At 34.7% G+C, this 72,089-nt stretch overlaps 3 protein-coding genes across 21 annotated transcripts; 2 read left to right on the forward strand and 1 right to left on the reverse strand.

Moving 5' to 3' along the window:
- Nucleotides 1–15,889: 15,889 nt before the first annotated feature.
- Nucleotides 15,890–36,350, reverse strand: LOC107929816 (uncharacterized). Of its 18 annotated transcripts, none has more exons than XR_005928773.1 (24): nucleotides 36,106–36,349; nucleotides 34,682–35,066; nucleotides 33,967–34,080; nucleotides 33,799–33,878; nucleotides 33,360–33,506; nucleotides 33,120–33,268; nucleotides 32,909–33,039; nucleotides 32,695–32,817; nucleotides 32,503–32,576; nucleotides 31,388–31,975; nucleotides 31,138–31,249; nucleotides 30,862–30,999; nucleotides 30,259–30,588; nucleotides 29,607–29,880; nucleotides 27,918–29,167; nucleotides 26,274–26,673; nucleotides 25,215–26,146; nucleotides 25,062–25,127; nucleotides 24,837–24,976; nucleotides 24,480–24,537; nucleotides 18,173–18,417; nucleotides 16,878–18,050; nucleotides 16,498–16,671; nucleotides 15,890–16,389 (listed from the first exon to the last, which is right to left on the reverse strand). XR_005928773.1 is itself a non-coding variant. In XM_041115880.1 (23 exons), the coding sequence occupies exons 1-23, from the start codon at nucleotides 36,237–36,239 to the stop codon at nucleotides 16,581–16,583; spliced, it is 7,134 nt and encodes a 2,377-aa protein (XP_040971814.1). In that variant the 5' UTR covers nucleotides 36,240–36,349; the 3' UTR covers nucleotides 15,890–16,580. The 18 variants fall into 18 exon arrangements, 14 of the variants coding, with proteins under 14 accessions (XP_040971814.1, XP_040971816.1, XP_040971817.1 ...); XR_005928774.1 differs by having other exon boundaries at nucleotides 16,873–18,050; XR_005928776.1 differs by lacking the exon at nucleotides 24,480–24,537 and having other exon boundaries at nucleotides 16,873–18,050; nucleotides 24,837–24,962; nucleotides 36,106–36,348.
- Nucleotides 36,351–39,636: 3,286 nt separating this feature from the next.
- LOC107929817 (conserved oligomeric Golgi complex subunit 4) lies at nucleotides 39,637–44,928 on the forward strand. Of its 2 annotated transcripts, XR_005928434.1 has the most exons (3): nucleotides 39,637–41,528; nucleotides 42,116–42,211; nucleotides 44,183–44,222. XR_005928434.1 is itself a non-coding variant. In XM_041115175.1 (2 exons), the coding sequence occupies exons 1-2, from the start codon at nucleotides 39,915–39,917 to the stop codon at nucleotides 44,309–44,311; spliced, it is 1,743 nt and encodes a 580-aa protein (XP_040971109.1). In that variant the 5' UTR covers nucleotides 39,637–39,914; the 3' UTR covers nucleotides 44,312–44,928. The 2 variants fall into 2 exon arrangements, 1 of the variants encoding a protein (XP_040971109.1); XM_041115175.1 differs by lacking the exon at nucleotides 42,116–42,211 and having other exon boundaries at nucleotides 44,183–44,928.
- A 2,345-nt stretch (nucleotides 44,929–47,273) lies between these two features.
- Nucleotides 47,274–49,335, forward strand: LOC107929819 (ATP synthase subunit delta', mitochondrial). The gene is made up of 2 exons (XM_016861331.2): nucleotides 47,274–47,881; nucleotides 49,047–49,335. Exons 1-2 carry the CDS (start codon nucleotides 47,621–47,623, stop codon nucleotides 49,095–49,097), a joined length of 312 nt encoding a protein of 103 aa, XP_016716820.1. The 5' UTR covers nucleotides 47,274–47,620; the 3' UTR covers nucleotides 49,098–49,335.
- The last annotated feature ends 22,754 nt before the right edge of the window (nucleotides 49,336–72,089 follow it).

A 72,089-nucleotide genomic window follows, 5' to 3' on the forward strand; every position in this document is an offset into this window, starting at 1 on the left:
TGAAAAGAATATTTTCGTTATAGATTAAAGTGAATGGAAGCTGTGCACCAGGTAGGAAGCCAGAAAAGAGGAGGTGAGTCAATTAGACTGCTTAAGTACCCAGCTCTTCACGGATCCAATCCTAGACATCCACACAACCATTTCCACACTTTAACTGAGTGATTGTTTAGGGAAAACCAATTCGTTTAAAACCATTTGAAAAGGTTATTAATTTTGAAAACGTTTTCGTTGCGGAAGCCTTGCTTTGTTATCGCGATATTTTGCAATCAAGTAACCTTTTTAGAACACACCCTAGAGCTATTCAATTTCAAACAGTTAAAACAATATCATATCTAAGCTAAAAAAAACATACTAAAAACAACTAAAAATAATTAAAGCGGCCTTATTACAAATTAAAACCCGAAAACATAAAGGAAATAATCTAAAATAAAAGTGAAGGTATAAACACTTATTTTAAACAGTCCACATGGCCACTCTGAATCCCTCTAGCTCCAAGTCCACCGATCTAAGGCTCACCTGCAAAGACGGGAAAAAGGGGATGAGTTTAGAAAACTCAGTGTGTAAAGTATCCCAACCAGAGCCCAAATCAGTTCAAGTTTTACTGGGCCTAAGCCCTATTTAGAAATCAGAGTTAACTGGGCCTTAGCCCATATCAATATTAATCTGGGCCATAGCCCCTTACAGTATCAGAGCATACTGGGCCTACTCCATGTCAGTATCAATCTGGGCCGTAGCCCTATTACAACTCGAGATATATTGGGCCTTGCCCATATTAACACAGTTGGGCCCATTTCAATACAGTTGGCCCATAACAAAACAGCCTCATATGATTAATGCATGATAACCCCATCCAACCCTGCACTTGCCTCCGTCCATCCCTACACTTCCTGTGGAGAATAAATCACCCACGCCATCCGTACACTTACAGTGTTAGCACCAGTTGCGGCACTAACTATAATCCGCAGCAAAGTTGCTTATATCAGAATAGGTGGCACAGCCACCAGAACGGGTTCTTCCTCCATAACAAAACTCAACCTCATGCAGTATGACATGTATGCAGAATATATATATAATTAACAAGGCATGCTTCAGAAAGACAGTCAGATTATAGGGTAAGAACAGTTATTTACCCTTGAAAGGCGTAATCGTAAACTTACCCCTTTAGGGGTATTACGGTAATTCTACCTTACAAAGGTATTTCAGTAATTTTATCAGTCTTTTTAGGGTTTCATGGTCATTACAGCTATTAACGTATTAACAGAAACACCTACCGATCGTTTTTACCGAATTAGGCCCGTTGGCCTATTAACCTGAGTTTGGCTCATTAAGCCCAAATATACCGGAAGTGCACAAATTTGTGCACTCTGCAATCTTACCACTTGTGATTACCAAAATTAACAACCAAACCATCTCACAAGCGCTCGGACGCTCGTAAGTTCACATAATGTCTGCTTTTTGGCATTTCGACTTTTCAGCTTTTGCCAATCTAGTCTATGAGTGGGTGTCGTTTACACACCTGATTTGCGACAACTGCTACCAAAATTTTCCATGATATCCTACAATCGTCACTACAATGACAACCATTATAAACTTACTTACCATAATCGGCCATCCATACCTATGGCCCTTGAGATCCTACCTTTGCCAAAACTAGAGACTAGATCTAGATCTAGTCGTTCCACTTGTCCAAGCCTTCAATCAGTAGCCTTTGGGAAACAAATCAATTGTTACAGCCCTTAGAGCCTTAAGCTCCAATCGACAGCCTCCCTATGCCTTTAGGGATTTTGGCTTTTCTAAAACTCAAAATAAAGAATAGATTTGAGTACCTACCTCAGGTTCTTTCAACCAAAATGATTCCACTTCAGTTTCTACTCAGATCTGACGCAGATCCAGCCCTTAAACACTAGTAGAAATAGAAACTTAGAGATCTAAAGATTCGGCTATATGTCCCTAAAAACTATGGTGTTTTCGGCTTTTGGAACTGTGAAGAGAAAGATGATTTGGTATGGTGGTTTTTGCAGTGGTATTACCGACAGGGGTTGAGGTTTAGATGATGTGAAAATTGACCAAAAGAGATGAAGAAAATAGGAGGATTTTGGCTAGAAGAAATCGACACAAGAAACAACTTTTGGGATTTCGACTTTTATGGCAATCGGCTATAGAGGTTTAGAAAAGAATGGGAATGAAAGAGGAGATGAGTAGAATGGTAGGAATGCTTTAGCTAGAGAAGAAAAGAAGGAGAAAAAGAAAATAGAAGAAGAGAAGAGAAGAGAAGGAAGAATTCGGCACTCAGGAGATCTAACTTTGCGTTTTTCAGCTTTTTAAGATACTGAGAAGAGAATAGAATGAAAGGGAAGGCTCTAGGTGGCTAACCCTAATTCGGCAAAACAAAAAGAAAATAAAGCTTGCCCTAATGGCCATTCAGACCCACGGCCCAACCTTCCTAAAGCCCTAACCGAATTTCCACTTAAGCTCTATCACATGCCTGGCACATGCACACAATAAAAGTAACAATACGCTTACATTGTGACTTGAACTCTAGCTCCCCCTAAACATCCACACGTCACTCCCCAAACACCTAGGTGGCGCCACATGCCACTTTACCATAAATCTTTTTGTGTCCTATTTTACCATCTCAACTTTAAAAGCCCATATCGCCAGAACCCTTTCTCCCAAAATTAAAATTCAGGAATTGCCTCGAATTAAATTTACTCTTGGGCCCTTTTTCCCACACCATAAACCCTTCGTAATTTATTTAATTACTAAACTAAACATACGAAATAATAATAATAACATCCAAATTATTCAGGCTATTTTCCACCCGAACCCAGACTCAAGGCCCAATACTTCCAGGCCCAAAAATCGGGGCGTTACAATTCTACTCCCCTTAAAGAAATTTCGTCCTCAAAATTTTCTAACTATCAACTAACCGTATTACTCAAGTCAAACCACTATGCTTTTGCTGCGCACTCTAATTAAAAATAATTCTTAGTACGACCCAGAACGTCTAATTACTACAGTAAAGAAACATCTATCAAGTACGCATACAACTCGTAACACACACTTAAATAAAATAAGCTTGGCAATCCTGATCTCGATGCTCCTTGGACCCACATCTAAAGCATGCTCCTGTCTTCCTATGGTATTCACCTGGATGATGCCCGTTGCAGTTCTTGCAGGTTGGAAAGTTTGGTCGTGTCTTAACATGTTTCACAGAACAAGGCTCAGTCTTCTGATAACTAGAATCCTTCCTCTTCTTACACTCCAAGCACCCTGCTTGAAGCGTTTCCCTAATTTCCTTAACATTGGTCTCCAATACTTCTTCTACCACTTTCCTTACTAACTCGACCAGTGCCTCAGTCCCAAGCTCCGAGTTACCGCTACCCGAAGTTGGCGACTTCGCTTGCCCTCAGATTCTATATCAACACTCTACATTATCAGCATGCATAACAATAACTACCAAGATCTCGATTCAAAAATTTCAGTAATTATACAGATGTCCTATGCATAAAGAGTATTTCAAAGTTCTTGTTTTCGCAGTATCGTATCCTAGCTACAGTCTCAGTCTTCTAAAGTTTTCAATTTTCCCTACTGTCTCAGTTTCTATAGTTTCAATATTACCCTAACTACAGAATCATAGTAGGGTCTCAATACTATCTATAGTAGTATAAGAATATTTCAGTACAATACAGAATAAAAATACTTACATACTTGGTGCTGGGGATTCAGTGTGCCACTTCTTCGGTTCTCAAATTTCAGAAACCCAGAAAAACTTAAACCATTTTAAGATTGAACCTTAAAACATGTATACCTTGTAAAATATCTTTGAAAAGAATTTTCCAAAACCGTTTCCAAAATACCCTTATTGGGGCTAAGTTTAGCAAAGTTTTTCGAAAAACTTTTTGGACCCTGATCCAAAGCCGAGTTGTTGTAACCGGGCTCTGATACCACTAAATGTAACACCCCAAACCCGGCCCAGACGTTACGGCCAAATTCGGCGTGTCACATTGAAGTGTTTTTCGGAAACCATGTTTTTATTGAAAACCCTTCTTGATGTAAAACTCATTGGAGCGTTATTGTAAAACTCATGTTTTAATTAAAAATCTTTGAAAAGAATATTTTCGTTATAGATTAAAGTGAATGGAAGCTGTGCACCAGGTAGGACGCCAGAAAAGTGGAGGTGAGTCAATTAGACTGCTTAAGTACCCAGCTCTTCACGGATCCAATCCTAGACATCCACACAACCATTTCCACACTTTAACTGAGTGATTGTTTAGGGAAAACCAATTCGTTTAAAACCATTTGAAAAGGTTATTAATTTTGAAAACGTTTTCGTTGCGGAAGCCTTGCTTTGTTATCGCGATATTTTGCAATCAAGTAACCTTTTTAAAACGCACCCTAGAGCTATTCAATTTCAAGCAGTTAAAACAATATCATATCTAAGCTAAAAAAACATACTAAAAACAACTAAAAATAATTAAAGCGGCCTTATTACAAATTAAAACCCGAAAACATAAAGGAAATAATCTAAAATAAAAGTGAAGGTATAAACACTTATTTTAAACAGTCCACATGGCCACTCTAAATCCCTCTAGCTCCAAGTCCACCGATCTAAGGCTCACCTGCAAAGATGGGAAAAAGGGGGTGAGTTTGGAAAACTCAGTGTGTAAAGTATCCCAACCAGAGCCCAAATCAGTTCAAGCTTTACTGGGCCTAAGCCCTATTTAGAAATCAGAGTTAACTGGGCCTTAGCCCATATCAATATTAATCTGGGCCATAGCCCCTTACAGTATCAGAGTATACTGGGCCTAGCCCATGTCAGTATCAATCTGGGCCGTAGCCCTATTACAACTTGAGATATATTGGGCCTTGCCCATATTAACACAGTTGGGCCCATTTCAATACAGTTGGCCCATAACAAAACAGCCTCATATGATTAATGCATGATAACCCCATCCAACCCTGCACTTGCCTCCGTCCATCCCTACACTTCCTGTGGGGAATAAATCACCCACGCCATCCGTACACTTACAGTGTTAGCACCAGTTGCGGCACTAACTATAATCTACAGCAAAGCTGCTTATATCAGAATACGTGGCACAGCCACCAGAACAGGTTCTTCCTCCATAAGAAAACCCAACCCCATGTAATATGACATGTATGTAGAATATATATATAATTAACAAGGCGTGCTTCAGAAAGACAGTCAGATTATAGGGTAAGAACAGTTATTTACCCTCGAGGGGCGTAATCGTAAACTTACCCCTTTAGGGGTATTACGGTAATTCTACCTTATAGAGGTATTTCAGTAATTTTATCAGTCTTTCTAGGGTTTCATGGTCATTACATCTATTAACGTATTAATAGAAACACTTACCAAGCGTTTTCACCGAATTGGGCCCGTTGGCCTATTAACCCGAGTTCGGCCCATTAAGCCCAAATATACCGAAGTGCACGAATTTGCGCACTCTGCAATCTTACCGCTTGTGATTACCAAAATTAACAACCAAACCATCTCACGAGCGCTCGGACGCTCGCAAGTTCACATAATATTGGCTTTTCAGCATTTCGGCTTTTCGGCTTTTGCCGATCTAGTCTATGAGTGGGTGTCATTTACACACCTGATTTGCGACAACTGCTACCAAAATTTCCCATTATATCCTACAATTGTCAGTAGACATATCAGATCCAAAATACAATGACAACCATTATAAACTTACTTACCATAATCGGCCATCCATACTTGTGGCCCTTGAGATCCTACCTTTGCCAAAACTAGAGACTAGATCTAGATCTAGTCGTTCCACTTCTCCAAGCCTTCAATCAGCAGCCTTTGGAAAACAAATCAATTGTTACAACCCTTAGAGCCTTAAGCTCCAATCGACAGCCTCCCTATGCCTTTAGGGATTTTAGCTTTTCTAAAACTCGAAATAAAGAATAGATTTGAGTACCTGCCTCAGGTTCTTTCATCCAAAATGATTCCATTTTAGTTTCTAATCAGATCTGACGCAGATTCAGCCCTAAACACTAGTAGAAATAGAAACTTAGAGATCTAAAGATTCGGCTATATGTCCCTAAAAACTATGGTGTTTTCGGCTTTTGGAACTGTGAAGAGGAAGATGATTTGGTATGGTGGTTTTTGCAGTGGTATTGCCGACAGGGGTTGAGGTTTAGAGGATGTGAAAATTGACCAAAAGAGATGAAGAAAATAGGAGGATTTTGGCTAGAAGAAATCGACACAAGAAACAACTTTTGAGATTTCGGCTTTTATGGCAATCGGCTATAGAGGTTTAGAAAAGAATGGGAATGAAAGAGGAGATGAGTAGAATGGTAGGAATGTTTAGGCTAGAGAATAAAAGAAGGAGAAAAAGAAAATAGAAGAAGAGAGGAGAAGAGAAGGAAGAATTCGGCACTCAGGAGATCTAACTTTGCGTTTTTTGGCTTTTTGAGATACTGAGAAGAGAATAGAATGAAAGGGAAAGCTCTAGGTGGCTAACCCTAATTCGGCAAATCAAAAAGAAAATAAAGCTTGCCCTAATGGCCATTCAGACCCACGGCCCAACCTTCCTAAAGCCCTAACCGAATTTCCACTTAAGCTCTATCACATGCCTGGCACATGCACACAATAAAAGTAACAATACGCTTACATTGTGACTTGAACTCTGGCTCCCCCTAAACATCCACACGTCACTCCCCAAACACCTAGGTGGCGCCACATGCCACTTTACCACAGATCTTTATGTGTCCTATTTTACCATCTCAACTTTAAAAGCCCATATTGCCAGAACCCTCTCTCCCAAAATTAAAATTCAGGAATTGCCTCGAATTAAATTTACTCTTGGTCCTTTTTCCCACACCATAAACCCTTCATAATTTATTTAATTACTAAACTAAACATACGAAATAATAATAATAACATCCAAATTATTCAGGTCATTTTCCACCCGAACCCAAACTCAAGGCCCAATACTTCCAGGCCCAAAAATTAGGGCGTTACAAAAAAAGTAAGAAGCGAAGGCAAGTAGTGCTCCTTTGAGGGGTAGACCACAAAAGAAGCCCGAAAGCGGGGCTGCTAGTAGAGGTGCGCCAATAGATACTGTAGTGAGGTCTGAGGGCAGAACGCCTGCAAGGACTGACGCTATTCGTGCTCATGAAGAGGCAGAATCTCCCGATGTGATCACGGGTACCTTTTTTATCCATGAAATATCTGTTGTTGCTTTAATTGACCCAGGGTCTACCCACTCTTATATTTTGTACAGAATTGATACCTCGTATGAACATGATAGTAGAGTCCACTAAGTTTGTGGTAAAAGTGTCCAACCCTTTAGGCAGGCATGTGCTAGTGGACCAAGTATGTAGAAATTGTCCTTTGAAAATTAGATATCATTGTTTTTCGGCTAGCTTGATGTTATTTTCGTTTAATGAATTTGATGTAATTCTTGGGATAGATTGGTTGACTTCTCATAGTGTTGTAGTGGACTGTAGGAGAAAAGTTATTGAGTTGAAATGTGAAGACAGAATTGTTCTTCAGGTTGGACCAAATGAGTCAGATAATTTGCCTGTAATAGTATCGTCTTTGACTGCTGAGAAATATTTATGAAAAGGATATCAAGCTTACTTAGCTTTGGTGTTGAATACTCAAGTGTCTAGGTTGAAGATTGAATCGGTGCCAGTGGTTTGTGAGTTTACAGACAAGTTTCCAGAGGAATTACTTGGATTACCTCTAATGAGGGAAGTTGAGTTTGGAATCAAGTTGGTCCTCGATACGACACCCATCTCGATTGCTCCATATAGGATGGCTCCTACGAAGTTAAAGGAGTTGAAAGCTCAACTACAAGAGTTAACTAACAAGGGCCTTGCGAGATCGAGTTTTCCCCGTGGGGTGCTCCGGTACTCTTTGTGAAAAAAGAAAGATGGGTCGATGAGGTTATGTATCGACTATATCCAGCTCAATAAGGTAACAGTGAAGAACAAGTATCCTTTGCCAAGGATCGATGACTTATTTGATCAGTTAAAGGGAGTCACTATATTTTTCAAGATTGGCCTGAGGTCAGGATACTACCAGTTAAGGGTGAAAGAGCAAGATATACCGAATATTGCGTTTCGGACAAGATACGGGCATTATGAGTTCCTTGTCAAGCCCTTTGGTCTAACTAATGCCCCAGTGGTGTTTATGGATTTGATGAACTGCATTCTTCGGCCGTATTTAGATAAGTTCGTGGTGGTCTTTATCGATGACATACTGATTTACTCGCGTGATGAGAGTGAGCACACAAAGCATTTGAGGACTGTATTACAGACCCTGAGAGACAAACAATTGTACGCCAAGTTTAGTAAGAGCGAATTCTGGCTTAAGGAGGTTGGATTTCTAGGACACATTGTGTCGGGTGACGGGATTAGAGTTGACCCACCAAAATCTCGACTATTGTTGAATAGAAACCGCCGAAGAATGTGACAGAGGTCCGAAGCTTTTTGGGTTTGGCCGGATACTATAGGTGGTTTGTAAACAGATTCTCTATGATAGCTACCTTGATGACAAGACTGCTGTAAAAATATGTCAAGTTCGAATGGACAGAAAAGTGCCAACAGAGTTTTAAACAATTAAAGGCTTTGTTGACCGAAGCCCCAGTTTTAGTGCAACCGGAGTCGGGTAAAGAATTTATGATATATACCGATGCCTCCTTGAATGGTTTAGGGTGCGTGCTTATGCAAGAAGGCAAGGTTATAGCCTATACCTCAAGACAGCTAAAGCCACATGAGAAAAATTACTCGACGCACGATCTAGAGTTGGCCGCCATTGTGTTCACATTGAAGATTTGGAGGCACCATTTTTATGGAAAGAAATGCGGAGTATTCACTGACCACAAAAGTCTCAAGTATTTAATGACACAGAAGGAATTCAATCTACAGTAACGAAGGTGGCTAGAGCTAATAAAGGATTATGAGCTGATAATTGACTATCACCCGGGAAAGGCGAATGTAGTCGACGACTCCTTGAGTAGAAAGTCATTGTTCACCTTGAGAGCCATGAATACTCAGTTGGCTATATCTACCGATGGTTCAGTCGTAGCAGAGGTCAGAGCTAGACCGACATTTCTACAAGAGATCTATGAAGCTCAAAAAGATGATAAGGAGTTGCAAGTTAAGATGACTCAGTGTGAGACGGAATATGAATCCAAGTTTCGTATTGGTGTTGATGGATGTTTAATGTTCAAAAATAGAGTTTGTGTACCCAAGGACAATGAGCTTATTCAGAAGATTCTGCGAGAGGCACATAGTGGTTGTTTGTCCGTCCACCCAGGCAGTGTAAAAATGTACAACGACCTGAAGAAAATGTATTGGAGATCGGGGATGAAAATAGATATTTCAGAGTTCGTCCCCAAGTGTCTTGTGTGTCAGCAAGTGAAGGCTGAACACCAAGTACCTTTGGGTCTACTTCACTCTATCATGGTCCTCGAGTGGAAGTAGGATCAAATCACTATGGATTTTGTGACGGGTTTCCTGGTAACCCCGAAGAAAAAGGTTGTTATTTAGGTTGTTGTGGATAGGCTAACAAAGTTGACACGTTTTATACCAGTGTGTACCGACTACTCCCTTGAGAGATTGGCTAAATTGTATGTTTCTAATATTGTGAAACTATACGGAGTGCCCTTATCAATTGTTTCAGATAGGGACCCGAGATTTACCTCGAGGTTTTGGAAAAAGTTACAAGAGGCATTGGGAACAAAGCTGAGTTTTAGCACAGCATTTCATCCACAAATCGACGGCCAGTCGGAAAGAGTGATTCAAATTTTAGAAGACATGTTACGGTGTTATGTTCTCGAGTTTCAAGGTAGTTGGGAAAGGTACTTGCCATTGGTTGAATTCGCCTATAACAACAGTTATCAGACAAGTCTAAAAATGGCGTCTTATGAGGTTTGTATGGGCGAAATTCCGAATGTCCTTATATTGGACAGAGCTTAGAGAAAGTCAACTTCACGGGGTCTATTTAATCAAAGAGACTGAAGAGAAAGTTAAAGTGATTCGTGGCTGCTTGAAGGCCTCCTGGGATAGACAGAAATCCTACGCGGATTTGAAACAAAAGGAAATTGAGTTTCAAGTCAGTGATAAGGTATTTTTGAAAGTATCCCTATGGAGGAAAGTCCTCAAATTTGGTAGAAAAGGCAAGTTGAGTCCTCGTTTCATAGGACCTTATGAGGTTATCGAGAGAGTAGAACCGGTTGCCTATCAATTGGCTTTGCCACCAAAGTTGGAAAAGATTCACGACGTGTTTCATTAATCCATGCTACGTCGATACAGATCAGACCCTTCGTACGTGATTGCACCGACAAAGGCTGAGATTCATCTGGACATGACTTATGGCGAAGACCCGGTCAAGATTTTAGCTCGAGAAGTCAAACAGTTGAGAAATAAAAGCATAGTGCTCGTGAAAGTTTTGTGGCAGAGATATGGATTTAGGGAAGTCACATGGGAACCCGAGGAAACTATGAGAGATCAGTACCCAAACTTATTCACCGGTAAGATTTTCGGGAACGAAAATCCCTAAGAGGGAGAAATGTAACAGCCAGATTTAGGACCTAGTCAGAACAGTGGTCTTGGGACCACAAATCCGGAGTCAAATAAATTATTTTATAATTATTTAGATATTATAGCATGTTTTTAAGAGTGCATGAAAATTTGGTGCGTTAATTGTGACGTTTATGAGCCCAATTGTGAAAAATGACTAAATCGCATAAAATGCAAAAGTCCTATTTTGATAGCTAAAAGTACCAAATAGCTAGAGAACCTAAATTGAGGGTATTTATAGGGCAATTAGACCCTTTAGGGAGGCATGCTCGGCCATAGGAGACAAAAGTGGTCAAATTTTCAAAATTTGGTAAGTTAGGTGGCTTATTTTGACTAAAATAGGAGTAAATAAAGGAAAGATGATATCATCCATTTTTCATCTTCTTTCTCCACCGAAAATCAGCCATTAAAGGGGGTTTAAAAGCTTAAAAATTTTAGAAACTTGTAATCCTCAAAAGTAAGTGATTTTGATAGTTTTTCTTGATGATTTTTACATTTTTGAGACCCTTGAAGCATGAGCTTTCAAATGAGGGTAATATTTTGCTAAATGATTAAGCGTTTAGGGTTTTGCCATGAAAATATTTGTAATGTTTTCTAAGTTTCTTAAGGAATAAAATGAGTCTTGGGTGTCTGATAAACAACATTTGTGAAAGGTATTAGCATGAAAACACCTAAAAGGACTATTTTGCATAAGTTGTAAAATAGATGATAAATGTGTGTTATAGTGGGAATTTGGAGTTGGTATAAGAGTAAAAAGGGTTCGGCTAGACTTAAGATAAGAAGAAATTCGATAAAAATTAATTTTCGAGCCTAGGGGCAAAATGGTCATTTGTCAAATTCTAGCGGCAAAATGGTCATTTTACCAAATATATGAATTTCTGATTTCCTAATTTTAATTAGTTACTAAATAAGTATATTTTTCTATTATAGATCAAGAAATACCGAATCCAAACCTAGATCGGGGGAAAGCTAAGCAAATAGACTAAATCGACTAGTCGCCACATTTTGTAATCCGAGGTAAGTTGTATGTAAATAGTACAACTACATTAATAATATATGTATTTTAATTGTATTAAAATTATTATAGCATAAATTTCTTGATTGTGGAAATGAGAAAATGTGATGAGAATAGAGATAGTAGAATTCCCGGTTGAACCTTAGGAAATAAATCGGATATTCATGCCATGATGTTTAGGTCACTTGTGTGAGCTAGTGCAAGACATGTCTGGGACATTCATCGGCCACATTATGAGAGCCAGTGTAAGACCATGTTTGGGACATGGCATCGGCATTGAGACGAGTGCTAGTGTAAGACATGTCTACATGCTTCGGCCACGAGACGTAAGCCAATGTAAGACATGTTTGGGACATGCATCGGCTATGAGATGTGTTAGTGTAAGACCATATCTGGAAATGGCATCGGTATAGATATGCTAAAACTTGTGTAAGACCATGTCTGGGACATGGCATCGGCACCTGACCCCATGTTTGAGGCTAAATGAATATCCGATAATGTTCTAAATGGTTCAACGGTGAAAGTATGATTTCAAGTTAACAAGGAAAGTATAACCATGTTGTGAGTGGTACAGGTACCTATATGGTATGTATGAAATGTGAGCTGAATATATGCTATATGAGGTGTATTGAATATTGATGAGTAAGTTTTGCTTATGCCACTTGTGTATTATGAAACTTGTTGATGAATGGTAAAGTTATGTTGTATATTTATTTATGTGCAACTTACTAAGCTTTATGCTTACTCCCTCTCCTTTTTGCCGCCTATCTAGCTCAAGGACCAAAGGAAGTCAAAGATATCGATCACACTATCAATCGAAGCATTCGGTATAGTTTATATTTTTGAATATGGCATGTACAGGGCTTAGGCTTTACTATTCTTTTGCGATTGAGAATTGGCCAAATGCGTTGGCTTGGGTTGGAAACCCTTCATTTTGTATTAAGCCTTGAATGATGAAAAATATTCATTTTGATATATGCAAATGAAGTTACTTTCATGAATGAGTAATTGCTTCATTGATATGTAGTCTATTGTGGCTGATTGGTTTAAATAAGTTATTATTGTATTGGTTTGGTTGCTTTTGTGTAGGTTGTGTAAGTAAAGGTGGCAAAGAGGCTTGGTAAATAGCGTTATATCATCCACACGAGTAGACACACAGGTGTGTCTCTAGGCCGTGTGTGACACACAGTCTGCCCCGTGGGTGTGTGGTCCAGCCGTATGTCCGCTGCACGTAAAAATTTCAAGTCAGTATACATGGTAGTAAACACACGGGCAGAAACACGGTCGTGTGTCTCAGCCGTCTGATGGAAACGGCCTAGCACATGAGCGTGTGCCTTGGCCGTGTGACATTTTGGGGATGCTGACGTCAAAAACAGAATGTCCATGTTTTTGCACACGGGATAGGACACGGGCGTGTGTCAGTCTGTGTAAAAACCCCTGTAGGTGTGCATTTAGAATTAATTCCACACGGGTGGAGGCACGGGCGTGTCCCTGTATTGCTTACGCCGTGTGAGCCACACGGGTTATCAACATGACCATGTTGAAATGGCCACATGGGCATGTTGCCCTTCTACACGGGCGTGTGCCCTGTTTCAAAGTCAAATTTTTTATAGATGGTTTAAGGGCCCGGGTTGATCCCGAATAGTTTTCAATGGTCGATTTGGGGCTCGTAGGCCCATAATAAGAAGTTTAAAGTAGAAATTGAAAAAAGTTCTAAATTGGACAAAGTCTTGGTGACTTGGGGAACGTTTGTGTGAATGAGATCAAGTTAGGTAATGCCTCATATTCTGCTCCAGCGTGAGTTACGGGTATGGGGTGTTACATTACCAACCAACTTAAGAAAATTCTTCCTAGCCTTATCTTATGCCACCAAAATATGTTTGTCCCTAGTCACCTTATTTTAGATAACATTATTTTTGGAAGTGAAATTTTGCACACTATTAGGAGAAAGACAAAGCGAAAAGGACTTCTGATTGCTTTTAACATCTATATAAGCAAGGCTTTCAATAAGATTAGTTTAAACTTTCTTAACGCCACAGTCGAAGGCATGAATTTCAATAATAATAAAAATAGGTAAATCTAACCTACCAATGTATCTCCACAAATCTCTTATCAAATCTAGGTAAATAATTCACTTACGAAACCATTCCAGTCCTTTACGAGACTTTGACAAATTTATATCTTTTCATCCTCTACATGAACACCCTCTCATTAATTTTCTAAAGTTAATATGTCATTAAAGGCGTGAAAATTTGTAGAGTCACCCTTTATCAATCACCAGTTGTTTGTTGCTAAATGCTACATTTTCTTTAATGCTTGTCTAATCTTACAAAACCATCAAGGCTATTCTTACCAATTTTTGCAACTTATTTGGCCTTCTTATTGATTTCAACAAACTTGAACTCTACCTCAACCCTTCAACTAAATCACAAATAAAGAGATGGCTCAGTGGTATTTTGAATGCTAATAGGGTTAATCATCTTAGCAAATATCCCAAGTTTGAAATGAGGAAGATGCACAAAAAATAATTGTTCTTTTATAGCATTATTGGCAATACGCTCACCTTGTAGAAATCTAAATGTCTCTTACTTCTTTTCCTCTTTATTCTTTCTCTGCATTCAAAGCTTCAACTAACGCGTATGACGAGATTGATAAAAACCATTCATGACTTTCAAATGAGGATACGACACAAGAAAAAAAAAGCTTCATCTCTAGAGTCAAGACAAGTTATGCACCCCTTCTTTCTAAACTTGCATAGAAAATAATGAGGGAGCCAAATTGTTTCCTCTCTAGTGTTCTAAAAGATAAGTATTGCAAACGCCTTTCAAACTATCTAATCCCAACAATTTTATTTATGGGTTTGAGAAGCATTCTCTTGAGTAGAGACGAGTAATAAAAGGAAAAGGCATTCAAATTTGGAGTGAAAAACATTGTTGGATTACCTCAATTTTAAGTGAAACTCTTTTTGATATAATCAAAACTAATGAAATAGCCATGCAAGTTCAAACTTCCTTTGATTTTAGTAAGAAAGGTTGGAATGTAAGAAAAGCCATGGAAATCCTTGGCAAGAATTGTGCTTTTATAAGCTAATTTCACTCCAAGGAGGCAAGGACAACATTGTGTGGGTGGTATCTTCACTTTGAAAAGTGCTTGTTCATTTCTCTACCAATCATAATCTTAGAACAATCCCAAAGCAACTCCAACAATAAAACTTGGATCAAACAATGAAGTCTAAAGCTCCCATTCAAGCTTATCATTTTCCTTTGGAAGATCTATAACAATGGTCTACCAACTAAAGATTCTCTTACCATGAAATATCTTGATTGAATTTTTTTTGATTATGTCAAAAGAGTGCAGAAACTTTAGAAATCTTCTCTTGAAATGCAACTTTGCTAGAACAGTATGGTTTGGATCTCCCTTTGCTTTTTGAGCTGAGTCTCTCTAGATCCTTTCAGTTTCATTTTGGTTCTTCCAATGGCTACTTTCTAATAATCTTGAGTCCTATGACACAAGTGACTTTTATACACTCATCACCTGCACCCTATAGATAATTTGGAAATCTAAAAATGAGCTTATCTTCAACAAAACATATCGCAGCAAACCCTTTAGGAACCATCAAAAAAGAAAATGAGCTTTATCTCCTCATTCTTAGTTCCTTTTGAGGCTAACCCGCCTACAACCACACACCATGGCCCCTAAAGATATCTGGAAGTAAGAGGCATCGACTCACAAAGTACAATGTCTTCACGTTAACAAATGTCCAAGTAACAATCTCATTGGCGGAGAGGCAATTGTCCGAGGAAATGATTGATCGCAGTTCATCTCAACAAAGGCTACAAAACAACCAACCAACCAACTACAAGCTAAAATCCAATTCCCATCATCAATCTTAATGTTTTCTCAAAACTCACAACAATTCTTCCTGTAAGTTTCTCATTAATGATTGAAAATGAACAAACATCATCCTCGGGGAGAATTAGTGGGATGAAAACTTTACCTGACATATAGTGACATCCTTGATCCTCCTAACTCTACAACCATCCATAAAGAGGCCATTGACAATCCGCAACTAAGACAAGAAGCTAGAAGATGGGCTATTTGTGCATCAAAGACCTATATTAGTTTCTCGACTCTAATATCATGACATTATCCTTCTTTGCTATGTACTAAAAACAAATGAAACAAACTCCAAAAGAAAGCTCAAGTTTTTAGGAGAAATACTTAAAAACAAATTATAATGTACATACGAGCAAAGCACATGGTTGATCTGATTTCAATTAAACGTACAGGTTGTCCGAACCACACATGTAGACTACAACAATACAGATATATTATTACCTGCAAATTTTCAAGGCCATTTTTCTTTTTGTTTATACATGCCATGTTAGAAACCAAGTTTACTATTTGTACATGATCAATTTGTCGAAAGCCCTTTTAAAGAATTCTAACATTACATATTACAAAAAATTTCTTTACAAAGAAGCCTCATTCATATTAACACCTTCAACCAGAAACAAGATGAAAAATATCAAGCAAAAGGTGGGTCGCCAAAATTTAATCTTTAAGCTATAAAAGCTACTGGGAACACGAAAACCTTTTTTTTTTCTTTTTTAAGATCTGTTTTGGAGAGTTTCAACTATGATTTGTGAGCTATCCATCAACTACAGAAACCAAGACACTTATCAAGTATTCTTCCCAAAAGACGAGAGGAATGCCTGTTAATTTCACCCCGTATTCCCACAATGCCGTATTCCCACAATGGCTGCAAACTCGGCAACTTTCTTGCTTCTTTACAACTTAGAAAGATGCTGATAAACACAAGCTCCATTTAAATTCACGGAAGCTAGAACCCAGTTTTAGATCAAATAATTATTATAGGAAAAGCATAGAATGTAGCCACTTTCTTCCTTTTCTACCTGTTTATATAAGAAAGACGGCAGCAGTCAATTGAAGTTGTTGCTTCATAAAAGTAGTATGCTTTCCTCCATATGTGTAGGCCCTATAAGGCTATAAGCTCAAAGAATATCTCCTGAACTGAGCCCTTGATGAATCTGATGGCGTGGTGCCCTTGTTTTAGGAATTTGGTGGACCTGTAAGCACCAAATAGAGAATTATCAAAATCACCCATATAAATTATGCTTGGACCTCAAGCAGAAATGTTTCAGTGAAATAAAAATGAATTAGCATTTCAATCAACCATGGCAATTGGCAGGTACATTGCTTACTAGTGTAACCACAACCAGCTAAAACATAAATCAGGAGTTGCATTGGGCAGTGAAGCAGTGGTTAACCTTTCCTTTTCTTTGGTGGTTTGAAGCTGCCGCTTGCAACTGAAGGTGGGACAATTGACCTTTCTTGGTGCAACTTTTTGGATGATTGTTCGGACTTTTTTGAAGGAATTAGACCAGAGAAAAGAATAGCATCAACAGCTTCCCGTTGCTGTTTCCGTTTCAGAAATAAATTCTGAGAAGTGGCAACCTCCTTAGGATCTCTACCACCTTTATTTGATTCTCTCTCTTCATTGTTGCCATCAGGTTGGGGAGTAGAAACAATTGAACTTTGCTCCTGCACAGAAGATTTCTTACTCTCTTTTGACATCTTATTTTTGCCACTACGACCCACTTCTTGTCCACCATTGTCATTGTTGCTTCTCTGGTTTTCCCCCATTTTGACTTTTACTTCACTACCCTCTTTTTCTTGGCTTCCACTAGAGATAAGAAGTTTCTCTGGACCCCTGGACTTCACTTTCTGCAATCGTCTTCTATCATCATTTGCAGATGCAGACAAAATAGTCCTTCCAGGGGGAGGCTCACAATCATATTTTGCTTTTCTTTTGCTACAATGTTTATCTTTACTCTTCAAAGAGTCGATGTCACCTCCACCAGAAGACCAGTTACAGTCAGTCACACTGTCGATATGCTTTCTCTTCCCTTCAAACTTCAGCTTTTCCTGACACTCATTCTGTTTGGCAAGTTGGCCATCACCTCTGACCTTTTCAACATGCTTCACCTGACTCAGTTGATTATCAGAACCTTCTGGAACAAGAGTCTTCCTAGTGTTTGTTCTAAAAGAGATATTGTAAGGCCTTTTAATTGATAGTACCAAATTTCTCTGCTTAGCATCCTTCACAAGAGCAGACCAATTACGGTCTGTCTGCAAAGTCCTCGTGTTTCCCAAAATCCAAAGAGAAAGCTTAGCTCTTGTCAAAGCAACATTCATCCGTCTCTCATCAGCGACAAACCCAATACTACTGCTTGAACTTATGCCTTGAGAAGAACTTGCTGCTCTAACAGTGGAAAACACTAATATATCCACCTCCCGGCCTTGAAAACCATCCACTGTGTTGAACTCCATATCAGTAATAACAGAAGAACCAAACACACTAGAAAAGCGAGATCGCAAATGTGAAAGCTGACACTTGTATGGAGTTATTATACCAATCTTGCAAACAACAAACTCCGACGGATACCTATATCCCAAAACAAATTAAAATTCAGCAAGATGAATCATTCTACTATTCTAAAATCACAAAAAAAAACTATAAAAACTATAATAAAAAAAACAAAAAGGAAAGGACAAAGAATAATTAACCTTTTCCTGAAAAATTTAAGCAGCTCGACTGCTGCATCAGCCTCGCATTCATTATAAAGAGATAATGCACCAGAATTCTTTTCACGAAGCTCCAGACCATCAACAACATCATAAAACACATATGGGCCAACGCCTTCAGCTCCATGAAATGACACTGATTTGCTCAAGACTGTATCACCATTCAGCAACTTCTTGTCATAAAAGTGCAAAGAAGGAAATCGACATATCTCTGGATGCATCCTATACTGTAAACAGAAAGCTCTTAAGCAAAAGATTAATATACCAAGTATTGCAAAGATTTCATGGAGCTGACACCATGCCCTCATGCAACAAACAGTATCATACATAAAATACATGATAAGAATTAAAATTTCGTATAACACATACACAGTACTTCACCTTCCTCAATTAATTAAATTACTGTTGAAGAGATGAACTTTCAATTTACAGATCTCATTAAACAAAGTGCAATATATGCAATGAATACAAACATTGTACAAAAAGCATGAAGGTACGACCAAGAAAAAGAAGGCCGTACAAGAATGAATAGCATAAAGAAAGAAGGAAAAAGGAGGATTCCCTCTAGTTTACACGGTTCGATAAATAGACTACAAACCCTTCATAAAGATGGATTAATAACAGCTGAAAGGAAATTCACAACATACGTGCAAATGAGAATCTTCATAAAGACGGTTTATCATCAAAGAATACATAAAAGTCAGACAAATAACCGAAGAATACCATACAAAATACTAGAATGTAAATTTATATATTTTTTGGAAAGACTTCGTTGTAAATATCTAAATATACCGTGTTAGACAAACAAAATGGAGAACGGGTAAACTGATTTGTATCAAATAAGAGCAAGAATACCAAAAGTCTCTATTGCCTCTCATGGTTTCGTTCTTTAGGACATAATATTAAGCTAGGCAATGTGTTGCAACATGTTGTAACTATTTAAGAAGTGGATGAAAACAAAGAATTAAATTTCAAGATAAACTCTGGTCAAACAACATATTCAGAGAATCGAAGTAAAAGATAGAATTTGACACAGGAGCTTAAAATTAAAAATAAGTATATTTTATTTAAAGTCTTAGATATCTTTTTTGACAGCTAGGATTATTATTACTTGGGGGTTAAGTCTAGTATTATCAATTAAACTTTATTTGCAAGGAAGAGTAGAAACTTTGCCTACAAGGATGTTTCCTCTATATATTTTGTAAAAGAAGTTACAGCAGCAGACTTTTATTATTTCCTTGAATTTAATAAAGAAAACTAGAGGTTTTTATAACCCTAAGTTTCTAGAGTTCTAACTTCTTTCCTATTCGTTTGTTAAGCCCTAATTCTTTTTTAATTGCTACTGTTTTCTTCCCCAATCTACATCAATTTGGTATTAGAGCCTAATTAGATCCTAGGGTTTATATTAGGGTTAGCTATTAAGCCATGGTTGGACGCATTAGTGGTCAAGGAAGAACAAATGTGTGTCAAGAAACAGAATTGGCTGCACTATGACATGTGACTGAAGAACTGTCGCGTGCAGTTTATGCTTGGCTGCAACAGGAACAAAAAGGAACCTTGATGGAGATTCCAAAAGGTGCTCACAACCAGTTTGACATACTGGAAGGTAGTCTTGCTGATATATTTGATTTTGGTGATGAAGAAAAAGTCTTTCATGATGCTGGACCAACAAAGTTTGCAGTACGTGGATTGAAGGAGCGGTTGATACATGCCCCTCAATCAAACGAGGGCAGAATCAATGTTGAAGTCGTTGATTCTCTTTGCAAGATGCATGTAGAAGAGAAAGATTATGATATGTTAGAACCAATCTATGATGAATATCCTGAAGAAAGTGAAGAAGATGAAGCGTATCCAACCAAAGGAAAATCTTTGGTTGTTTGTATAATGACAGCCACAACCATAAAAGAAGGGGAGGATTGAAGGCGAATTGGAAATCTCCTAGACATGTCCTATGATGATTTTGGAGTAAAAACAATTAACCCTGTTTCTGTATGCCAATCAGATTCTGCCAAGAAAAAGTTGTGTGAACTCAAGGAAAAGTTGGAAAGTTTGAAGGCAAGTCATAGTGCAAAATTGATGCAGTCTTTTGAAGAAAAAATACCTGCAACCAACCATGAAAGTTGTTGCTGAAAATCGAGCTCCAATGGCTTCTAGAGGAAGTCCGCTGCTAGTGAATGAAATTCATGGAATAGGTTCGAATGAGGACTTTTTGTTGATAATTTCGCATGACTGTTTTCCTTGGCACCCAAACAACAACTATTTGTTTGAACCTCTTGGTCTAGTTGATTTTTTTCTCTGAGACAACTTTTAAGACTATAGATGGCATGTACAAAATGTTAGAAACATCAAGTGCATCTACACGGATCATGAGTGCGGTGGGCAGACGACTAGACATTGCAAAACAGCATGCAGCTGTTGTAACAGCTACTTTAAATGCTGTAATTTTTTCTGGAACCTGCTCAAGAGAAACTAAAGATGGCAAACATGCTGGGTGTGAGAGCAAGGATATTACTCATATGTCAAACAAGACATTGATTGAGGTAAACAACAAAAATTTAGATGGACAATCAGCTGTCGGTACACCAGCTCATGAAAAAGTTGCTTTGGCTTGTGATGTTCCACAAGAAAGAAAAATGTATGTTCTACTCAAGCTGGTGCAAGGGAATTAGACAACAGTGTGGAAAACAACAGGTCTCTTGCAGTTACAGCCTTTGTTCAAAGAGCTAATTCTTTGAAACATGAGTGCAAAAACTATATTGGCTTAGAGAATCTTGCAAGTTCAAAACGGATTCCAAATAACAATTTAATCACAAAGAGAAAAAACGGAGGTTGATAGTACTCGCCCTCAAAAATACTGGTGACAAGAAAGATGGTTCTCAAGGAACTCTTACTTATGGTGGTGATCAAATAGGTATGGTGGAGACTTTTATTAATGATTCTGAAATCAAAGAAGAAAGTCTTGGTATGACGGGTATAGATTCTGGAATTGAAGCAAAGCCTTCTTCGAAAGGGTATCTTAGAGCTTGTAATGGAAATAGTAGAAGTGTTGCTCTTAAAGATATTGCTGCAGGCACATTGGTTTTTGATATATTTGCTGCTTGTTTGAGTAGAGTATCCTTTGACAAGTATGACTTGATTTGTATAGTTAAGAGGTGTTTCATAGCAGCTGTTGCTTCTAAAGGTTCCAAAGCTTTAGAAAACACAAACAATCTTGTAGGTAGTTCTTTGGTGGAAGGCACAACTCTAGCCTATGAGACCATTACTTTAGAAAAGACTTTGATAGACAATTGCAATCTGGAATTGGGTGGCATTGGAGCTAAGAGGAACTCTATGCCAGAACATGATCTCTCTATTGCATTGATAGACAGTGTGTTCCGCAAGATTAGGTGCCATTGACTCATTTAAGCATGGATTTTGTCTTGGGATTTCTAAAGACAACAAAGGGTTATGATTCAATCTTTGTTGTTGTGAACCGTTTCTCGAAAATGGCACATTTCATTCCTTATTCAAAAACTTCCGATGCAACTCATATTGCTGAATTATTTTTCAAGTGGTAAGGCTACATGGTGTTACTACGCCTATAGTTACCGACAGAGATGTCAAGTTTGTTGGACACTTTTGGAGGACTTTTTGGAAGAAAACGGGAACCCAATTGAAGTTTTTCATTACTTGTGATCCACAAACAGATGGGCAAACTGAGGCTGTTAATCGATGTTTAGGAAATTTCCTTAGGTGTCTTGTCGGGAATCATGAGAAGAGTTGGGATTTGATTACTCCTCAAGCTGAGTTAGCATCCAACAAGTCTGTGAATAGAACAATTAAAAGGACACCTTTTGGAGCTTCCTATGGACTCAAACCTCAAACACGTTCTTGATTTAGTTCCTTTTCCATTTGGAACTAAGGTGAGTGATGATGGAGAAGCTTTTGCTGATCATATAAGACAAGTCCAAGAGGTGATGGCTGCCTTGAAAGCAAGCAATGAGGATTATGCTAATGAAGCTAGTTTAAAAGAGAGACTTAGTTCTTGTACATTTGTGGCAAGAAAGGCTTCCAAAGGGTACTTAACACAAGCTGAAACCAAAGACATTTGGGCCATGTAAGGTGTTGAAGAAAATAAGTTCTAATGCTTATGTGATTGAGCTGCCAACCGATTTGCTCAACAGCCCAGTTTTTAATGTTTGACTTATACTCTTTTTAAGGGTTTTGATGGGGATGCTGCTGAAATTTCAGACCAAGTGCAGCAACTTCCTATGACTAAGCTGGAGGTTATCAAAGATGTGTTGGATGTTAAAAAAGTGAGGTCTAGAGGGGGTAACAAATATAGAATGTTCTGGTGAAATGGTTAGACAAACCAGCTAGTAAAATTACTTGGATTGCGGAAGAAAAGCTGCAAAGAGTTGATCCAGAGATTTATGCTGAAGTTGTGAAGGCTTTTTCACCGGAGTTGAGTTTTCCAAGCCGAGGAGAATGACACAAGAGCTTAAAATTAAAAATAAATATATTTTATTATTTCAGTTTATAAGAAGTATTAGATCTCTTTTTTGACAGCTAGGATTATTATTACTTGGAGGTTAAGTCTAGTATTATTAATTAAACTTTATTTGCAAGAGTAGAAACTTTGTTTACAAGGAAGTTTCCTATATATATATATTTTGTAATAGAAGTTGCAGCAGCAGACTTTTATTATTATTTCCTTGAATTTAATAAAGAAAACTAAAGTTTTTTATAACCCTAAGTTTCTAGAGTTCCAACTTCATTCCTATTCGTTTGTTCAGCCCTAATTCTTTTTTAATTGCTACTGTTTTCTTCCCCAATCCACATCAGAATTAAGATGCAGTCACCATGTTTTAAACAATTGAGTTTATTCAAGAGAGAAATCAAGAGAAAGGGACGGAAAAGGATTCTTTTTGGTTGGATTTACTACTTTCAATTTAGGTAGAGAGCTTAATAGTATAGCTCAGCCTGTCTAAGATAATAATCAAATAGGTTACTCATTTTAAAGCCACAAAGAGATGTGTTAATCCTGTTAGTATTTCCTCAACACATTATTGGTCAGCATCAGTTCCATAATTAATATGTTTTGATTTCACATATTTTCAGTCTAGGAATAAGTTTATTAAGCTATTAGGTTTTGGAGAAGCTTGTTTTGTCAAGCCACTCAAAAGACATAGATGCTTAACATGATAAGTGGAACTTAAAGGCCTCAATTTTTTTATTATAACAAGAACGTAATCTGTTCTGCTAACAGCATTCTTTCTTCCCCCATTGTTTTTCATTCTTTTCTAGATTTCACTAGATTGGCACAAGTGAGGTCGACTTAAGATATGCTTTGGAATTATTAAAACAATTTATCTTTAAAGTGCATCCTGCATTGATGCTGGGTGGACATGAAGAACAAGACTATGAACCAACTGTGATAATAAGTTGGGCAATTCCAGCACATGAACTACATAATCACATTTCCAGAGGCACAGCTGATCTCAAACACTTCCACGGGTTCTTGATAGATGTTAGACATTATGTTAATTTGAAGACAGTCATCAAAGAGTAATTAAGTTGTTATGCTACCAGTATAAGCAATATTAGAAAACTCCAAGAGTTCCCACAAAGATGAAAATATAGAACCAAATGTCAAACAAACATCAGATAAGCAAAGAAAAATTACATTGAAGAATGCAAGCGAAAATGGTACCAATATTGCATAGGGAATAAAGACAAGTTAAAATAAACAGTACAGATGTGCAATTAGCAATCTGATCAAAGGAGATATTTATCCTTAATAGCGTGGCCTAAAAGATTATCAAAATAATGAGAATAAGGAGCACCCCCGTCAAGTCAGTCCAGACAAAAAAATATATATATAAAAGGCAGTATCAGAAATAGAGCCAGAGCCACCATCAAACTAACACACTTACAACGCACAACACATATGACCTTTGAAAATAATGTTAAGAATATGTAAACAAAAGTTCCCAATCATTTAGCAACATCAAATCTATATTCTTTTATATGCTAAGGAAACTTGACCTCAATATTCCTTAAAATGTGATCAATCTCATTTCGATGTTAGATAAATTTAATCTTAACCTTAATTACCCTTAAGACATGACTACACTACTTCCAAGTGCTGATCTTTTTCACCTTGAGTAGAAATGGTACGTCATACAACTGGGAATAGAATTCCAGGGCAGAAAAGAATTTGAAGAAACGTCAAACCAAACTTCACAAATCATATAGCAACAGCTGACCTACGACTTTTTGTATCCATTAAACTCTTAACTTTACTAACCTTTAACATGTGATCACATTCATGGTAGGTCTTTTGTTTCATATCCAGAAAGCAGCCACTGTAAAAAAAATTATTACTTGTGCCAGCACATTTGTCCCCCTAATGTGGCAATAATATATTCGTTTAACTGTAATCTCATTTATGAATCACTTGGTTTACCCTAAATTAATAGACTCCACCATTGAATTTGTCCAAAGACAAGGAGTATGAATGTTTGAGATTAAAAAAAAGGTGGTGCAAGTATCATGACTCATGTAGAAATGGTACAAATGGAAGATAGTAAAAAGGTTACCAAAAAACAAAGGACTTTATGTTTAGACACTAAGCAAGGAATAGACAATTTTCAGTGAAGGTTACCTGTTCAGTAAGCATAACAACAGGATGACCAGCTCTTTGTAAACGCTCAAACATGCTGCATTCATACATATATTTGCTCGCAACATTAGAGAGAACTGTTGCAGGAAGCTGCTTTGGATCACCAACCTTGAGGAAAGACTCTTTACTTCAGTGTTGATTCTCAAGTTCAGAAAATACAATGCTAAAGACAATTAAGTAGTTAGTTCTTAGTCTTTTGGCCCATACCATGATACATTTTGTCCCTCTTGACTTCAAAAGCTGAAGAGGAATCAAAGTAGCTGGCTCCAAAGCCTGTAATGACAATTTCAAACGTTATAAACAAAGAGAAAGCAACAATAACAGTAACAAAATGGAAGCATTGCAAAAAGGGGCAATTACCTGTGCAGCTTCATCAATCACAACAGCATCAAAAAGAGTATGTTCAGATGGATTGCCAAACTTAAAACTTGATATGGTTTCAGCACATACACCATAGAGATCTCCACCACAACCACTTAATGTTGTAACGATTATTTCAGCTTCCTTTAAAATAGACTTCCGCAGTTTATGTCTTAATGCTTTGGTTTCCTCATTAGTCTTCTTCTCTTGTGCCTGAGCAGCACTAAGATCTTTATAAATTTGTTTCTTTTGCTCATACAATCGTTGTAGCTTAGCCTCTAATTCCGGACTAGCCATTTCTTTTACATCCATTTCCTTATTAGATCCTTTTGATGTTTTCTTTATGCTTGAATTGCCATCCCTTATGTTTGCACGCTTGGTTTCGCAGAATCTGATGTTTTCGACTACCTTCTCTAGATTAGAACGCAGTACTGTAGAAGATGCCTCCATACTTAAATCATTTCTAGCATCATTTGTATGCATTTTCTCTTCTGCCAACCGATGATCAACAAGTGTATCAATATAGAAAGGTAGTGAATTTGGATGAACTGTTTTTGCATTCCCAACCCGTACAAGATACGGTTTGTACCTCTTCCCATCTCTCCCATATAGACCTTCACTAGATATTCTTGACACCAGCTCATCAACTGCAGCATTTGACTGAGCACAAATTAACACCCTTCCTCTTGTAGAACTTTCTATTGACTTTTTTGACCTTTCAACATCTTCATTTAATTGTCTAGCCAGGGCAGCATCCTGCCAAGCTCTTGCAATGGCAGTGGCCTGACTTACTCGTGCATTTGAATTGGTGGAAGAATTATAGCATTGTCTCAAATAACCACTCTGAGAATTCTCTGATTCATTTGTTCTCCGTTGAAAGGAAGCTAGCAAAACACCAACCATGGCCACAATAGTTCGGGTCTTTCCAGTCCCTATTGAATCAAGCAAGAAGCTCTAAATACAGAATATGTTTATGGTTTGCTACTGATTGAAACATTATCTAATATAACAATATACTAAAAGTAAAACTAAAGTAGAAGCAAAAACAATAGAGCCTACCTGGAGGACCCTGAATAAGAGACAATTCAAAATCTTTCTTTATCTTCTGTGATCCAACAGCAACATTCAAGGCTTGCAGTTGGCTATCATTGAAGGATGACCTCAGAAATTGCTGCAGGGGCTGGGATAGCTTACTGAAATCTAGTGTCGGTTTATACAAGATGGTAGGATCACTGACAGGGTTTAAAATGGCAGGAAGCAAGGGGATATCCTTTATAGATGACAGTGCCTGAAATTCTCGGATCTGGGGTGTAATGCTCATGATACGACTGGCATGCCATTTACTTCGTTCAAGAAGCTGCCTCCTAGCTTGATTCAAACGTATTGAGCCATTCTGAAGATAAAACCGAATCAGCAGCATACTTGACTTCCTTTTATTGTCTCTCTCACGTCTTTCCACCTGTGGACAGGGAAGTTGCTTTGGTGAAATATGGACAGTAAATTTTTAAATCTTTTCAATTTAAAGAAAAAAAATTACACCAACCAATAACAAAGTGACATTACTTTATTAAAGCTATGGAAAATCAAATCTTTTTCAATTTAACCTCAGCAATTATAGAAAAGTAAATAAAAAGGTTGCTAGGTGTTTAAGCAAATGAGAAGAAAATTCAGCACAATTATACAGATCAAAAGTCAGGAAAAGTCCTCCAAATAAATTCAGGAGAATCAACCATAAAAAAGTATGCAGATTCATTTGAGGATCTTGGACCACACAAAAACACCCCTCAGAACAGGATTCAACAACATGAACTCTCAAGCTACTTTTCCACCAGATTAGATTAAACAAGTGGTAATGCTAGCAAGTTGCCATAGAAGCCAGGTTACAGAAGATAAAATTTTAGATGTTTTCAAGACCAAACAACTAAAATATTAGTGAAGGTAGAGAGAAGCAATGAACAATCAGTTGATCTTTCTAAGTGAAAATTACTAAATAAAAAGATATTTTTACTTTTGGCAGTAATACAAATTTAGTAACTTCGGCATTAACTTGGGCAACAATAGATTAGCCTTCATAATTTTGGGTTAAAACCCTCAAAGCTATTCAGACTCATTGCACTCTCTAAGACTTCATAATAATTAAATTTACAAATCAGCAATCAGTATTTATTTACCACTGAAATCAACAGTTCAAAACCATATTTAACAGAATAGTCGACTAAAGAAGTCAACTAACATGTCATCTTCACCACCATGCAAGCATACTTAACCGACTACAGTAAGTTTAGGTTTTACACTTAAAATTATTGGCAAACTGTTGCACTCCTATAGGAGCATCCTGATCCTATTTAATAACAAAACATAAACATTAAACAAATAATAAACCACTTTTAGAATCAAATATCTAAAGTAACATAAAATATTATTAAGCAAAAGCTAATAGAAAAAGTTACTTCCAGTCAATAACTAAATAGGATAAACAAACAGTTAATGATACACAGCAGTTTTGTGTTAGATGTTCAAGGTCAAGAGTAATAAATTAAAAAGAGTTATATATATACACACAAACAAAAGAAATTTGCCTGAAAAGAGGGTCAAAAAGGTCTTGCAGAAAAATGAATTAAAAAAATATACTAGGGAGAGAAAACACTGAAATCAGAACAGGAATGATACGATCCCAGTAAATACTATATTAGGACAAAATACCTTTCCAACCATATGAACATCATGGGAGGTACTTTTTGGAAGATCTTTAGTGAGTAAAACAAGGTCATTCTCTGACAAACTTTTAGATGCTGTAGAATCATCAATATCATAGACAAATCGAACAAGATGGAAATCATCAACCCTCTCAACTGACAGCACGGATATACTGCCACAGTACATCTCCTCCCATGAAGACATCTCCAGAAAGGAACTATACAGTTGTGCTTTAAATTCCTCCAAAACTAACGGCCGAAAAATGTTTACATACTGTTCAGGTGAGTGGAATGACACAGGGACCTCCTTTAATTTGCTAACGGTGTGACTCTCATCATCTTTTGCAGATGCTAATCTCACCGTTACAAAGAAATCTACTTCTAGTATTGGCCTGTACCAGTCATCCAGTCTTGGAGGCTTGAACCTTTTAACCTGAGCTTCCGGCCTGTGTAGGCTAGATCTATTTTCAAAAGGTGATCTAAGTTGAATGACTTGCCTTTTAGGAGCAACAGGACCAGACTTAGCAAGAAGTGATGGCTGTACAGTTACAGTTTTGAAAGCAGCCTCCAACGGATCATCTGCAGCAACTACCTCCCTCAAAATTGTATCTTTGGTTCCAAAATTTTTTTTTTTGCAACCTTGATTAATGCTGTTTAATTTAACAGATTCATCAAACTTGTTCTCCTGATCAACTTTACTCTGAGATGAAATAACACTACTTCTGGAGTTGGAGCTTATTTCTTTCCTCTCACTGTCAGGGCCTTTTGGTTTGGGACAATGTGGTGGCTTGACTCTTGATTTCTCAGGTTTCTGTGTCTGAGAAACAAGGGAATCTTTTTTCATGGGAGACTCAAGTAGATCCGCTGAAGTATCAGTACCAGTGCTATGGACAACCTTCTTGGCATGGTAAGTTTCTGAAGCTTGCTCATCAGTAGAAGGAAATTCCACCTGGGCATGCAACATTTGATGACCTGACTTACTAGATGCAATATGTTTCTCCTTCTCATCATCGGAAATAACAATCAGATTACTTTCATTCATTTTTTTTTCTGATTTTAAGGAATCGAAAATTTTTACATCCATCCCAGTAGAAGGAAGCTGCACATCAGCTGCAGGGTACCTTCCCTCAACAGATGCTCCAGAAAACAATTTTTTTGACCTTAAGGTTGAATGCCCAATAGCACAAGAAACTTCTTTAGATAATGTAACACAAAGTCGTGATACTTGTTCTATCAATTCATCCATGTCAACAGCATCTACATTGAAAAAGCATATAATACATGAATAATACCTAGCAATAGACCAATATTCACATGAACAACAAAAAGGGAAAAAATGAGAATAAAAATATGATTAACTGAAGTAGCACCCAGGAACTTACATCCATAAGAAGAAGAATTTATATTAAAATGTAGTACAATTTGTATATTCACAATCTAAGCAAAAATGAATTTTATGGTTGGTTACATTCAAATTCATAAATTGTTGGATGTTGAATGAGTAGTGAATTTAAAAAATTATCATACAAAAAAAAGGAGTGGACTTTGAATGCTATCTTTACATAGCTATATAGATCCTTACAGTTTGTATAAACTCCAAATTAAATATGCAAACAATTTTTTTATCCAAATGAAACATAAAAAATTAAAAGACACAGTAAGACGAAAAAATTAAGACACAGTAAGACGAACTTACCGCTTGAAATAAGATTTTCAACTGCCCCAACCATCAACAGAGAACTATCACTCCTTAATAGCTTGATTACATTCAGCAAAGATATTACAGCCTTTTTCCAATAGACAACAATGACCTTAAGTTGAGACTTTCCCCATTCCATAAGATCATGAAGCCATTTGAAATCCACTAAATTCCCTAATGCTACTTTAGAATCTCCACACAAACTAACAAGTGACGGACTGAGTCTTCCAAATAGAACAGGGAGGATCTCAAGCACACGAACACAAGTCATCTGAAAAGGAAGCAAATACTATCAACTATGCCTGCTAGATGGAGCTATTAAACAGAAATTTAATGCTTTTATTACCTGTACACAAGAATAATGCCAGTCTCTTCTATAATTTGATAGCAGCAAAAGACTAGCCAACAATGCATGTGCAAAGGCAAATATACAAACAGATGGGGTGGCATTAGTGCACATTCAAAAGCATTTAATGATGAGGTCATACAAAGTGAATTTGTAAGACCCAAAAAGTTAGTCCAGAAGGAACTAATTAACTCTCTTCAGATGCGTCCATAACAGCAATTAAATGTAAAATGCACTTCCATTATATAATCAAGAATTTGCAAAAAGAAAAACAGAAATGCAATGAAAATCAAAGGATGATACCTGGCAAAGACTGTAATTAACGAATGCCTTCCCTTCTACCAAGCACTTGCATAAGGCTGGCCACACAATCTCAGACAATGAGTAACAGAAATTTTCCCTTAATTTTGGGTCAACACTGGAGTAATTTCTGCCCATGTTTGCAGGCAAAGCATCAAACAGTGGCTGCTTAAGAAATCCACCCTGAGAAGAGTACTTCATGATATTTGAGGCATTGGAAGAATCTTCTGCTACTTCTGAATTAGGCAAGTCCTCATCTTTAAGTAATTTGCATAGAACAAAGAAAAAGTGGTGCAAAGTCTGAAATTTTAATAAAACAGAATCTAACTGGACCTGGAGAGTGCAAGAAAAAGACATCAGAATATGCCTGACCTCTACGCAGAAGTAGCAACATCATTGAATCACTAATGTGCTGTAAATCTACAGTAGCAGAACATCTATGATATTGCAAAAAAAAGCCCTTGTTCAGGAATGGTCCTTTAATCTAGAGTACTATAAGCTGAGAGCATAATCAGTTTGTGCCAACAACATTAGATAAAGAAGAAAATATAGCTAAATGCTCACTGTGCTTCTTTTAAGAGCTACTGCAACACGAGTAACACTTACAAGTCTCAAGGCATGCCTCAGGCCCAAATAAACAGCAGATAGAGAAAGAATGTCAGAGCAAAGAAACTTCAAGCCACAACCAAGACCCCGTGTATTTGAAACTTGTTCCAAGATACACTTGCCAAACTGCCTCACATTCTGCATCAGAAGAAACAAGAAAAAAAGTTTATGCACAAATCCTGAAAGGCCGACCACAGCAGACTTTTTCATCACTTGATCTATATCATAAAGGCAATACAAGTTAATTTATGAGATCTAGACAACAAGTAGACATACATCATTTGGGTCCACAAGTGAGAGGATCAAGCTTTCACCCATCCTTGGTTCCCAAGACCACTGCTTTCGAAGTTCCCCTTGCCCCATTCGAATCAAAAAATGTGCAGTTAACCTGTCAAAGAGCATCCAGTATTATAAATTGCATTTAACTTGATATGTGGGTTTCACATTAGAGATAACAATTTGAAAACACATAACAGATTTTGCTATAAAGTAAAAGATGTAGACAAAGAAGATACATGCTAAGAACCTGTTGAAAGTCTTTATCAAAGGAAGACACATTGTTGACAACCTCATTGAGTTTTTAGATTCCTTCCCCCCTCCATCATCAGAGCCAGTTGGTATCTTCCATCCAAATGTACTTAAGATTTCTGCAGCGGAGGATGAAAGCCAACCTCTAATATCAAGGGCCATTTCAGCACTATTCTCAGGTTCTATCATAGGGAAACGAGATCGAGCCCATAATACAGCCTTTGAAAATGATATTGGGAGAACTGAAGGATCAATATCGACAAGAACGTCAATCCACAACATAGGAATACACATCCATTCTCTATACTCCGGAGAAGTAATTTGACTCTGAGTGCTAAATTCACTCCAACAACCAGTATCGCTGTCTTCAACATCCTGAGTAAATGGAAGCTTATTATGTCCTTCCTCGTCATCTAACTCAATAGAAGAGCTTTTAGCAATACTTGTAGCTATGCAACAATTCAGCATTGAAGTTATCAAGGTAGCAGCATCAGACACCAAAATTGTTTGTATGAGATCAAAGGCAGGCTGGCGCAGGGAACTGTAGAGTGAAGAATCCTTCAAAGAAGACACAAGAGAAGGACCCCTGTCCAGCATGATTGCTGATATATCAGTCATTAATTTGTTTATTTGCAAACTCCCTCAATATGAAACAAAGAGTTCTGCATAAATATATGTCAGTACGGTATGTCCTTTAGCTAGATTACTAAATGCCCTAAGAATAAATACCAAGACAGCAGGCTTTACAGCACAATTTTTTTCCTTCAGTAAAAGAGGGGATATTTGGTTTCAGAACAGACAGACACTTAGAGAGAACACTCCCATCTATTGCTGCTAGAAAAATTGAACTTCCAAATATATCCATGGCAAACAATAACTAAGGTCAAACTTGTACAATAATAATGCTTTAGCTAATAGAAACGCCATTCTCTTCCACCAATATCCATGTTCATCCAATACCATCTTGGCCTTCAAACCCTCTCTCTGAGAAGTAACAACTCAGAATGGGAAAAACCAAAACACATTAAATAACAGCATTTCATCCATCTCCAAATATTGATTCCTAAAAAAAGTTTGAAAATGTACAGGATAATGATATTCAATAACACATACCACATATGTGCACATTCAAAAGGAGGGCATGGTGGATTCATCTTGTAGCCTCGATGAATGATAAGAAGAGCAATCTGAAAATAAAATCTTGCAACAAATTACACAATAATAGAACCATTACAACAAAAAGAAAGAGAGAATAAGAAAGTACAAAGCATTTCCATCCACCATATTCCAGAATATAGTAAGGACCTTGCAGGCTGTTTTTCTCGTTAAAACACTGAAGTTACTGCTCACAGGAACTTGGTGGAGAAGAAAATAAAGGAAATGCCTACGTTGCTTTTCATGTTCCCCGTCTTGCAAAGCTTCAAGTGACTAAAATAAAATTTATCACACATCAGCAACTTTATAACAACTATATATGCTGCAAAGCTAACATCAACTGACAAGTAAGAAAAGAACATGCCTGCAGAAATGGCTGGAAAAGATCAAAAATATCTTTATGCATCTTCTCATTTCTAGTGTGAAAACACTGACCCAACAACGTGTTGCGCATCACACTGGGAGATAATGTAGCCCTCAGCCAAAGCTTACAACCTTAAGAAAGTAGAAAAACATAATTAGCTATTTGGGGGAAAAGGCAAGAGAAAAGGAAAATGAAAAAAAAGGGCTCATACCAAGCATTGTGAAAAGTTCTCTCAAGCAACTAACAGCATGGGAAAATTCAGGTGAATCACCACTGATATGGTTGAGCACAATATCAAGAAAGATGGGATAGCGCTCCAGTATTCCCTCTTCAAAAGCTGGAGGTTCCAAGAACTCAAGCCTTCATCTCAAGAGAAAGAACATTACATTACAGAGAAAGGAGACAAAATAAAAAGTTATAGACAATCAAGAATTTAACCCTACTTCCTTACAAGGATGTAATCCCAAGCCATATGGGTAAGCGGTCCAGCTGCGCTCTTGGCCTCGAAGTCTCTAAAGGTGAAGGCAATACTTCATTCTCCAAAAAGCCAATGAACTTTTTAAGCAAAGGTTGCAAAGGTTCCAAATCCATTGCTCTCCTACATAAAAAGAGAACAAGTATAAGGAAATAAAATGTGATAAATTAAAATGATATAAACCTTGGTTTCCAGGAATGATGGATGAACATAAATGATTGGATAATTAAAGAAAAAAAACTCACAGTGACAAGCAAAACATTACAGAATGCACCATGTACAATAAAAGAAAACTATATTTGAACCTTTTTAATGCTCTTTTAAACAAAAGGGACAACAATTCCAGATGAGCATAATAATAAAACAATAACAGAAGGGAAATCAACATACTAGCATTGGTACAAAGCAACAATACCTCATTTTTCCCATACATTTAGCTAAACGATGACCAACAGTCCGCACTCTTCTATTGAAAAAAAGCAATGCATAAACACCCTGACAAACATGTCTACTTGATGAGGTGGAGATCAAAATGAAAAACCACAGACAGAAAAGGTGCATAAAAAACTTTGCAGTGAAATACCGGAAACTGTTGCCCAGCCAAAGCCAATTCATGCATATCATCAACTGCTTCAATGAATTTTTCAAAATCTATAAACAAGGCCTGATCATCTAATAGGGCAGGAAACGTCAAAACCTGTGAGCAATTAGACAGTAAACAAGAAGCAAGGAGAAGTCAGCAGGGCAAAACAAAATAAAAACTAATATACATATATGTGAGCTATCTAATCAGCTAGAGCCAACATACCGAATATGAGATAATTAACTCAGAAATTTTGATCACTAAAGTACTAAGCAAATTTGATCAAACCCAACCTACTCCCATGTGTACCACTTTCTTTATATACTAACTTAAAAACAATGATAATAGGGGAAACAAAAACAACAACTGGATATTATGTTTCATAACCAACTCTTTAAATTATTTATGGAAAAGATAAGTTTCATTCAAGATAGGAATCTACAAAGAAACAATACCAAAGAAACTTAATCATCCACCAGGGACTAGGTAAATTGACTGGTGTGCTCCTTCTCTGTGCAGTAATAATCATTTATCATTCACCATATACCTGCAGCTTGTTCTTACAATTAAGAAGACTTTAAACCATAAACCAAAAAGAAAAAGAAAAACGAGACTAAATAACAGTTTCACCTTATTCTAGTTAGCATGTTGGCAAATTGTCAAATGCAAGTAACAAAAGATAATACATGAAGTAGGAAAAGAAGAGTAATTATACCTCATACATGAGATTGACAACCTCGGCATTGTCACATACAGGATCATACTCCTGCCGCACCAATCTTTCATTGATCTCTCTCAAATGTTGAGTCACCCTTTCTTCATCAAGGCTCCGCAACACATCAAGAAGGGGACCTATGGTACACAACTCATACTCCGTGCTGTACATCTCCTGGGCTTGATGGTGCTGAGAAACACATTGAATGCAATGGCGCATTTCCTCAGAGATCCTCTTCCATAGAAGCCGTAGAGGAGAATCATTGCGGTCATCTTTAAAATAATTGTAGAAAGTTTCCAAGAGAGGACCCATTATATCCCATGAGCCACACCAAATGTGATTTTCCTTTGGTAAACTTATCAACACACTGAATGCATCAGCAAACCTGGCATATGAGAAAGGCCAAAGAAATCCCAGCTTTGTAAACTTTTAAAGGCAACAAAGCCTATAGAGCTGGAAAACTACAAACAATTTCCTCAACAAATAGGAAACCCAGAACAAAGAATTAATGAAGCTCAAAAGGTGAACCTTCACAGTGATAGCATGCAAGGAATTTGGTAACTAGATAAGTTCATCTATCAATGAAATTTTCAAAAGAAAACAAATAAATAGTCAATATTATAAACACATATACATAAAATGGAGAGAACCTCCAATGATTAAGGGAAAAAAAAAAGGCTTCAATAAAAAGTTTTCCCAAAATATAAAACCACCTCAATAATATTGGCATCAATAATTCATACATAAGAGGAAAATCACATCGGCATGCACATAATAATTTATGGTGAATTTACTTTGCACGAGGTAATAATAAAACTGCATAGGAAAAGAAGTAATCAAGATCCGTCATCCTTTTGGACAAGAAGGCAGTTATCTTCTTGACTGAAACAACTAAAGTATAATTGCTTTTAGAACTGAAAAACAAGAAGAGGAACAGCAACACATTCAAGTTCCAAAGCAAAAATTTCCAAAATAAATTAGTCACGTAATTGGCCACAAAACTAAATGCCAATATCCAACATTTCTGAAACTTATAATTAAAACTTTTCAAATGCAAAACCAATCTACGGATATCTATTCTTTTAACTTCCGTTTATTTAAATTATGGAGAGCAGAACTACAATGGTCAAGAATAAGCAATGCACCAGCTCTAACATAATTATTCTCACAATAGTTTCACAACCTAATGTGAACTTCAAGCAAAATTCCGTTTCCAGAGCTCTTCTCAATAACAAACAGTCAGTTCAGTAAAGCAAAAACAACGAAAAATGTGACAATGTCAAAATCAAATTTATGGCATTTTACTAATTTTCTTTCATTTCGATTTCAGCGGGAATGATCAGTAAAACGAATAATAAAAATAAATATCTTGAAGCAATTGCACAAGAAAATACGAGAGAGAAAAAAAGAAAAACGAAAAAAACCATTCTTCCTTGCGCTTGTGAAGACGACGTCGCATAGAAGGATCAGTATCGTCAGTTTCTTCTTCCTCTTCTTCGATGCCTCTCCATCGTTCCAACAACTCTCTTGTAGAAGCAACTTTCTTGGCCATTTTCATACTACTTTTTCTTAATTGATAAAATATTAAACAAAAAACTACGGAGAATTGATATTGGAAAAGAAAAATATGATTTTAGGGTTTTTCCATTTGCGAATGACTCGCTAAAGAAGACGTTGGTACATTTTATGTTTTATAGACATGAAAGAAACGGCGTCGTTTAACTTAAGACTTTGGCGCCTCCCGGGACTAAGATTTTTCATTTTCCTTTTAAATTAAGAGATGTTGGATAAAAGTAGAGTACCCAGTTGGATTGGTTTCAATCGGTTAAACTGTAGTAGAAGTCCCTCTCCTATAGCAAGAAATTCATTTTAGATCATCTACTTAAAAATTACTATAGATTAATCTTTCATATTGTAAATTTTACTCTTAATTTTGATAAGTATATCATACTTAACTAATTCAATTCATAAAAAATTTAACCATAAAAAAATCAACATATTGGCTAAAAAAATATCTATATATCTTTTATAACCAGGGTAAAAATAATCAATGTTGAAGAATTGAATTACAATAAATAATCAAGTTCGTAAGAGAGGTAGTCACAAATGGCAAAATTCATGAGCTTTTTGGGAGTGTGTTCTATGGGGATTTGCAAGACACAATCACAATCATTTAAGGTTTTTTTTTTTTCAACTATAGAATATTTTAAAGATACATAAATTTAATATCATATATTTTATTCAATTTATCAATAATTTAATGGCAAATTTTAGTGATGTAATTATCTAAATAAATTTTTAATATATAAAAATTAATTTGAAGCAAATTTTTAATAAAAGGACTAAATTGAACTTTACATAGTACTCCTAACTTCGATTGTTTAATTCAGGCTTATTAATATATTAGATTATGTCACAATTATGTTGTAGGTGAAACTTTTTAGGTAAACTGAAAAGATAGTTACCCAAACTATTAGCATATTTTTACTTTGGTCACTTAGATTTAATTTTTTTATTATTTTAGTTACGACTGATATTTTTTGTGTTAAATTACTAATGTTTGCCTTTTCTTAATGTCATAATACAAAATTTAACTTTCCAATATTTACAAATTCTATCAATTTAATCCTAAATCTTAAAAATTCAACAAACTAACCATCAACTTTACATATTTTGCCAATTTATATATAAATGTATTGATAAATATTCATTTATTTTAATTATAATGATAAAATTATTTAAATATTAATTTAGATTACAAAGGCATATTTTAAAATTTTCTTTAATTAATATCACAACAAAAAAATATTATTAAAAAATACATTGAGTGAACATTAAAAATTATAAATAAATATATTAAAACATTGAAAAATTCAAGTTAGTTAAAACATAAAACAAATAAAATTACTCAATAAAAGCAAATTTGAAAAATGAAATGTGTAAGTAAGCAAGAAGAAGAAGAAAAAGGCATCTTTTAAAATGAAAGTTTTAATTTGAAAAAAGTTTTTATTACGTATAAAATTTATAGAGTTAACGGTGCATAATTAAATTTAAAAATAATTATGATTTAAATATTAAATTATAAATTTAAGAAATGATGATTTTAATATATTTATGAATTTTTAAAACTTAAAAAATAATACATGTTAAGATGTAATCTCATATATAATGAAAAATTGAATACAAATATATATATATATTACATAAAAAAAGAGAGAATATATGTTTGATTATTTGAAAAATCTAATCAAATAGGTAATTTTTCTTTTTTAAAACAAATTACGATATATATTTTATTATTTAATTCTAGATAATAAAACTTTGGTTTTAAATTTTAAAATTTAATTATTTAAATATATTATTTTAAATATTTGATTATTCAAATTTATTTTTTTTCATAATATTATTAAGATAATATAAATATATAATAATTATTCATAAAGTTGTTCCAAAATATGATAAAACCTAATGAATATCTCAATTATATAATTTAAAATAAATACTTCTTTTAAAAATGTGATAATGAATTTTAACATTTTTATGATAATATCAAATTTTATAATATATATTAATATAGATAATATTTAAATAAATATTTAAATTGAATCAAATTGATAATTTATCTAATTAAAAATTTATTTAAACTTTAAAAATTCTATTTATCTAATTAAATATTTAATATATATAAATATGTAATAATTATTTTTAAAGTTATTTGAAAATAATAATGAAATCTAATGAATAGATCAATTATATCTTAAAAAATACTTTTAAAAATGAGATAATTAATTTTTTAAAAATTATGTTAAAATCAAAATTTAACATACATACATAATATATATAATAAATAAATGTTTATATAATAATATATATAATAATTAATTAATTATCTAATCAATTTTTTATTTAATTAAATATTTATCTAAACAGAAAAAAGCATAGATTCATAATTTTAATGGTTGTGTACCTTATTATATGATATATGATATAGATTGTTATTAATATATATTTATAATATTTCTGATTTTCTTTTTCTTATTTTCAATATTTTGTCCAATTAAACCAATTAATTAAAAATTGATATTTTGAGTATTAAAACATGGGTAAATTATCCTTTAAAATTATGTCATTCCTATTTTTATTATTTCAAAATAATATTATTAAGGACTACTATTAATAACTTTAAGCATTTTGGTCACTCAATTAAGCATCATTCGATTGTGTCTGCCATGTGTGTTTTTATTTTATATGTTATTAAATAAATTCCCAAAAAAATTAAATCGTTTTGGTTTGCCCCAACAAATCCAACTTGAAATTACAATGTAAGAAACTCAGATTTTAATTTTGCCTAACTTGTTGTTTTAGCTCAAGGAAAAATGGCTTAAATGAAAGATGGGAAGATTTTATATACCTTCGATACTAGATAACCTTTGATGCTGGACAGACATATTGCTAGCTTTCCAAATGGCAATATTCCCAAAAGCTTCAATGGACGCACAGAGTGTATGTTGACAGAATTACAATACTCATTGCCCTCAGTTTTGAACCCATAATTGAGATTACAAAGTTGATGGAGGTGACAATGATAGATGTTCCGTGTATACACTATCGCATGTCATCCACACACCATAGCTAGAAACAGGCGTTGCATATCTGCTCACGCTGAAACAAAGCATTGCTTAAACCTGTCGTGATCATGTTGTAACCAACCTTGACGAGGTCCTCATACTCGCAAGTACCGTTGACGACGTCGTGAGGATCTGATGTTGGTATTAAGTGGCGCATGCGAAGTGCCAAATGGAGAATTAAGGCACTGGTGGGGAAGAATAGTATTGGGAAGTAACGGTAGAGATGAGGATAGTAGTGAGAGTGAGAGGAGAAGAGCTGCCACTACAGTTATAGATGGCATTAAAATACGATTGTTTTGGATAAAATGACTTAATTTTTTAGGGAATTTAATTTATGACATGTACTTCACAGGCACAATCAGCATTTTGTTTGGTGTTTAATGGAAGAGTGACCAGAATGCTGAAGTTATCAACAGCAGCGCTTAAATTGATAAATTTTATTTTAATGTGAATAAAATAGGAACTGGTAATTTTGGAGGGACTAATGGATAGTTTAGCCTTATCAGTTAAGCAAACCGTTGTCATAGTATTGCGTAAAGTCGAAAAACGAAGCTAAATCTGAGTCAGAACCTCCCAAGAAAGGTTAGCATTGAGGGAAGAAAGCAATGCCGTTGATGAGAAGCAGCTCCCTCCCCAAACCAGCCGAATCAGCGGAGCACCGCACTGACACCTCAGTTAAATTCGGCACTCCCAAGGCCCTCGACTACGTCCGCTCCCTTACCGACGTAGGAGCCATGACGCGTCTCCTCCACGAATGCGTCGCTTACCAGCGAGCCCTCGATCTAGACCTAGACACCCTCCTCTCCCAGCGTTCCGATCTCGACAAGACTCTCAACAACCTCCAAAGATTCGCTGACGTTCTCGACATCGTCAAGGCCGAATCCGATCGCATGCTCTCCAACATCACCTCCACCTGTGACCTCGCCGACCAAGTCAGCCGCAAGGTCCGCGAACTCGACCTCGCTCAATCCCGCGTTAACTCCACGCTCCTCCGCATTGACGCCATTGTAGAGAGGGGTAATTGCATCAATGGCGTCAAAAGCGCTCTCGACGCTGAGGATTACGAGTCAGCCACCGAATACGTACGGACGTTTCTGGAGATCGATGATAAGTTTAAGGATTCTCGATCCGACCAAAGGGAACAGTTGTTAGCGTCGAAGAAGCTGCTGGAAGGGATTGTAAAGAAGAAACTCACGGCTGCCGTGGATCAAAGGGATCATCCTACGATTTCGAGATTTATTAAGCTTTATTCGCCCTTGGGGCTTGATGAAGAAGGCTTGCAAATTTATGTTGGGTATTTGAAGAAAGTGATTGGGATGAGATCTAGATTAGAATTTGAGTATTTGATTGAGTTAGTGGAACAGAGCCATGGACAAAATCAGAACCATCAAGTAAATTTTGTTGGGTGTTTGACTAATTTGTTTAAAGATATTGTTTTGGCTGTCGAGGAAAATGACGAGATTTTAAGGAGTTTTTGTGGAGAAGATGGAGCGGCGTATGCAATTTTTGAGTTACAAGAGGAATGTGATTCAAGGGGTTCTTTGATTTTGAAAAAATATATGGAATTTAGGAAATTGGCTAAGTTGTCTTCTGAGATCAATGCTCAGAATAATCATTTGTTAACTGTTGGAGCACCCGATGGAGCCAATCCGAGGGAGATCGAGTTGTATTTAGAAGAAATACTGTCCTTGATGCAACTTGGTGAAGATTACACACAATATATGATCTCAAAGATCAAGGGGATGCCAACTGTGGATCCAGATTTAGTCCTGCGGGCCACTAAAGCTTTTAGGGCAGGAAGTTTTAGCAAAGTTGTTCAAGATTTTACTGGTTTTTACGTGATTTTGGAGGGATTCTTTATGGTGGAAAATGTGAGGAAAGCAATTGGGATTGATGAACATGTATCTGATAGCCTTACTACTTCAATGGTGGATGATGTGTTTTATGTTTTGCAAAGTTGCTTGCGAAGGGCAATTTCTACTTCTAATATTAGTTCTGTGGTTGCGGTACTGAGCGGTGCTAGTAGTTTGCTGAATAATGAATACTATGAAGCTTTGCAACTGAAATTAAGAGAACCAAATCTTGGGGCAAAGCTGATCTTGGGTGGTGATGGTGTTCAAAAGACTGGGACCGAGATAGCTACAGCACTGAATAATATAGATCTTAGCAGTGAGTATGTTCTGAAACTAAAACATGAAATTGAAGAGCAGTGTGCCGAGGTCAGTGGTTTAGCTGCTTTTTGTTCTTCTAATTTGTTCATGCATCTAATTGCTTACAATTTGATCACCTGCGGCATATTAGTGAATTTCCATGATTTTTGTTTACTTATTTCAAGTATATAGTTTATTTCTTTCTGGTTTTAGGAGTTATAAAAACATTGATGGTTCTCCATAATTACAGTTTAAGAAAGCTCAGATCTAGAGACAAGGTTCATAGGGACAGTGGGGCATAGAAAAAGAGAGGAAAAGAGAAAATAAACTATTAAAATAAAGTTCATAAAAGGATCACTATTATTATCTGCTTGCTCAGTGAATTAAAGTTTACATCATTTAACTGCCAATGGTTGGATCTTGTTGTTATGATTTTATGAACTGGGTAATCTTTTGATAAACTTAATACTTAGGGAGTTTGGTAAGCCCTGTGTTAGGCTGAGTTTTGAGGATATGTAGGAAAGATGTATCACTGCGAGTATTTTGAATGGCAACAATTGTTTGAGAATTCAACTTTCAAGGAAAGATTGGTTTGAAGGGAAAGTAGAAACTTTGAGAGAGTTTTCCTAACCTTTTTTTTTTTTTTTGTTCTGTAGGGATAAAACATCAAAAACAGTTAACCATAACAAAGCCTTTGTTTAGCCACCTGACTAATATCATCATGCAAAAGCATAAGAGTTTAAGGCTGAAAGGTACAGATTTAGTTTTTTTAATGTTATATGAGTTTAAGGCTGAAAATGTAATAAATAACTCTAATGTCATCAAAAATGTTTCTTGAGCTATGATTGTAGTATTTAAGAGAAAGTTGCGTAAGATAAAGGAAAAACTCACTAGTGCAATGGCCATGAACAATGCTATTGTATATGCAGCTACATTTGTTAACCAAGATATGTTCATGAATCGAAATCTCATTTTCTAGTATCGAGTATCATATCTTAAGATGCGGTACAAATTTAGAATTAACTAAAAGAAACATATATATACATGTAAGATAAACCAAAAATATTATATCTATACTACATATTAATAGGATTGAGTCATTCTGTAAATGAAATAGAAACCATGGTTGTTTTGTAGTATATATTTTTAAATAAAAGGTTTCATGTTATCTTGCTAAGAAACAGCCTAAACTTTTTGCTTTTAGTTTAAAGTATTTAGAAAATATGTTTATAAGTTCTTTTGGGTAAAAAAAAAGTATTAAAATTGTATTTTAGGTAACTAAGTTTAATCAAATTTTAATTCGGCCTGAACCAAATTAACCACGAGCGTATTGAAGTTCATTGTACAATACACATTGATTTGATTGTGTATTGATAGGTAAGCCAGCAATTCATAATAAAACCAAGTCTCCGTACAAATACATATTGATTTTCTAGTGAATCAAATCGGATGTGCTTCATAAAACTTAACATAGGGTCATTTGAGTAGGTCAAATCCCAAAGAGATATTCAGGTACAAATAAAATTTTTTGGCTTAAAAGATGTACAATTCTGATGCTTAAATGCACCCCTCCATCACTGGCCAAGCTACTCCCATGTTCTATATTGAAGACAGGGCCTTATCCTTTTGTAGACATATTTTGAAGCGTTTTGTATAAGTTGTTAAGCAATGTTATCTTCAATCAGTTATGTTTGTGTTTGATGTGGCTTTATACTCAAGTTAGGCCTCCCCACTTATTGTATTAGTGTTTAGGTTGGGTACATGACATGGAACAACATAACGGCCCAAGTTTGTTGTCTTGTTTGTTGCTACTTATTTTTTTCTGCCCACATTTTAGGCTCGTTTGTTTTTGTTGTTAGTGTTGGACTACACGTTAGGGATAATATTTGGTGGTGCTATCAATGCTACTTAAGTACTGAGTTTCTGTAGGAATATTCTGTAAATATTTTAGGAATATTTTGTAGATGTTTTTTTTTATTAAAATCCCTTATTTTAAGGGATCATATCTCCTAATGGTTATGGGTTATAACCAGTTTCTTATGACATATTCAAATTGGACAACTTCACCAATTGTAAACGATTTAAGTTGGATGCTGAATACATGATAAATTTTCAAAAGTGGGCTTTTATGTTCCCTAATATATTAAATTGTAATCCATTTTATAGTTGTGCATTATTTAAGAAGTTAACTGGTTAGTGCTAATGTATCCGAAAGTTCTTGAAGATTTTGTACTAGAGTATGTCATGCTATTGGAGATTTTGCAAGTTAGAACTTCATAATATTCTCAGGTGGTTTTTTCTTGAACAAGCTTTGGTGCCAATTCTTGCTGAGCATATGACTTAATGGTTCATGCAACTAAAAAGAGACAAAAGTGCAGTTTAGGAATTCAGACTAACTGGAAAAGCTTTGATATCTTGTTTCTTGCAGCCTCTATTTTTGATATTGGAATCAATGTATGCAGATTGGTCCAGTTGCTAGCTATTCTAGAACTTATATACATTATGTTGGTACCAAACAGTGATCCCTACTATATGATATGATAAGAGTTGTGTGATGACTTTTGTACTTTCTCTTGATGACTTCAGGGCTTGTGATAAATAGTTTCTTGGAACACGCTCAATTTTGCTTCTGTTGCTGGTGCTTCTGTGCATTAGCCTGTTTTTCAAGCTTGTGTTGTTATCTAAGTATCCACACTGTATTTACCGTTTTGCATTCTCTTCAGGTGTTTCCTGCACCGGTTGAAAGGGAAAAGGTGAAATTTTGTTTGTCTGAGCTGGCTGACTTAAGCAACACTTTCAGACAAACCTTGAATGCTGGTATGGAACAACTTGTGGCAACTGTGACACCTTGATTCCGCCCAGTATTAGACAGTGTAGCAACCATCTGCTATGAACTATCAGAGTCTGAATATGCAGATAATGAGGTTAATGATCCGTGGTTACAGAGGCTTCTTCATGCTGTTGAAATTAATGTGGCTTGGCTCCAACCTCTAATGACTGGTAACAACTATGATGCATTTGTACATTTGGTGCTTGACTTCATTGTGAAGCGGCTGGAGGTGATAATGACGCAGAAAAGGTTTAGTCAGCTCGGAGGGCTTCAGCTTGACAGAGATACCAGAGCTTTGGTAAGCCATTTCTCGGGGATGACACAGAAGACAGTGAGAGACAAATTTGCTCGTCTCACACAAATGGCAGCGATCCTGAACTTGGAAAAGGTTTCCGAAATTCTGGATTTCTGGGGTGAGAACTCAGGACCAATGACCTGGAGACTGACCTCTGCTGAGGTTAGGAGAGTTTTGAGTCTTAGGGTTGATTTTAAACCTGAAGCAATTGCTGCTTTGAAATTGTAAGACCCCGCAAAGTATCTCCCTTTTATAATGATAATTGTCTTGCATTCTTTGCCTTTTGCCATTTTCATTGATATGAGTAAATAATATAAAGTATCAAACAGAGTACATCTTCTGGATTAATTAACTATTGAGTTTGTGACCAAACTTATATTTTTTTGGCAATTTATTGATTGTTTTAAAAAAGTTTATGGAAATATTTAAATTGTGGACCTCAATGTCTTCAGTGGGAGCCATTTCACTTCGATGGTGATTTTCTTTTGTTTCTGCCTCTACATCTATGCTATGCATGGTTGTGGATGGTTAATTAAGGTATTTTTTATTCTCATTTTGCAGTCCATGAAAATTCTTTTGATATTAGTAACTGCTCTATCATTTTAAACTTTTCAACTTAAAATAAATCTTATTTCAAATAAATGACTCAATTTAAAATATATTTTAGAATTAATATGTATTTAAATTTAATCTTAATTCAAAATCTAATTTGAAAATATTTAAAATAAATATTAAATTAAATAATTTTTACAATTTTATGGTGAAAAAAAATTGTATAAAATAATGAAAAAATAATTAAGAAGGGGACGTTTTGTCTCAAAAACCAATTATATGAAAATGTTACTTGCCGTCATTATTTCAATGAATCACATTCTCATGGCTAAGGGAAAGAAACATTCCCAAAAAAGATGATACTTTTTACCATGCCAAATGTGGGAATCGCTCTCCCACTAGTTAAAGTCTCAGAAAAGTGATAAATTTATATGATACCAAATACTTTTATGATTGTCGACAATGAAAGTATCATTTTTAATCTAAATTGGTATCTAAGTATTTTATGTTTCATTTGGTTGACATATATTGATTGACAACTTTTTTTTCTTTAGGAAAAGATCTTAATTGCTCAACTTTTCCCAAATCTTAGCTTTGTTGGCAGTAACTTTGGTCTTTGGCTGATTGTTGGTTGTGATTTTTTTAATAGTATTTCTTCATTTTTATTTTATCTTTAATCACATTTTACGTTATGGTGGTTTTATTTTGTTCACTCTATTTTTTCTAGAAGCAATAATAGTTTTAGTTTTTAGTTTTTAGTTTTTAGTTTCTAGTTGTCTTTTAGCATATCTATGAGATTTGCCAAGTTAAGGGTGCTGCCAGATCTATTAAAAACCTTTCTCGGAGAGCATTGTCATGATAGAGCATAGTGACGGTATTCGTAAAATTAGAATTCAATATGATGAGGAGGAGGATAAGCCATCAAAGATTTGGTCTTTTATGCATCATTGATGCGGTAGGTCTCTTGGGGTTCTTAGTAATGGTTTCATGGTTGAATGGAGTTCATCGTCAAGTTGATTTGTTGATGGTGGGGTTAAGACACAATTTTCAATAGTTTGATCAAAGTGATGCATCTGTGGTTTGTTTCTAAATTCTTTTAGTATTGCATTTACTGTCAGTTTGTCTTTCTCTTTTTTTTTTTGAGATTATTTTGCGCATATAATATTTTTGCATCAAGTTGTAATGTCTTATTTATTATTTGTACTAAATCTCATGTGTTTGTATTCTTTATATTCATGGTTTTCATTAATGCTAGTATTTTATTTAAAAAAGTTCTTTTGGTTCACCACGAAAAAATTATTTGGTTCAAAATTTTGGTGTGTTTTAATCACTTCATTGTGTTTCAATTTGTAATGGTGAATATTTGCTTATACCGATGCATATGAAACCCATATTGGTTGGTATGACATTTTGATATTTTAAATAGATTTATTTTTTATTTTTATTTTTTTACTTTTATAAATACATTTAAAATTAAAATAAAATAACTAATTTAAGTTATAAATCTAATTTAAAATTTATATTTGCATATAAACATATTTTTATATATGTAATTAAAATATATTCTCATGCATACATACTTTGTCATTAAGAAACAAGAAATTAGGTTACACCATATAAAAATATTTAAAAATGCTAATAAATTTGAAATGATATATTAAAACACACGATACAAGTATATAGCACAAGAAAAATACTATACCCATATTATGATTTTAACTACCTTAATTGATGTTATAAATCTTCGTGTTTGATTTTTTTTAATTTGTAAGTGAATCAAACCAAGTTCAAGTTGGTAGAAAATCAAGCTCAATATCAATTCAAAATTAGTGATATGAAATCTGTTTTGAACTTGATTGACTTTCACTTTCAAATTCGAGTTGATTTGAGATTATTAGCTTTATTTTTCTAAAGTATTTTGATAAAAAAATATTAAGAATTAAATTAGATTTCTTAATCTCTTAATCAATTTTGAAAGAAACTTTTTAAAATATTTTCAAATATTATAAAAACTCAAAAACAAAGTTTACAAAATGCCATCAAAATGTTTTTTAGTAGCCCCAAGACCCTTCAAAATTGTTTTAAAGTTATACGATCTTTTTAAGGCTAAGGATGCATTTGTTTGCTTGTAAAAGCTTTTACGGAAAAGTTTTTCAGCCTTTTCCAATATTTGTTTGGGTGAAAATAATTTCCCACCGTAAAACCATTTACAAAACACGGGAAAATGAAAGTTTATTTTAGTAAAATGTCTTACAGATTTTATTTTGGTAAGACATTTTCCAAACCTGAAGCCTCTTCCCTTTCCCCTTCCCCCTCCCCCATCCTTGCCATACTAATCTACTACTTGTCGTCAGCCAGCAGCGGTTTCACAAATACAAAGTCCCAAAACAAAAAAGAGTGAAGAAAGAAACTGAACGACCCCTTTTCTCAGTCGCTATCTCCGACTCTGCGATAACCGAGTGATCACACCAACCCCTGCCCAGAATGTTGTGCCGAGCATCAAGGCTAGTGGCCCGTCGACCCTTTTTGGCAGCAAGGGCTAGACCCTTCTCCACTGATCTGCTAGCGGCCCCCTCTGCGGATGCCACGTTCACGGAGGCGTGGACTAAAGTGATCCCCAATATCGACCCTCCTAAAACTCCTCCATCTTTCATGCAACCTCGCCCTCCCACTCCTTCCTCCATTTCTTCCAAACCCACTGTCAATTTCGTCCTTCCTTATGCTTCTGAGTTGGCCACCAAAGAGGTAACATTTGGATTTTTTTTTCTTTTTTAAAAATATATATTTTGGATATTTTTTATTTGTCTTCAATTCTATTTTCTGGGATTAGGATTGTGGAAATGAATATTTTCATGCTATTCTCCGGTAAAAGGCAAAATGTCAAATCTTTATTTTTTATTTATGCTGAAATTATGTTAGTTTTTTTTTACCTTTATTATCTTCTTTCTTTGTAATGGTGATGATCTGAATGGGTCTCTAATTGTATGAAGTTACTGTTAATTTCAAACATTTGCCCTGTACAACTCCTAATGGTGAATTTATCCAATAATGATACCATTCAATGCAATCTTTAAATCGGGTTATAAATTTTGAAACAAAATTAAATTCCCTGAAAGACAGGACAACCAATATTGCACTACAATTTAAAGGGTATTTGTATTACCTTTGTTGATTTTCATATTCAAGGACTGATTATAAGATATCTTTTAGGCTTTTAACTGTAGCTCCTTTGTCCTAAAAGAAATGTTTGTTTTCATATTTGTTGTCTATTTATTGTTAATGCCATTTCTGCTACTCTTTTTAGATGAAAAAGTTAATGGCCATATCGGGCTTATTTGATTTTGAGTTCATTCGGAATGTACTTAAAAATGCAGTGACATTGATAACTAGTGTCCTTAAAATCCTTGAGTAGACAAATAGAGAGGGTTGTATTTTTATTAGCATTTGCTATCCTACTTTACTTCATGCATTTGCACACCTTGCTATCATGATATTTCTAAGCATTCACTCAGATACTTGAAGCATTTGTGTTGGAAAGTTGGATGTGCTTATATAAAACTTATCTGTTCATATTTTAGTTCCATAGTATTCCTTATTATGCTATATATATTTTTATTTAATTTTCAAAAGCATTTGCCTTGCTTTGAATTTTGGACATCGAATGGAACCTAATACTTTTGCACAATGGTAATTAGTTTCAGCTCATGGGCATAGGTTGGTAATGAGTGAAAAGATGTAATTCTAAAAGATTGCACTTAACTACCAAAACTACTGTCTATCTATCACTTATATTTGTTCCTTGAAGGATGATGAGATTACTTATACTTGATCAAGTTTGCTAATCCTTGCTATGATTTGATTCCACTATTCAAACATTTTTCTTACATTCTGTCTTTATTTCTCTTGATAGGTTCCAACACCAAAGGCCACTAAGAAATCTCCTATTATTCTCAAAATGTAATTCTGGCCATATCTATCCCTTCCTTTTAAACGGGTCACTCAATTGACAGAGTTAATTGTTGAAGGTTTATAAGGGGAAAGGGATAAGACATTAATTCAAAAATCAAACTTAAGACTAATGTCAACTGAAGACTTGATATCAAATCCTTTGTCACTCCACTAGTGTTTATTTATGTTCTACTCTTTGTGTTTTGGTATGGTTTTACCTATGAAAATTGAAATAAAAATGAAACTTTTCATGGTGCCTTTGCCAAGCAGGAAAATCGTAGAATGTATGAAGGAAAATAATGGATAATATAGTCTTTTATGAATTAGCTCGATTATTATCAGCTTGTTGTGTTCCTAGGAATATGTTACTCCATTGGTAATTAATAATTTACTAGGATAGGAAGTTTAAAAGTGGAGATGTTTTGATGTGTAGAGTTAGTTACTGCAAATGTTACAAATATGATATTGTGATTCCAAGATTTTGAGTATTGTTGTATGAAAAATGAAGATTTATATAAATCATTGCAATATATGTAAAAATAATATAAAATATAAATTTAATAGATATAAAATAAGCTCAATTAAACAATGAAAAATTAATAAATTCTCGAATGTATGTTTGTTTAATTTAAAACAATTTTTGTAAAACATTTTCAGGAAATCTGCCAAACAACAGAAAATATTTTACACAGATTTATCCAAACACTAGAAAATATCAACTTTTTCAGAAAAGTAAGTCATTTTTCAGAAATTATTTTTCGGAAACCATTTTCAGCCAAACAAATGGACCCTAAGTATTGATATCATGCATTGAGGTATCAATATTTGTCCCAAGTATTGATACCCAAGCTTGAAATATTGATAGATTACAAGACAATAGCTAAAAACACTTTCTAGAAGGGTAAAATATTGGTAACCTATTTAAGGTACCAATACCTGACCCAAGATATCAATACTCGACCTTTGACATCGATATACAAAATGAAGCCAATAGCCAAAAGCACAAACTAGAGGAGCAAGGCATCAATACTTGTTCTCAAGCTATCGATGCCTAAACATTTCTAACAACTATTTTTACATGAGGTATCGTCAATACTGCTTGCAGAATGTCTTAAATGCGCAAATTTAATGCTTCCACCAACTAAAAACTCCCTCAACAACTACTAAACAAAGAGAGGGTATAAATAAGGCCTCAAAACACTTAAGAGAAGCTAGAGATCAACATTCATAGTTCAAGAGTTTAATTTCTATCATTCTTATCTTTATTCTTTCCATGCTTATATTTTGTACATAAACCTTTATTGAGTTTATTTTTCATTCCATGCTTATATTTTGTACATAAACCCTTATTGAGTTTATTTTTCATTCTTTCAAGTGTTTATTTGTATTTTTAGAGAGCTTAATTTTGTAAACACCTGCCTCAGAGAGCTTCTTATTCTTTTTACATCTTTTTAACCTTTGTAAAAGGGGAAGATTTTTTTTTAGTTAATTTACAAAAACTAGGAAAAAGGTTCTATCTTGCCCTAAGTAAAAGATAATGAGTTGTAAAGATTATACAATTTCTTTGAAATATACTAATTAGTGAATTGGGGCTTAGTTGAAGAAAGCTAAGATAGTGGAGGTAGATAATTGAGGTTGAGCCACTACAAACTATTGTGTCAAGATTTAAATTTTAAATTTTAAATTTCTCATTTGAATAATCAATTCACCTTATCTCGATGTTTATGAGCTTAAAAACTAGTATTTAAGCTAGAATTTTAGAGGAGATTTAACCACTAAGAGAAAATATCCAAAAGAAGCTAAAGCGATACAACAATAGAGATTCAAAATTTGTTGGAAAAATCAATTAAAATAGTTATGTTAAGTACAACAGAAGTTTAAAAAATTTCTTTGAAATTGAGTCGTTATGTTATTTATAGTAAGAAACTTAACAGAAATAATGAAACTAATGGATATTGTGACACCCCATACCTGACCCGATCGCTAGATTCAAATTCATAACACATATTACATTGTCGGAGCAACTCAGACTAGCTCAATATCATTCTATTAAAATAAATAAAATAACATGTAAGCTCAGTTGAAACATATGAATATAATCAATGAATGTTAATGGAACATGTTTAAAATTTTTAGATGTTGTAAGAGGTTTAAAAACAATGTTAGGATTCGAACCCAAACTCATTTTTCTGAATTCTACTAGTGGTCTCGATGCAAGGTTTTCATGTCTTAAGACATGATAAAATTGATTTTTTATTCAATGTTGAAGTGTCTCGAGACATTAGGGTCACTGCCTTGAGACTAAAGCCTCCTTGTCTTGAGACTAGTCTCGAGACGTTCTTCCATTGTTTTCCTAATTTAGTTTCAATGTTTAGCTATCTTGAGACAAGATGTCTTGAGACCTAAAATAGGGCAAGTCTTTTTTAGCTTGATGTGCCCATGTCTCAGGACAAAGACCACTTTGTCTCGAGACGTAAATGAGATTGTCTCAAAAGTTACTTAGTAAGTTTTGAGACCATACTCAATGTGTTGCACCAAATGGTAAATTTTGTTATTGAGGTCTTAAGACACGTTTTTACTGTCTCAAGACTAAATGATTCAATGGCCTAAAATGCACATTTCAATGCTTCCAAAACTTCATAAAAAAACACCTAAACTTACCCAAACTTAAAACACATATTAACTTATTTGATCATCAATCAAACATATCATTCAGTGCATCACAACATAGCAAAATTAGAATGCATAATTAAACACTTATAATAATGCATCATTTTTTTTACTAATCAAGCATCAAAATTCATCACTCTAAAGATTATAGGTGAAAATACCTAAATATGCTACAAATATTAAAATAGACATTAAGCCATAAGACCAACCTAGGTTGTAACACCCATACTTGGCGAAGTCTTGAGTCTGGGAGTGTAGGACAAAGGAAATTTGGTTGGCGCGATCTTCCTGCCCAATTGATGTTTCGACACGCTAATAGGGTGCATAAGCAATAATGGGATTTTAAAAGCAAGAAATGTCCTCTGTAAAGTATGTGTATGAATAGAAGAAGAGATTGGCAAAATATGTTAAGGGTTCATAAGTAGTTGGGGATGTCACAAAGATTAAGGAACGCCCAGTTGGTTTAGTTAATGTATAGGTTATACAGTAGCAATATAGTTTGGAATGAACAATAGGTCAAATTGAAAATGTGAAAAGATTTTGGATTCTTATAAACATTTCTTCACAGTTGTAAGCCACCAATGAGGGAAAATTTGAAAGTTGAGTCACACGTGTCAAACGTCACAATGAAAAACATGAATTTTTGCTAAGAAAACTTCTGAAGGAAGAAAAGATTTCCTCTTCCTTCTATTTAAAAGAGCATGATTGTTACATTCCTATAGTTGTTGATCAGGGGATTTTTCTGCTACAGTAAAATTACAAATTGAAGTTCAAGTATAGGGTTGTTTGTTCACCTAGGGTAAGTGTTCTGGACTCATATGAATTTTTCTTGTGAAAGTGAGCTTGCTTGAGTGTAAATAGAAAGATGAAGAAGTAAGGCCATGCATAGAGTTTGTTTAGGTTCTGGATGTAAATAAGAGTTATATGAATAAAGTTTTGACAGTATTCTTATGTTTTACAATTAGTGGCCTTCAAGAGTCCATAAGTGGTTGTGTGAAGTAGGAGCCCTAGGCTGCTATTAAGGTTAACAGGTGAGTCTCTAAGACTGACTCTTACATTTATGTTGTAGTCTAGATATTTTTATGCTAAGTGAGTAAAGCATGAAACTAAAACTACTAAAGCATGAGTCTATGACTTTGATAAGGAAAGGAATAGTATGCATGCATAAATGTCTGAAAGCATGAACATGTCTATCATGAGTTAGTCACAGTTTGAACAAGTCTGATATGAAGTGCATTGCATCTGTAAGCATGAATGCATCTATTATGATGAAGTCTAAAAGGAATAAGCCTATTAAGTATGAGTCTGCATGAAGTGTCTATGTTTGTCTCTGGATTCGTCTAAAGGGGTTTGTTAGGACTAAAAACACGAATCTCTAAAAGGAAAAGTCCATGACACTCTGAAGACCATATCGTGTAAAACCATGACTGGGCTATGACATCATATAGAATATGTAAAGGACAGTTAGGTGAGTACCATCGATGAGGGGCAAACCTTACGACTGTGAGTTTAAGCAAATCCATATCGTCAAAGACACCAACTTCCATATAAGCAAGCCTTTGTGGCAAATCTCTGATAAGGAATACCTTTGTGGTAATCTGTAAGGAGACGTCTTTGTGGTGCAACCTAAAGAAGTGCCTTTGTGGCAATTTTCGTTAGAAAACATTTGTGGCAATCTCTGTAAAAAAGAAAGCCTTTTTGTTTATCTCTGTTAAAAAGAAAGCCTTTGTAGTGATCTATGTTAAAAAGAAAGCTTTTATGGCGATCTCTGTTAAAAAGGAAGCCTTTGTGGCAATCTCTATCAAAGGATGCTGTAACACCCCCTACCCATATTCCTGGCCTAGAATAGGGTACGGGGCATTACCGAACTTAAAATGATCAATCATGTAAAAATCGACCATAAAATTTCTTCTAAATTAAAAACTTTCATACATATGTTTAACGTCCCTTATATGGGCCTACGGGGCCCAAAACATACATTCAGGGTGGTTCGGGACCAAACCGTAAACATATGAAACTTTTGCAACACTTAGAAAATTTTCACACTTTGGAGAGTCACACGCCCGTGTTTTCAACCCGTGTAACTCTCTGTTTATAATTTCATCACCCTTGTCAGTCGTACACTTCATATAAATAACAAGAAACGTGTATGGGCTCAATTCTCATTAAATTTCTCATATATATACACAATTTCACGTTATGTAATCATACAACATATATCAGCCATATCTCTGTAATCTAAATATATTTTCATGACAACTTATCTTGATTTCATACTATTTCATATTTAAGCTTAAATAACCAAAGTATCTGAAATATCATCTTTATGCAAATAGTACACATGAGGTATATAATTCCATAATTATGAATAAACACATTTATCATACATTTTCCATATTCATATATCAATGTCTCATGTCTCCATATATCAATAAACGTCATTTTCATAAATTTCGAGTTCAATTTCATAATTATTTGTCTCGTGTTCAATTTATTCTATGTCGGAACTTTATTCACTAAAACATTTGAATTATCAATACATATGGACAATACATTCAAGATGAACAATTATATAATCACAAATGAATTCATTTATCAACCAAGTTCTATACTCATATCTTATCAACTCGTACTTCCTTATATCACATAATTTCATGTAACACTTACCAAACTTTGTCAAATTAGTGAACGTCTTACGGAATTGAGTACTTCGTTTTCTCGATGCCATAGTTCAACTATGGTCTTACACATCTTCACATAATGATGCCATAGCCCAGCTATGGTCTTACACATATTCATATATCGATTTCATAGCCCAGCTATGGTCTTACACGTAATCACATATTACATATCGATGCCATAGCCCAGCTATGGTCTTACATGAATCACATATCTCACTGATGCCATATCCCAGATATGGTCTTATACAGTAGCATAAAACACACCGATGCCATATCCCAAATATGGTCTTATACAGTAGCATAAAACACACCGATGCCATATCCCAAATATGGTCTTATACGGAAATCACTTGTTACTTGTAGTCGAAGCTACCACTATTCACTGATCAGGTAGCTGGAGCTACCATTTTTCACTGATCAGGTAGCCGGAGCTACCACTTTTCGCTGATCAGGTAGCCGAAGCTACCACTTTTCACTGATCAGGTAGCCGAAGCTACCACTTTTCACTTGTCATTTGTCCTTGATCAGATAAGTGTAGCCGAAGCTATCACTTGTCACTTTCACTTGTCTTTGATCAGATAAGTGTAGCCGAAGCTATCACTTATCACTTGTTGCCATGGTCCAACCATGGTCTTTTCCTTCAATTCATCTTGTCACTGAACTGAAATGCTCAATTTGATTATTTATTCAATTTTCATGCTTTTACATTATTCACGATTTTATCATCAATACATATGAAATAACACATCATGAAATTCATAAAATTAACAAATAATCACTAAAATTTAGTCATATAAAATTTTTGTATTATAACGATAATCATAATTTCATAATAAATATTCCAAATAAAACATTATATCATTTCTAATCCAACACTTATCATTATAATCAGGCATGTGATCAATTTATACACGAGTCATATTTTATTCATCCTCTAATTCCATTTCTACAATTTTTGGTGATTTTTCAAAGTTAGACTACTGCTGCTGTCCAAACCAGTTTTAGTGCAAAATGTTGATTTCCATTTTGCCCCAAATTTCACAATTCATACAATCCAGTCCTTGCTCAATTAACCCCTCAATTAAGATAATTTTCTCAATTAATATTTTTACTAGACATTATAAGTTATTTCATAACTATTGAAATTTAGAATTTCCACATAAAACTCTAACTTCAAACTCTTTTACAATTAGGTCCCAAACATTCACTTTCTATTCAATTCTTTCAATAAAATCAGGATATAAACAATTTAAAGCTCTAATTCCATACCAAATCATCATATAATTCCAGCAAATATTCATAGAAACTTTCAATTTCTTTCATAGAATCAAAAACTAATGAATTCAACAAGTGGACCTAGTTGTAAAAGTCATAAAACACAAACATTTTAAGAAATAATCAAGAATTGAACTTACTTGAAGTAAAAATATGAAAAACCAGCTTAAGGGAACTCTTCCATGGCATTTTTGCTGATGAGAATGCAGAAAAATAAAGAGAAATTTAGATAATTCCACTTTAGTCCTAGCTTTATTAAGTAAATTTTGCAATTTTCCAATTTTTCCCTTAATCCTCCTTATTTTCTTGCTGATTTCATGCCCTTGCCGTCCAGCCCAAAGAGACCTTAGGTCTATTTTCCTTTTAAACCCTCTTTATTTTATCATTTAAGCTATTTAATCATTTCTCACAATTTTACATTTGATACAATTTAGTCCTTTTTGTTCAATTAACTATCAGAACTTTAAAATTTCTTGACGAAACTTTAATACTAACTTATTAACACTCCATAAATATTTATAAAAATATTTATGGCTCCATTTAAAATTCTCGAGTTCTCAATACATCGTTTTCAATTTCAATTATTTTAATATTTATTTTTAGTACACTATTCACTATTTCAAAATTTTTCCTAACTTCAGATTTAACTTATACTCACTAAATTAATAATATTTCCTACTCATTTGTCGGATTTAGTGATCTAGAATCACTGTTTCGACACCACTGAAAATTAGGCTGTTACAACTCTCCCCCCTTTAGGGATTTTCGTCCCCGAAAATCTTATCAGAAGAAGTTGCTTTCAACACTCATGAAACACTTTTACTAACTTCTCAGAATCACAATTCGGTTTAACCTCGAATATTTTTTATTTATTTATTTTCCAGTCACCTTTGAACTCTAGAATAAATGTTGGAACTTATTGTCAAAATTCTAAATTACCCTATTAGGAACACATATACTTAGCTGATCTATCAAATAAAAATTCTGTACCTACTGAAATGATCATACAGATCTTTCTTTGTCAAATGATTAGCCATAAACTAAATAAAATTTTCCTTTCTGATGTTAATGACAATCCCAATTCGAAATCTATAGCCATTCTATCTCATATCACACTAGTATTACCACTGACTGCAATAATCCTGAATGCTCTTGATGTTCGGCTTACTTGCTAACAAATAGACATTTGAACTGGAACTAAAAAAAATATTATGTAACGCTCTTGCAATCACTAGCACATCTAACACACAAGAAGATAATAAAGATCTTGATAATTCCTCAGATAAATCTAGAAGAAAAACAACGTTTACCGATTCAGGATTTCTATCATAACAAAGATAATATATTTCCCGCATGTATAAAATAAAATCATAATCAGTAGAAACATAATATTAGTCTCATATATTTTTTTTACCATCGACTTCATTCCAACATATTAGAATAAAATTCCAAAGAGATGAAGAAATACTGATCATAAACCGACCAGACCAACAGGGCTGTCGTCTAACATCATAGTTAGCTAGCATTCTCACAACATAAGAACTCCATCAAAAACTGAACAACCACACACATATATCTGAGGATAAAAGAATATATATAATACCCAGAAAAGATCATCATATTCATTTCAACTATAACTATCACACACACAGACATTTTTACTACTCAATTATCATTTCTCTGACTAATTCTATCATCATGAACCCTGCATCATTCCATTCACTAACGAAAACCAATTCGGGAAAAACTTCAGCAAACACATACTTTAGACATCATATCTGAATAAGTCGATTAGCCTTTTTCTTTAACCGTGTCATTACGTAATCTGAATGATCTTTAAAATAATCTGATATCTTTTTCAAAACTGTATTCACTTGTCAAACTATTTTTAACTCCGTCTGCATTATTAATTATTTTACTACTGTACTATTTAGTTTCACACTTGTGAACTATTCAACATAATTCTCGTGAATTTTCGTTATAAAATACCACATTGATAAGGGGGTGAGGTCGTAAAGCCTCTAACTGGACTCTCATAAATACACGCATATGACTTAGCATTTATCATCAACATCATATCCTCACAATTACATAATTCACTTCAAGCAAATTAACATACATAATTATGTTACACGAACTTTTCAATTATCCTTTTCAAACAAGTGTACTTAAACATACATTCCATGAATTTTGAGTAAGTTTACTCATAGCATTTACTTAATCAAACAAGTCAGGCACACAATATCATATGAATGTCACACAAACATAGATGCGCTCATCACAAGATAAACTTCCATTTCATTTCACTTTTCCCATATTTCTCGATTTATGACTATTTCATTTCGTACCTCATTACATCCATTTCATGAACTCTTCTTCATACCTTTCCAAGTTTCGACTCATCATAAACACATTCTTACTCAGACACCTTAGTGTCACTTTCAACACTTTATGAAATAGCTCAATTGAAAAGTATTTCTATCTATATGTAAAACAAAGATTAGATCGGATCATACACATCACACAATCGCAGATTTATATGGCATGTATTTCTAGACACTTTACACATCTCATTCATTCCAAGAATCGACTAAACCGAAGCTCTGATACCAATAAATGTAACACCCCTTACCCGTATTCCTGGCCTAGAATAGGGTATGAGGCATTACCGAACTTAATATGATCAATCATGTAAAAATCGGCCATAAAATTTCTTCTAAATTAAAAACTTTCATACATATGTTTAACGTCCCTTATATGGGCCTACGGGGCCCAAAACATACATTCAGGGTGGTTCGGGACCAAACCGTAAACATATGAAACTTTTGCAATTTTTCAATTTTGCCCTTCATCTTCCTTATTTTCTTACCGATTTCATGCCCTTGACGTCTAGCCCAAAGAGACCTTGGGTCTATTTGCCTTTTAAACCCTCTTTATTTTATCATTTAAGTTATTTAATCATTTCTTACAATTTTACATTTGATACAATTTAGTCATTTTTATTCAATTAACTATCAGAACTTTAAAATTTCTTGACGAAACTTTAATACTAACTTATTAACACTCCATAAATATTTATAAAAATATTTATGGCTCCATTTAAAATTCCCGAGTTCTCAATACCTCATTTTCGATTTCAATTATTTTAATATTTATTTTTAGTATACTATTCACTATTGCAAAATTTTTTTAACTTTAGATTTAACTTATACTCACTAAATTAATAATATTTCCTACTCATTTGTCGGATTTAGTGATCTCGAATTGCTGTTTCGACACCACTGAAAATTAGGCTGTTACAGATGCCTTCGTGGTAAGACTTTGAAAAGAAAGCCTCTGTAGCTATCTTTGGAAAGGAACGCCTTTGTAGTGTAATATGAAGAACAACTCTCGTGGTGACCATTCGAAGACAATGCCTATGGGCAGACTCTGAAAGAATTGCAAACATGGTATTTTGAAAACTTTGCAAGTGTGGATTAGCTTTGAAAGGAAAGCCAATATGAAAGGTTATGGCGAAGGCTGTACGATCGATAGAGTCAAAATTATGGATGAGAAATAAACGATGAAATCATTGAATAAAGACCTAGGTAAAATAGGGTTTTCTCACTAAGTTTTATTAAACTTACGCCTCTGTGTTTTATGTCTTAGGTAAAAGTGGCACTAGGAGGAATGATGCCAGGGCTGCGTTAAAGGAATGGCGAAGTGGGCACCTATGCATATAGAGCGGGTTGCAAAAGCGTGTTCGATTCTGATTGAAACATTTCAAACAAGCCTCTAAATTTTGTTTGTAAGCCTTTTAGAGTAAATAGATCGTACTGGTCAAGTAATGAAGTCATAAGTATTATTTAGAGGTCAAATAAGGGGGAAAATATAGGCCAATCTGATGTGTGATTATATTTGTAAGTTTTGTACACATTGTTCACCCAAACACAACTTTGTTGGGTAGTGTTATTAATAAGATGTATTTCTTTGAAAATTTGCATGTCTTAAGCATGTATAAGTCTATAATAGTAATGTAACACCTAAGATCCAGATCCGGTGAATAGGTTCGAGTTGAGGGCATTACATTGGTACATGTCATTAACTATATATATACATACAAAGAAGTACAACTCTAATATGAGTTGAGCTGACCTACTAAACTTGGATACAACTTCGAATCTACTAAAACTGTAACACCCCTAACCCGTCTCCGTCATCGGAATAGGGTTACAGAGCATTACCGAACTTATCTCTTAAATAATCATACATTTCATATTCATTTCTCATATCCAAACAAAAGTCATTCAAATTTAGTGATATAGTCCCTAACATGAGCCATCGGGGCTTAAAACAAGCATTAAAAGTGGTTCGAGACTAAATAGAGTACTTAAGAAATTTTTATAAAAACATGGAAAATTTCAAAGTGCAGGAGACACACGCCCATGTGGCCAGGCCGTGTGAGAGACACGCCTGTGTCACAGGCTGTGTTGACATTCGAAATGGGATCACATGGCTGTGTTCCAGCCAGTGTCCGACCCCGTGTAACTCACTAACTTGGGTCACACGGTCAGAGCACACGTCCGTGTGCTAGGCCGTGTACCTTTTGAAGTGGCTTCACACACTCCTGTGCCAGGCCGTGTACTAGACTGTGTGATAACTTGAGGGTATACTGACTTGTGCCACACGGTCAAGCCACATGCCTGTATGCTAGGCCGTGTGAAGCAACTGACTTGATTTCTAAAGAAATATTAGGGGACACGCCCGTGTCTCTACACGTGTGGACAAAAATAGGCCATTTTCCAAGCCTTATTTCTCACCCAATGTGCTACCAACCTACACATACCAAAAAACATATGACCATATCATCAATAGGCATTCAAACCAATCACAACCAAGTCTATACCATGCAATTTCATTACCAACAATCCTAAGTTCTTTGGCATCTCAAATGATCATTTAAAAAATGCCAAAATTTCCTCCAAAAACTACCTAAATGGTCAATTACATAAATAAACTATCTTGCTTAAAACTTAGCATGCGAATACATTCTCAATTTCAACCATTTGCTACCTTAAATACCAATTCACAATGAAGCATTGACATAGCAATTATAAACTACATATTAAAGGGCCATTTGCACCTATTTACACATCAAAACATATACCATTGTCAAGCCATATCAAGGGCTAAAACATAACAAACCATATAGGCTTCTATTAGCCAAATAATCTATATAGCCATATAACCAAAATACATAAAATCCAAAAGTACCAAAATAAGAGTTCGATAGTGTGATGCAATCTCTGACAACTTCTAAAAAGAACGAGCTTCCGAATCACTATAAAACACGGAAAAGTAAACAAAGTAAGCAATTAAGCTTAGTAAGTTCGTATAACTGTAATATAACTTACCAATCAACCACAATTAAGCAAGTAATTTAAATCATAATGCAATTCAATTTAGTCTCATTAGCTTAACGTATAACCACCAACAAAGTTAATTATGAAATCACGAATATCATAGATTCAATTTCCACATGATTCACGTACATACCTGTACTTGTTCATATTAAATTCATACATTCTTGGAACATAATTGTTCCCGTTGAACCTTTTGGAATAATATTAGATACTTGCATATCTCGCACACTAAATGCCAATACATGGTCGAAACCATCCCTACCTCATATCTCATATATATATGCTCACTCTCGAGCTATCACTAGGTTTGCTCACACAAGCTAACGGTCAAGACGTAGCTACATGGTGTTGTTCACACAAGCTGATGAGTAACCACAACACATGTCAGAAAACTCAGCCACTGGTAGAACATAAGGGACCAACACCCAAAACATGGTAACCCCTAATGACATGTCATTCGTATCCTATCTATTCCTAAGGTTCAACCGGGATATCATACATCGCCAAATCTTTGTCAAGTATATCCGTGAAATCATATTCATCAAAAACGCAATATTAAAGCATTTAACACACAATTATTTAATGCTTATTAACATATGAACTTACCTCGAACTCATATGAAGGAAAACGATCATTCAGTCCAAAAACTTTATCTTTTCCCCTATCTAATTCTGAACGTGGCTTTTCTTGATCTATATAATCAAATTTAACTACTTTAAGTCTCATTCTATTCAATTGAATCCAAAAATTCATGTTATGGAAAAATTACTATTTTGCATCTAAACATTTAACTTAATTACAATTTAGTCCCTAGATCATAAAAATGAAAATTCATGCAATTTAATCCACATCCATACTACCCAAATTTCATCTATGTTCATAGCAGCCCACACATTTCATTATTTCACACATTTCACCACAAAATTTTTACATTTTACAAATAAGTCGTTATTTGACATTTTCAACCAAAATCACTTTACAAAACTTGTTTATCTAACAACAACCATTCATTTTCTATCATTAAATATCAAAACACATACACATTCATCAATGAAAAAATTCAAACAACTCAATAGTTTCACAAATTAGTCCCTGGGCTAGTTAGATTAAGCTACAACAACTCCAAAAACATAGAAATCATTAAAAACAGGGCAAAAACCACTTACTTAATAGCAAGATGAAGTTGCCAAAAGCTTAAGCACAAAAATGGCTACCCAGAAGCTAATTTTCAGTTGAATAAGGATGAATAAAGATGAAAGCTTGGCTTTGTTTTATTTAATTAATCATTTATTTACCATTTTACTATTATAACCTTTAAAAACATTCATAATTTCACTTATACCAAGCCATCACATCCCACTATCAACCTAAATGGCTAATTACCATATAAAGACCTTCACTTTAAAGTTCTATAGCTATTAGACACCTTTAGCTATGAGAACACAACTTTTGCACTTTACGCGATTTAGTCCTTTTTATCAAATTAAGCATGCAAACGTTAAAATTTCTTAACAAATTTTTTATACAATCATACTATCATGCTGTAGAACTCAAATTAATATTAAAATAATTATTTCCACTTTAGATTTATGGTCTCGAAACCACTATTCCTATTTCACTGAAAACGGCCTGTTACAAAAACCCTATCCGAGACCTGTGTACAAAAAGTAAACATAACCATACGTTAAGTATTGAGTACTCAGTGGTGTTAACATAATTAGAAATTAGTTATAAATATGTTAATGATCAGATAAGCAAAATAAGTACATGCAATATTTATGATCAATATTCATTTCATCATTGATTACCATATCTGTATCTGTGTAATGTTTACTTACACATATCGAAGTTTTGATGCACCCCTTGTTGGATCTGGTGCCCTGAGTGTATTATATTCATTTGTAAAATTGTAATTTTTTTGAATAGATTGAATAATAAAACAAATTCATAGATTACATTAATATACTTCGTATGATTGGCCTTGTATGGTTTTGCATGTAAAGTAAAATAGAAGTAAATGTTGCTCATTGGTTGTCTAACATTTAAACTAATACTAAACGGTATTATGCGGTCGGATCGTAATATGGGCAGACAACTTGTATTAGTAGACGAACCTAAACATATATTTAGTCTAATTGAAAATGAGCAGATCGATTGAAAGACTAATATGCCATTTATCAAGTCCAAGTATGGAGATGTTTTGTCTCGGGCATTAGAGTAGATGGCTCCTAGAAGATAGAGACATAGATGTAATTTACTAGACCGACAGTACATTGGACAAGACTTAAGAATAATAGATCATGAATCTATTTATGGACTTATTCACTTGTAATGTTCATAGTGTGGCATACCTAAATCATGAGTGGATGATAGGCTATGTATGCGTGACTTGTACACTTTGATGTAAGTAAAAGCCCAAGTTTGAATAAATAAGGAATAGAAAAGTGGTGTGTTGGGTGTATAACTTCTGCAGTATGTAAAGTAACACCCTACACCCAATTTGATTTTGGGATCCGGGTATGGAACGTCACAATTTAGAACCAAACAAACTGGTGAACCAAATAAAAATCTAACGCCTTGAGTTTGGTGCACTACTCTATAAAATGTGACGTTAACCTAAAAAATCAAATGACATATAAGCTTTAAAAGCGAACTTTATGCGGTAATACGCTATGTACAAATAAAAAATGTCTATCAATATTTGGCGGAAGCCCTTCAATCCTTGATTTATATATAGAATATAAAATATAATAACTCTCATTCAGAAGTTCAAAATTCATTTTTGGTCGAATGTCACCATTTAAAATAGTTTGGCTAGGTTCCCCAACAATACGATTAAGAACCCAATAATACAAAATCAATTGTTCAGATACAAGTTTTTAAACTAGAAACTGGAGAAATCTAACATTTCTCCGATCCTCAGCGAATATGTGTTACGAGCGTAAATAAGAGATGACTCACGAAAGAGGATGTGGTTTTGGTTGAATCCCTTCTCAATGCAATATTTCATCCAAGGCACCTGAAAATAAGAAAAAGAAACTAAGTTTATAAGCACTTAGTAAGTTCCACAGAAGTACAACCTCACATCAAGGTTGAACTAATACTACATGACCAAATTACTTAGACCGTTTAAAAGATACGCCATTGGAGGCTGATGCAAATTTCTCTTTTCGAAGTATTTGCTGATGGATGACATCTGCAAGTGGATACATTTAATTGGTGGATACCAGATACCAATATTTGGTGGACACATGCTACGATGACTCTATTAGCACGCCACCATTTTAAACTAACTTTTTTAGCCATTTCAAAGTACTATTTACACTTCATGCAAATATCTACACAACATTTAATCACATTTATGCACCTTTATACTAATACACATTCTTCCTTATTCTAGCTTTTGATCTTTGTTTCAAAGAACCAATATTATATTTCCATCATGTTGCTCCGTAGAGCCAGTAGACCAATTATACCAACTGAACCTCCACAAATCCTCCTTGTTAATTCGAACACCAAGTGTTCCTTCACAAGGCTGGGTATTCACCAATCACGATTTGCATCAATGTGCCATACCAAAGGCGAAACATATAATAACAATTCTCCTTTCTTCTTTTCACCATCATATGTATCAACACTCTGATGCCTCTTTTTTTTGATCCAGATATAGAGGTTATGCACCAAGGAAGGAGTATTCATATTAATGCACATGTATGATTCTTATCTCTAGTTTACCAACATAACCAATTTGTTCATCATCTCACTTACACATTCCTTTGATAGTCACACCAAATCCAAAGGCTGGGACCATCATACAAAAGTTAGGACAACTCATTTGAGTAAACAGTAGGATGGTTGTAAACATGCTATTGCAATTAATAGACACAGAGTACAAGTGAAGTCACCAAAAACCTTCACATAGGGTTTATTTACTCGATGGGTTCTTTTCCCTTTACACTGGGACCTTCTCCTATTTCTTTAGCTAAAAAAATTAAAATAACTCATTTAAATACAAAAACAATCGAAATTCAACATAATAGTAAGAATCGGTAAACATGCAAATAATTTCTAGAAGGAAGTTTTCTTTTTATCCAGTATTTCAAATGAAAATCCTAATGAACAACTCCTACAACTACATATCCCTTTCTGATAAAAAATTAAAAAAGGATTAAAGAATTTACTAGCAGACAACAAAAAGAAGGTAACTTCTATAAGCTTAATGATTAGTTCCTCTATTAATAATGAAGAACACTTCTGAGTTTTCTTAGATGATAACGAAGGTGACAAGAGAAGATGAAAATAAAAGTCTTCTCTTTACTACTGAGTTGTATTATATATAGAAAAACTCTAATCCAAATCCCACCCTAAGTAGGTTTTCTAATCAATATCCATGCACACACGTTTCCACTAATTAATCACATCCTACGACGTTCTCCAAGTATCTTGGTTATTGTCACGTCACCTCTATTAGGATGTCATATGACTTACACGTGTCTCACTCATCATGTTTTCTAACACAACTAATACATTTACAGCAATACAAAACACGATTGACAGATTTATTAGCAAGAGGATCCGTCAGATAAAGATCTTGCCAAACAAAGAACTCTCCAATTACAAAAATGAAAGCCCACAAGCTTGGCAAAGCTCAGCGAAATGCTTCGCCAAGAAACTCACCAACACCAACTAGTCTAAATCTTGCGACTTAGGTGATTTTGCTAGTACAACCTTTCAAATATACCGATTCGCCAAGTAAGGGTGTGACATGTAGTGTCATTCACAATAATGGAATTCATATCCCATGGGTAAATGATATCCTATCATTGGAATTACATGGTTGATGAAAAGTAAATGTGGCCATGGGTCTTTTGTCTTTGTGATGAATGACTTGACTACTATTTGATAGTAATTAGCTTTTCATGAAGGAAGATGTAATGGTTACCATGAGATAAAATAAGATCATATTTAGAGAATGGATATTATCCCAAAGAGATTAAGATATCCTATGAGGGTAATACACTTATGACAATGTAACACCCTAGGCAAATCCCATATCAACAAAGCACGGGAGAACTTGGGCTATATAAAGAGGTGTAACACTTAAGTGGTAATAGGCCTTTTGGAGGGGTATGGCCGCTCTTAAGAACAAAACCGTGAGGGCCATGTGTGGCCAAAGCAAATAATATATTACCGGGCTAGGTGTTAGCTATGACAGTTATTGGTATCAATTTTTGATTTAGTTGATCCTTTAGCAATTAAGTAAGAGTCAGCCTTGTATGCATAATGCATCGGACCTGACTTAGTCTTTTAGGTAAGTAAAATACTTACATTTATAGTGGATAAGTTGGTATATTTTGATGTTAAAGCAAGTTAGAAAGATGATAAGGGAAGGTAACGACTTCATTAAAAGGAGAAATAGTTCTTACTACAAGAGTAAAGGAAATTGGATAAAATAAAGATAGAATAAAATTTTAGTTCCTTCCTTTAACAGGCTGGTCAATGGTTTCAGTAGGGACTTCCTCTGTTTGGATCCCGGTCACATCATGTTTCGATACATCTTGACGAAATTGAGATTGGCCTAAACTCGAGGGGGCCAAGTGCAAAATGAGACGTTTAATTTCAGTTTGTTAATAAATTGAGTTGTTGGACTTTATTTTTAATTAAGTTGCTTGAATAAATTACTCATCTTAGTTAATTGAGTTCATTTTAGTTAATTGAGTTCATCTTAGTTAATAATTCATCTTAGATTAATAAATAAGTTGCTGGTCATTAATTCAACTCATCTTAGTTTTAATAATTGAGTTATTATTGAACTTCATTTAATAGATGTTTCTTTAATTAATCTAATTACTAGGATAATTTATTGATGCATGAGTTTAAGTTTAATTAATTATGCTTCATTTAATTAAACTAGTTGCTGGAATAATTGATGAATAAGTTTTAGTTCATTTATTGAAGTTAAGTGTTTAATGTGTTTGAGTTTAATTAGTGTTTAATTGTGTTTAATAAGTTCATTTTAATGTGTTTATTGCAGGTGTCTCTTCAGCTCACAACCGTTACAAATTCAATAAAGATGCTTTTCAAGTGTTTTCAGTTACATGCTGTTACACATTCAATAAAGTGGATTTTCAAGTCATTTTTGGTTTTAAGCAAGGGGCTGTTACAAAGAAGATTTAACACATCATTTAAAAGAGTTTAAAGAGTGGATTATTACTTCTTTAAATTTGGCAACAATCTTTTCAACTTCCAACCACCGTTTTGCTACTTCAAAATAATTAATTCAAGCATTCAAAACACCATTAAGGTGCTGGTGACTATTCGGCTACCAAAGGACACTTCAAGAGTCACTTTTCAAGTAGTCAAGGTCAATTATGCAGCTGAATTGAAGTGACTTAAATGGTGGAGTTATTTGGTTCAAGAATTCCTAGAGACTTGAGCTTTATTTCAACTTTTAGGATGAATACTTGTGACCATTCAGCTAGCCTTTTCCTAGCCTTATAAATATGTGCGTAATCAGCCTTTTAAAAATGATCTTTTTGCTGAATATTTGAAATATGTTTGAATTGTGAGTTATCCAATTCTCTTTTTCCTTTTGGAATTGATTTGACTTATCAAGCTTAGCTTGTGGCGTCTATCCTTTCCTTGTTATCGAACTTATCACTTCTAAAGTGTGGCGTTCATATACCTTCGATTCCTATCATCCATTGATAGACGGTCAAGGTTCATTTATACCAAGGTTGCTATCAACCATTGGTAATGGGTCGAGGTTAGTTATTAAATTATTTTATCTTTCAACCATTTTAAAGCCTAAGTGCTTGTCTAAATTTCGGGTCAACACGTCCAATTGTGTTGGTTCACTTTTTAAGCCTTAGCCGAATCCCATTCTTTGCTTCCATAACCATTTCAAACTATTCCATTTAAGCCTATCTTTCATCATTTTAAGTCTATTTTTGCCAAGCCGTTCAGATTTACTCAAATTTACGATCGGGCAATATTACAGATCGAATAATTCTGAGACGAGTTTGTATCATTTGGTATAAGAGATAGCAAATTTGGAGTGAGAATCAATGTTTTTGGAATCCCAGTATAGTAACTTGCTTTTTGAAAAAAAAAGTCCTTGCATTCAAGAAGTGAATATTAAGATTTCAAATGAAAAAAAAAATTGTTCAATTTCTTCATTACAGAGTTTTTTGAACTTTTGCTTGCTGCCCAGAAACACTTAATCAATATTTACCATTCAGCCACACTGAAATTTTTATTTCAAGCCTACCCATTGTCCTACAATAATATCTTACCAAACCTGAACATCAAATTTGTAAGCCGACCCACAACAACAACTTTGAAGTTCAAATATTTGCTTAAGAACTTAGAGAGGCGGAGTGAGCGGTAAAAGGCAAAGAGCGTGTGAGTTCATTAGAGAGAAGAAAAAGCCTTTTAAAGAGTGTAAACACAAGTGTGAGTGAAAATCTGTTATTATTCTTTCTGAGTGAACTTGTGAGAATTTTTGGTGAGGTTTGTGTGAGTAAAGTACTATGTCAATAAGTTTTGAAAAAATGTGGCAACTAGAGGAAGAGTGTCAGATTTTACACTCCAAATCTTTACACGTGAAATGGAGCATTTATTTAATCGAAAACTCAAACTCATCAAGAAACGATTGGAACGTGTCAAAGAGCGAGACCATCGAGCAAGAGCCGAACCAGAGCAAATTTCTTCAAGTCAAAAGATGGAGTCAAGATTTTCACGTAGACAAACTTTTAATGACTATGTAGGAAGAGACTCATATCAAGATTCTTATTCATCCAGGAACTCAAGACGAAATGAGACGAATCACGAGTTTGAAACATTTCAAGGTGACAAACGAGAATATAGGAATTTCTATTCAAGTGCCTCAAAGTATTCATCTACGGAAAAGTCCTTACGAAAAGGTGAGTGTGTTCCGTACACATCTATGGAGGCTTATTCATGAAGAGATGAACGCAACTTATATAAAGATTCCTTCACTTTTTTTCAACTAAAAGCCTGCCATTCTGATTCTTTTATGATATCATCTTCTTGTAACAAAAAAACAAGACAAAAATAGATCAAAGGGAAAGAGAGGCAAGAAAAGTTGATGCGAGAAAATGAGCGGATCTTAAAAGAAATAGAGAGAAGAGAAAAGAGTGTGAGCAAGAAACGTAAATTGAAAAAGAGAAAGAAATTGAAGCATGAAACGAGAGTGTAAAAGAAATGAGTGTTGTGGTAAAAGAGAAAGCACTTTAAAATGAGTTTGAAAAAGAAATGAGTGAAAAGAGTGAACAAGAAAAAGTGAGGAATATTTTTACTAACCATCCTATTAGTTCTCCTTTTATTTTGTCTTCTTTTCTGGTTTCTTAAGGTTCATTTTACAAGTTCTAACTACATTATCTTCCCAAGGAGAGACAGTTTAAATTGATCAAGGAAGGTAAGAATGAAAGTGACATTATACCACAAGTGCCTAAAGGTAAGTTAGGTAAGGATATAGTCGTCTTTAAGTCTTCATCAACTTATTTAAATGCTTGTGATTATATTGATGATATAGTTGATTGTCATTTTTTGGTTAATAAAGACGTGTTTGTCTTAAATGTTGGCAAGGCGAGTATCTTTAATGAAAATCATGGATTGATGAGCATGATGGTGAAGTAAAATCCAAACGGCGATTGCAAAACTTGGTTGTGTGTGATGTTGATGTCTAAGTACGCAATTTGATTACTCTGATTTTGGTGTTGATGTGCATTCTTTGATCTGTTATAGAAAAATCGCATACTTAAACAAGGCTGTATACATGAGACTTGTGAAGTATAAATGCTTGAATATAAGCATACTTAAATTTCCTTTGATTCAGAATATACAAATTTTTGATGTATGTGTTAAACATTATCCACATACAAATATTGACTTGTTTAATTATGATTATTATGTGAGATCTTTGAGTTTTTGTGCGAACTCGTTTTGTATAAGTTTACCTTTTCGGATGAATTGTGAAAACTATAATGGTTTGAATGATTACATGCTTGAGTCTTGCGTGATTGAAGAGAGTGAGTTGTTGAAAAAAGAAAAGTCTTTGCTATTTTGAAAATGTGTGATCAAAATCATGTGTTCAAACTCGGAGAACGTTTTCCTAAGTTGTTAAGAAAAGGTCAAAATCAAATTTTTGATTTTGGTTGGTTGTTATCAATGAATTCCCTGTTTCATAATGATAAGGTAAGATCCACTTCTACTGTTGATCCTAGCATCGATTTAGCATGTCCTTTCAAGTTTATCAATTATGGTGTCACTAACCCCTTTTCTTTTCATAAAGGTGACACTTTGAGTAGTGCGAGTTGTTTTTCTCCTACATTTCAGGTTAGTTCAAGTAAAGAGCTATGATTTTACTATCTTTCCGAAGAGAGGAGGTTTACGTTGACTGAAAAAGGTACTGTCCAAATCGATTCCCATCCATTCATTCATATGAGTTAACAAGGTGAGTTTTTTGAATCTTTTAAGACTCAACCATTCCCTTCGATCATTGATGAAAACATTGTTGATGTCTTGTTTTCTGGAACGCATTCGTATTTTGATGAGGTTTATTGTCCTTCTTCGATTAGTAATGGATTGTTTGTTTTGAAAAAAGATAATGAGAATATTACTCAAAGAAGTCATGTTGTTGGTATGCATTCCTTGAATTATAGCACGAATTCAATTTGTTTAAATAAAAATTTGTGGGTGCAATTTGAGATGATCGAATGTTTCAAAACATGTATGTTTTTAATTCAATTATGTGATAAGGCATTAACTTGTAAAAAGTTCTGTTCAATTGATTGTGACGATGGTGTATGGAAGTTGCCTTTTGATATGAACCATGTATGTTCTGAACAAAAGATACTTGGATTACATGTTTGTTTGGAAGCATTCTTAATGTATTTTGATTACCATTTGAGATTGACTCATAAACCTTTCTTGTTATCGAATATAAATAAAGTCTTGGAAAATTTCTCTTGGTTTAACCTTCATTGTGTCACTAATTCGTTTTATTCTTCTGTAGGTGACGGTGTGAGGTGGTACCCTCTTAAAGAGGCAGGGTCTGCAAACAATCTGATTTGTGATCTTGAAAAATTTCTTTCGAGCAAGTGACCCGATTTGAGGACAAATTGTCTTCAAGAGGGAGGGTATGATGCAATCCCAGTCCCATCATGTTTTGATACATCTCAATGACATCGAGATTGGCCTAAACTCGAGGTGCCCAAGTTCAAAATGAGATGTTTAATTTCAGTTTGTTAATAAATTGAGTTGTTGGGCTTTATTTTTAATTACGGTGCTTGAATAAATTACTCATCTTAGTTAATTGAGTTCATTTTAGTTAATTGAGTTCATCTTAGTTAATAACTCATCTTAGATTAATAAATGAGTTGCTGGTCATTAATTCAACTCATCTTAGTTTTAATAATTGAGTTATTATTGAACTTCATTTAATAGATGTTTCTTTAATTAATCTAGTTACTAGGATAATTTATTAATGCATGAGTTTAAGTTTAATTAATTATGCTTCATTTAATTAAACTAGTTGCTGGAATAATTGATGAATAAGTTTTAGTTCATTTATTGAAGTTAAGTGTTTAATGTGTTTGAGTTTAATTAGTGTTTAATTGTGTTTAATAAGTTCATTTTAATGTGTTTATTGCAGGTGTCTCTTCAGCTCACAACCGTTACAAATTCAATAAAGATGCTTTTCAAGTGTTTTCAGTTACATGCTGTTACACATTCAATAAAGTGGATTTTCAAGTCATTTTTGGTTTTAAGCAAGGGGCTGTTACAAAGAAGATTTAACACATCATTTAAAAGAGTTTAAAGAGTGGATTATTACTTCTTTAAATTTGGCAACAATCTTTTCAACTTCCAACCACCGTTTTGCTACTTCAAAATAATTAATTCAAGCATTCAAAACACCATTAAGGTGCTGGTGACTATTCAGCTAACCAAAGG

The sequence above is a fragment of the Gossypium hirsutum genome, chromosome A06 (genome assembly GCF_007990345.1).
Source record: "Gossypium hirsutum isolate 1008001.06 chromosome A06, Gossypium_hirsutum_v2.1, whole genome shotgun sequence".
NCBI lineage: Eukaryota > Viridiplantae > Streptophyta > Magnoliopsida > Malvales > Malvaceae > Gossypium > Gossypium hirsutum.

Coding starts and splice junctions, on each gene's coding strand:
- LOC107929816 (XM_041115880.1), bottom strand. CDS start 36,239: ATGAAAATGGCCAAGAAAGTTGCTTCTACAAGAGAGTTGTTGGAACGA. Junction 33,040..33,119: donor AGAACTTTTCACAATGCTTG/GTATGAGCCCTT, acceptor TACTTTCTTAAG/GTTGTAAGCTTTGGCTGAGG. Junction 30,589..30,861: donor TGAGGCATGCCTTGAGACTT/GTAAGTGTTACT, acceptor TGCACTCTCCAG/GTCCAGTTAGATTCTGTTTT.
- LOC107929817 (XM_041115175.1), top strand. CDS start 39,915: ATGCCGTTGATGAGAAGCAGCTCCCTCCCCAAACCAGCCGAATCAGCG. Junction 41,529..44,182: donor TTGAAGAGCAGTGTGCCGAG/GTCAGTGGTTTA, acceptor CATTCTCTTCAG/GTGTTTCCTGCACCGGTTGA.
- LOC107929819 (XM_016861331.2), top strand. CDS start 47,621: ATGTTGTGCCGAGCATCAAGGCTAGTGGCCCGTCGACCCTTTTTGGCA. Junction 47,882..49,046: donor CTGAGTTGGCCACCAAAGAG/GTAACATTTGGA, acceptor TTCTCTTGATAG/GTTCCAACACCAAAGGCCAC.